Genomic DNA, 70,617 nt, shown 5'->3' with positions numbered 1-70,617 from the left:
TTAGGTTTGCCTCAATTTATGGTTTTCATAAATTTAATGGAAAATAGCTTTTCCTGGACTGCTCAAGTTTCTTTTTGGTAAACAGTATCTTTCAAAAAAAAAAAAAGGAAAAAAAAAAAAAAGGCAAAAAAAAAAAAGCATGAAGGAAAAATTGAGGTGTTTTACATTGCCTCAAATGACCAGCATTGTATTCATAAAATACTGTATATCTTGCAAATCTTTATTTAAACAGAACAGTTGAACTGTTCGTTTTTCAATCTGAAGTAAAATACTTTCAAGACCTTTTAGTTTGCCTGCTCATTTGTCTTGTACATTTCATCTCTGTATTTGACTCAAGTCTAATTCCTTTTTGAGTTTCAATACTTTTGTGAAGATTTTGTGAATATATGAAAAATAAATGTTTAATCTAACTACTGCAGTTTATCACCATTCTTGACACTTACCCTATTTTTCCCTTCACAGTGCTGTGGAAAGAGCAGGGTACTCAAGGCACTTTGTCATGTTTTTGTAGTACCTGTTTGCTTCTCCAGCTGAGTGCTGGGCCCCTCTGCCTGGAATTTGGAAGTTTCTTTGTTCATGTGGCCTTTGCCTGCCTTGTTTCTTCCAGGAGAGCTGAAGAAAAGCTTCAGCCTATGTTCCTGTGAATAACTGGAAGAATATACACATACAAAGACTTCTTAATATATTATTTTTCTCTAATTTTCCTCAGCCCTGTACATGGGAAACTTGTGCTAAGATCCATTTTCTTTGCCTCGGATCTTGGGTTGGGGTATTGTACCAGTTGCAGAGTGGCAGCTGTTTAGAGGACGGTGGTGTGGAAATACCCAAAAGTTACTTTGAGTTACCTGCAGCTAGAAACAGTGTTTCCTGCAGTTCCTGAAGCGTGGTTGGTGTTGCTGAAGTGTGTTCTGAACTATGGTTATTTTTCTTCCTTGCATAACTCAGTAGGGACATGTGCACATACTGCAAGTTCTTGTAGTCCTTCTGCTGGTAGTCTTCAACAAAGCATCTGAAATACAAAAATAAGTATTTCTGTATATTTGTGCTTGATGTTAGATTGATTTGTTAAGTGGTTTTTTACTTAAAGAGCAGCTCAAAGTGGTGTTTATAGTTAAAAGCTGTGCACGCATTTATTTATTAATTGTCAGTCTTTTTACCTTGTAGCAGAAAAGAAGCTGAAATGTAAGTAAATCTTCCTGTTTAGAGATATGATGTGATTCTGTTTGCTGACCTCCATGTTCTGAGCAGCTTCCCCAGAATTTACAGCTCAGGTTTTTTAAGTGTTTTTAATAAACTTGTTTTTCTAGAACTTTAGAAAATAAGTAATAGTGCAATGGCAACTCTTCAATGGTAACTTTTTTCCCAGTGGTAACTTTTTTAATGTACTTTCCCATTTTAGATCTGGAGCCATCATAGGTGCATCCTAAATATAACGTGTGCAACTGATTACAGCATAGTCTCATCTTGAAAATTTGTTGTAAATAAAAGTAGCCAGTTACTTGATGTCTTAATGGAGGTTAAAACTCATGATAAATGTTAAAACTGAATGTGTAATTCCAACTTTATTTACTGAAGAGTAAAAGCTGTAGGAGATGACAAAGTATGTAATTACTCAAGAAGGGAGTATATTTGTCTATAATCAAGCTGTAACAAAAAATTTATATTATTCCAGCTGCTGTCAAAGAGCAAGAAGTAAGTAGTGTTTATTTTGCTGGCTCCTGAAACTTTATTCTTTTGCTTAACAATACAAAGTTATTTTCTAAGAATCAAGTTTACCATGTCTTAAAATATCTAACAGAAGTGTCATGCCTTTGTTGGACACCTTGGCCATGCAGTTCAGTAGGCCCCTCTTTTGGCAGTACCTAGCTTAAAAATTGCCTGTTCCATTTGCTCCTACCAGTAACAGTTCAACCAGTAGTGAACTTGGATATGTATGGAAAAAAAAGGACACTAATTTGCTGTAAATTAACTGGTAAGAGCTGATGGTGTCCCAAAAATCACTTTTGTACACAAGGAAGGGAAGACAAAGAAATCTTGGAGATCCCCCACTTAAAGCCATTTGGAGGAATGCCATCTTTCTGGCTTCAGAGGTGTGAACACTGGCATGCTGCAAGGCTTCTGGTGAGTCAGTTTGCTCAGTTTGTTCCTTCTTGATGGATACTGAATGACCTGAGCTCTCTGTCACAGTATTTTGAAGGTTACACAATATGCAGCAGGTCTAAGTAGCTGCAAAGGTGTTTTTCATCAGTTAGACTGATTCTGATATGGCTTGGTTCTGCTCTGTCCTGCTATGAGTCCTTCAAAAGATGTTGTCTTAATCCTTGATCACCCTTTATATTTTAAAAACTGCCCAATTGGATCTCCTAATCCTTTTTTAACTTCGAGTCCACAGTACAGTGATGCAGAAGAGGATGGAGATTGATAGTGCTTTAAAAATAGTATTTCCTGGTGCTATGGTTGCTTTTAAAAGAAAAATAAAGCCCCACAAATCTCATTAATTGACCAAGCCAAATTAGGAATATGTGCCCCTAGCCCCTTACACATCCATGTTTGAAGCAAATTTCTGTGCAAATTACTTCACAGTCTTGTAGTTGGATGCTACACTGCTGTACTTTTTTTCTTTTTTTTTTTAATCCTGTGTAATGAAATCCTAATTTCCTGTAGTACAAAACACCTGAAGAAGAAATTAACTTGATTGTATGTGAGAGCTGGCTTACAAAGAATGCATTTGTGTGATGGTAGAGGAAGTCTGAGGAACCATGGGTGCAGATTTGGTAAGTGTTTTGCTTGTTTAAAAGAAAAAGAAATGCTCTTGTTCAGGTATATAAAGTTACTTCTGCTTATATAAGAAGCAGTGTTTGACTCTTGGGCTGAAAGATTGTTAAGCAATCAAATGCTTCTGAATAGCCATTAGAGAAAGGAATCTGGGCTCTCAGCTGCTTTTTCCCAGGTCTAAAGTTCATTTACTGTACCAGATCTGGTGACAGTGAAATCTGAAGATAAACCTGGGTCATATTGCTTGTTTATGCTTCCTGACAGTGTAACTCAACACCTGATCTCAAAACAAAACCAAAAACAAATCCACCTTGCTGGTCTGTGTACAACAGATTGTTGCACCAGGAGTATGAAGAAATATTTTTCTTACAACAGTAACATTATGTGGTTTAGGTGAAGTAGGCATTAATGGTTGCTGTTTGAGTTTCCCTCCTTCTGTGCCCTATTTCCAAACAATGCTATTGTTCATTCTTACAATAAGAAGGGGACCTATTAAGGCTGGATTGTTATTTTTTGGTTTGAGGTTTGGGGTTTTTTTTTCCCCTCTTCACTATAGTGGGTCTTGAATCAAACTCATTTGTAGTTGCCTGGTAATCAGTAACTATGAGAAGATCATTCTCACTCAGAAAAATCAATGGCTAACCAAACAGCAGGTGGAAATGTTTCATGTTGTCTTCCTTCAATGCTAGCTTGTTTACTTCTTTGTGTCTAAATTTTAGACAGTGCGAAGGAGGAATTACTTCCAATGTAATCTTTTCTATAAGATTTTTATGCATTTTTAAGCATATCTCACTAAATCTGTGTTTTGATATCAGCTGTTATCCATCAAGATAACGTAATAAAGCAGTCTGCTGAAAACTTCAAGTGTCTCAGATTGGGGTGTGTGCCATCTAGTGAACTGATTTTGTGCAATGTCTGAGGGACATTTTGAACTAGAAAAAGTAGTTTTATAATGAAATTGTATGCAGAAATTAGCACCTTCAGGTAGCAGTAACGTACTGCCTGCACTTAGGTATCCTGAATCCCACAGGATCCTATCCTCTAAGACTATAGCTGAGAAAACTGAATTTTGTTGCCTAAGAAAAATATAAACAGTACTAATAGGGTCAAAAGCCAAAGACTGGTGAGAGTGGTACCTGCTACTAGAAAGCAGAACTGGTGCAGTGTGTTGCCCTGGCACTGCAGCTATGCAGACAGGCAGCCTTTGCCTCCTCCAGCAAATTGGGCCAGGGACCACCATGGCCAGCCCTTCCTGAGCTGGACCTGCTCTCCTACACAGTTTTTTATATAAATACAGTTAATAACTAAGTATTTCTAGATTCTTCAGAACAAGGTCACATGAATGTCTATCAAAACCAGAACAAACTTCTCAGAGAGCATAGGCAAATACAGAAGCTGGGAATCTGGAAGCTGAAGCATTAACATAAAAGGGAAGGAATTCAAGTTTTGCTGCTACAGAGAGTGCTGGTCTGGTAACTTTACCATGCATGGAGTGTCTGATTTTTAAAAAACAAACAAACCGACCCCTAAATCTTCAAATGACATGCTGCACTTTATTTCTGTTGAATAAAGTAGTATTTTAGATTATAGTGATAACTTCAGAGGAGTGGTTTTGTAGTAAAAGCAATAGAAAACACTAATAAGTCATAAAATAATGCTAGTTCTTTAGTTTCTGTATTCTGTACTTTTATGTTTCTAGTTATCAACATTTAGACCTAAAAATCTATCCACAAAAACAAAACAGTAGCTTTGAGGTGTAGTTGCAGTATTTGTACATTTGGGAGAGTCTGAATGTTCTGGTGCTGCTTAGTAAGGGAAAGCTATGATCAACAATTGTGATGAGCTGGTGCAGTGCTCTAAGAACATAAATCTATAAATTAGATATTTACTTTTCTGATGTAATTTTTAGCAAGTTATAAATTTTAATTTCATTTGTATTTTCATCTTTGTTTCAATTTTTAAACACTTTTTCTACCTTTGTGCCTCATCTCTTCATAGCTGTTCTGTATCCTAGCTGACTGCTGTCATCAGTTAAGACCTCATTTTATGAGCTGTATGGATCACTGATAAAGAAAAAGAAGTATCCATTTTTGATACAGTCATGTTAGAATCCAGGTAAGTTTCTCCCCTGCTGAGCAGTCTATCTACAGGGCAAAATTATAACAATACCACTCCAAACCACCATCATGTGGACATGCTAAAGCACTAGGCAAGCCTGAAATCAATCACTTCCCAGCTCAATTCTATTAGTGATGCATTGTAATAGTGGAGATGCAGTCTGAATACAATTTTAATGTTACTGTATCAATACAATTCTTAGATTTTATTGCAAAGGGGAGATAGCTTCGCTGCTGCAAGTTTGAGGTTACTCATTTGCCTTACTCTGAGAATTACCACTAAGAGCCTTGTTCTGTTGAATTTAAGGGGAGTTTTCCTCCTGATTTCAATGAGATCAAATGTATCCTGGGTTTTTATCTATTTTTTTCCCAATCTTTTGATTTTTAAAGCTTTAAATACTATGAAATTTTTCGACAAAAGCAAATGCACATACATCTTTAGAGTGATTAGAATTGATTAGAATTTTATAACTTGTTTAGTTCTAGAGTTTGCTTAGAAGACAACAATTATATGCAGCCGAAGTGTCAGAAACTGTGTCAATCAGCAGAGCAACTGTGCAACAGGTTGTGGCTTCCTGGAGTGGGATGGGTGAAGAGAGAAGGTGGTGCTAGGCACCTTGCTCCAGCTTCTGGTGAGTGAGGAGGGACTTCCAGTATCACAGACCCCTCCAAGGTTGGGGTTCCAGGAATGAGACCATGTTTATATTCAAAAGCTAGATTAACCAGTTGTCCAGTGTTTGACCCACTGAGTTGAGACAGACTCTTTCCTCCCCCCATATTTAATAGCAGCATCATGTTTGGTGGTGCCAGGATGTTTTTTGGTTTAAGTCTTCTGTGCAATACATGACACTATCTTCACACAGCTGCAGCAAAACACTGTGGTTTCAACACAGTAAGAAACTAAACTATTTCCCATCTTTAGTCCCTCTCAGTTTTGGGATAATTATTAAAATGGTTTGTTGGAAAATAGCAGCTACTTCGAGGAAAATGTAGTCCACTTCGCAGCATAGAGGAGAATGGAGGGCTCTGTTCTTGCTCTGTATTGTCTCTTTTAAAATGACCATTACAATTTAAATAAACTAATGTTCTACAAGTCAGCTACTTTTTTAAGCCTAAATACAAAAGGTTAGATTCTCAATTAATATGAATAATTTTTACTCCATTGGCTTTGATATAATCGGGTTGTGTTGATTAAACCAGATGAAGTTTGTCTGCACAGTTTTAAAATTACTTTGTAACAGATTCTATTCTAGAGTTTTATTCCTACTTATGTAAGTGTTTTTCCCTATTAATATACATGGTCCATTTGTTTCTTACTGATTTTTCCAAAGTATTTTTCTTAACTTTCCAATATGACCTCCTGGCTACTAACTCAAAGATATTGGAAGTGCAAATTGAAAACAGTTAGCTGAATAGTTTCATAATTCACTGTGAAAATAAAATGATCTGTTCTTTTCTGTGTTCTTTAAATCAATAATATCTTCCATTTTGTTATAAATGCCACCTGCAGTCTTACAGTATCTTACAGAGAAATGGCTCTCCTTTATTTTCTTCCCTTGCATAACTTACCAATTAATGAAAAGAAAGTGACCCATCAATAAGACCATCATAACAGTTTTCTAGGAAGTCACAGAACAGATCTTATGTCGCTTGACGTTGTTGAGAGTAAATTTCTAGGAGAAAATGTTCCATTTTAATACAGGTCAACTTGAGTACACATTTTAAAAGAAGTGAAAACTGTAGCCTTTAGTGCAGTCCAAGTCACACCCACAAGTACAGGTAAAAGGCTTAAGCAATTAACCAGGCACTGATTTTTCAAGGCAAATATGTGTTCTTGCTCTGGGAAAAGAATTTTGAGCATGAGAAGGAGAGGAAGGGTTTTTCTGTTTTGTTTTTTTTTTTTCTTTTTTTTTTGATCCTTAATCCAAGAAGTCAAACAAAACCTCTGAGCCCAGGCTCTGGAGCTGCAGGCAGTGGGACTTCTTAAGTCCTTCAAAATAATTTCTTATTACATCCTTCCTAAGCATATACTGCCTAGCACTTTGGGATTATTCTATTATTAGTTATCTTTGAACTTGCAAATTTACAGGAAATAGCAAATAATTTACTTAATTGTCTCATTCTCTAAATTGAACAGTGGCCACAGGGAGTCTTGTGTGCATATGCACATTGGCAACTGTTTTATTAAATTCTTGCTAATGTAGTGTTCATAATGACAGATTTCACTTCCAGCTTTCTGAAACAGAATGATGAAACTAGCCAAGAAAAGCAGAAGTTTATGTCATTTTGGTCACTGTTTCTGGATATTTGAGGAACTGAAAAAAGGCAGCATGATAAAGCATGCTTTCCTAAATGTTACCTGCTATGCTATTGTAGGATGTCAAAGGAATATTTATGAGGACTGAATATGTTTAGAAGTTTACCTGCCAATTTTAAAAGTACTGCTTAATATACTTTGCTACTTAAGATTATATTATGTTTAACCCACAAAATAATTATGGAATATTAAATTCCTAAGGAATTTATTATTCCTAAGGATCTAAAAGAACATGTTGAGTTTACAACCACATTTCTGATTTGCTTTTTTCACATATTTATTTGGTCAGGAACCATACTCTGAGTCCTGTCTGACTCATTTATGGGAGCCACTGAAAATCTGAATGTTGAAACATTTTCCAAATAAAATGATTCAGAAGTAACTTGCTGAGACCTAATGCTGTTACCCCCTTTACTCCTGTGAACAGTACAAGCATGTATGTACTGAACACAGATTCAGCACACTAAGAGGAAGATGTAACCCCCCACATGAGAATAATTCTTCATGATTACTGTGTTTTTCTATTTCTGCTTCTTTTAAAAAGTCATCTTTCCCTATTTCATAATGATTCATGGCATTGGGTATGATTGCAATTTACACTGAAGCACACATCTGAATTGTTCAAACCAGATTTCTGTAGTGCTCTAACTCAGTTTGTAAATGACACTGCCAGTAGACTTGGTGTGAACACCCTACCTACAAATAAATTAAATAATGAAATTGCAGTGATTTTTCAAGTTTTTATATTAGATTTTATCAGTTTAAGTGTTGCATTTCATTTTAGCTAAAAATCTGAAATTGTTTATGATAATAGTCTTCCAATCCAGTCTTTGAAAACATTAGGTTTCTCTGTTTAATACTCTGGTTTTATACATATAGTATGTATGTATGATGGTAGAGCTGCTAGACTTTTACCTAAGCAAGAGCTTAAAAATAATAATGATTGTCTATGAAGAACACTTTCACAGAAGCAACTAAAACCTTAGGGATTGCTTAATTCTAATTTGAACAACAGAATTTCAGATGGGCCTTTGATTAAGGGCTACATTTTCACAATATCAAACATTTGCAGTTATCTCATACACATAGGAAATTTATTTTAGATCAGTCTATAGGTGCTAAAAGGTAAATAATGAAATTGACAGGTTAGGTGCTCTTACTTCTTCTCACACAGGACAGACAGAACTTTTCACTTGGTTGGACAAAATGCACAGGGCTCCCAGCAGTAGCAGGTGCTCTCCAGTAAGGGGTGGTAGCATCTGAGTTGTGAGTCATCCCTGACTGTACTTGAGTTGAACAGCACTTGAGAGAAATAGCAACAGAAAAAGAAAAAGGAAGTCTATACATTGCATATACAGCAGCTAATTAACTGGATTTTTTTTTCTTTCACATCCATTTTACTACAAATGTCTTTATTACAAATGTCATTACCAACAGTTTAAGAAAACCTGCACAGTTGTGTACATACAACACTTTGAGTGCTCTGGAACTCCTGCCAGTGAAAAAATGTTACAATGTTGTTCACATTGAATCATGCAGGAATTTTAGATCTTAGCCCAGGATAGCAAGTATTTGTGGGCATACAGAAATGATGTTAAGCAATCCGTGTGCTCTGAATGTCCACAAAATTTTGATGAAGTAGTAAATGGAATCCATCTGTTCTGAAACTACTCCATTTATGATCTCAGCAGAACAATGTATTTTCTACTTCCTGCAGTTTTAATATCTTGTTGTGTAATGCAGTTTTCAGTAAAGGCAGGAATTCTTTTTAACAATTGTTGGACTGGAAGATCTTTTTTTCTCCTCTCCACTAAGAAAAACTCTTAATATCCTATGTACTGCTCTCACCTCAATGCTCCAATAGTTTCCTAGGGCTTTTCAGATACACCATGTCCAAAACAGGAATGGGAAGACCTAGATAAGATTAAGTAACTTGCTCAAGACTGTGAATAAAAAAAAAGTGTGTTAGGGCAGGGTCCAGAGGAGCGTAGTCCAGCTCGCTCACTGTGAGGACACTGCTGTGTGCTGTGCCTCAGGTGCACAACCACTTCAGCTCCAGCTGTACTCCTCATGTGCTTGTCTAAAATTGTTGAAACTGGATTCAAGTTATTTTCAAGATTTCCGGTCCTAACAGCCCAAAAGCATCCTAATGGCTGGGCAGAAAGCACATTTCCTTTTTTCCCAATCCTCACAGAGTTGCTCAGAGGGCTTCATTCTGTTGTGTGTGCACTGGACTGCTGCTCCCTCCAAGAAGGTCAATTCAAGCACTTAACTCTGGCCTACAGAATATAGAAAATAGCAGCTGGCTAGCAGTACACAAATAAAAATTGCTGTATTTAGTTACACGTGTATTGCTGCAGTAACGATATGACTGTGGGTGACTCATGCGTGGTTGTAGCTGTGCACACGCCTGCCTGCCACAGGCTGCGTGCAGCCACCTGTGAATAACATCTCCCCCAGATAAACTTAATCCAAAAATCCACGTAAATCAGCATTTCTCTCTAATCTGTGATTACCTGAAATGATCTTTGGATAGGATTATGCGAGGTAGAGCCAGGTTTGGTTTGAGTTAGTGGCCAGATGTTCAAGGCTTGACGCACAGAGGAATCATTACCAGCCTGGTGAAAATCTCTCACCAAATCAGTGAAGAAGTGGAGGAGCGGGAAACTGATGCAACACAAAGGCCTCAGTGATGTCCTGTGGACAGGTCTCTTGTCTCCAGAGGTGCAACGTGGCTGCCGGGTAGTTGTCTTCCCAAAACACCTGAACAGTGGCTGGACGGATTTTAAACCACTAGTTGTAAACCTCCATTGTTTTAGAGTCCCCAGCCAAGAGTTTGTGTCCGCCCCTCTCCACTGTGGATACCAACAGCTATTTGTTTTTCTGGTGGGAAATGGGTGGCTGGGGTGCACGGATAATGGGTGCCCCCCCCCCCCCCCTAAACTCTCCCAAGCCGTGGGGGACAGGGCTGTTACAGACCCTGCCCGGGGCCCCTCCAGCCTGAGGGGGAGCACAGCCGGGACTCTTCCCCCCTTCAATGCGGGGCTGAGGCGATTCCCGCCCCTCTCCCCCCGGGGCTGCCTGACCAGCGGCGGCCGTTGGGCGCGCGGCGGGGCCCCGCGACCCCCCCAGTGCCCTCTGAGGAGACCCCGGCACCGCCAGGGGGCAGGAGGGGCGCTGCGGGCGCGCGCGTCCCGCCCTCCCCGGGCGGCTGCGGGCCCCGGGGGCACCTCAGGCGGCGGCGGCGGCGGCTGAGGAGGCGGAGCGCCCTGCCACTTACCCCTGCTCCTGTCCCAGCCCTGGCTCGCCGCCCCGCCGCTTTCTGCTCCTCTTCCGCCGGCCGCAGGTGAGAGACCGCGAGGAGAAGAGAGGTGGGCCGGGGGGGTCGCAGTCCCTGTTCACGGAGTGAGGCGGCGAGTGGCCCGCGGGCTCCCGCGGCCCCGCTCCCCGCAGAGCGGGTAATGAGAAGCGTCGAAGGCTCGATAGGTTTCGTGTGAAGCGGTTGCTTTTCTACCCTGTTTTTACACCCCTTGATACACTTGGGAACAGCGGACAAGTTTTTAAGGCCGTGAAGCTTTTTCCAAGTTACTATTGTTTAGAAAAGGCAGATTTGGTAAACTCAGAGGCCTGATAAATTACACCCGTTTCTTCACAGCAGATGAATGGAGAAGTTAATTGCTGGGGTTTGGTCATAGTAATGCGCTCGAGAGCCGAAAGGTTACCCTTTTTGCTTTTTTACTTTTTTAGCACAATAGGGCTTTACATTGCTGAGGGAGATATTTAAAAATCCACAGAAAACCTGAAATGCCTTCAGGAGGTTGGTTTGTGTCTCCTGTACTGCTGAACAGGTAAGTCACTCACTCCTAATATCAGTAGGAAGTGTTAATGGCATTTCTGTAACAAGCAGGTGCTCCATGTTAAGAAAGGGATTAAAACATTTTAATACACATAGCATAATGTTTGATTTTTATTGTTATAATGTTTGTGGAAGGAGATTAAATATTAATCAAGGGAAGATTGTCACCAGCAACCCAGGACCATGCTAATGTCTATTGAATCTGAGACTTTCCCTACAACCAGTAAGGATATGGTCAGTAGAAGTGCTGAAGAATGCTGAAGAGTGGCAAAGAAACTTTGAGAGCAGTTTTAGACACTAAAAATAAATCTGCAGTGTAGTATTTGAATTTGGTTCAGTGTAGAAGTCAAATGTGTTAAATGTGTGTTGTGAGCCTGACCCTCTTGTTTGTGGACCAAAACCATGCTGTGCTAAGTGCTGTGCAAATATATGGTGTGAGAAATTCACACAAATGCATTTGAAAACTGTGCTTTTGATTCTGTGGTTAATAACAGGAAATAGTGTCCTGTGCTGGCCATGGCAATATGAAAATTTCTTCATAGTAGGAAACAGAAAGTAACTGCACTTGCATTAGAGACCTTATTGCTGTATGCTAAGATTCATGATAAAAAAACCCCAACTTCCTTTAAAAGGAACTCTCCTTTAAAAAGTTCATATCTCTGTTTCTTTTTTTTTATTTTACTTTATGTCTAAAAGCACCACCCAAAAAATTCTACAGATAATGTATATTTTGAGGGTAAATAAGAGTAATGTGGTGTTGTCATTTTAAAAAAATACTATTGTTAAGCAAGGAGGATTCCAGGAGGTAAAGATAAAGTTTCTGGGAGGTTTTAATAACAGTGTCTACATCATAAATAAAAAGTGTGACCATGTGGTTGTGTCTGTGTGTTGGGGGATTTTGTTTGTTTGTTTAGGAATCCTTACCTTTCAAATGCTGAAGTTCTGCTCTGAAAGGTTTTAAATTATCCCCTACAGGTGGAAAGTAGATTGCAGGTCTGTGTTAAAGGCCCACGAAACAGTGTGTTCACGGTATGTCTGTGTGTGTAATGAACAGTGTGCTTTTGAGAAAAATCTTTGCAGTGGTTGACATTAAAATCAGTATTAGCCAAAATCACCAACACGTTGACAGTTTCCCCCTACCCAGAAATGTAGAATAGAAAATGAAGAATATGTGGAATACCATCCAGAAAACAGTAAGGCAATATTGATTTCTAATGGCCCTTGTAGCATAGTGTTTGTGGTCTAGGAGCCATTACTAACAGCAATTAGGATCATTGGGAGTTCTTGTAAATCAGCCATTAAACTTCCTTTTTCTTAATGAAGCTAATGTCAACACCATTAAGAGTAAACAAGGAAGATACTTCCTTCCCAAATGCATATGGATATTTATGTTTCATGGTTTGTACTAAGTGATAAAGCAGGTGCTGGTTGAGAGCTAATTAGTTTAGGTGTTAGCTTAGAAACAGATGATTGTTGTCTTCCCTTAACGTGGGTGTTTGTGTAATTACCACTTGCTCTCAGAGTTAAAAAAATATATAATATTCTTTGTGGAATTAAAAAAAAAAATCTCTATTCTTAGATTTATTCTTGGGTTGCATCTTTGACTTGGATTTAACAGTACAGAGTTTGTCAAAATTCCTTGTCCTGATTTTAATTTATTTTGAAGGCTGCAGGACATAAGCTGATTCTTCTCCCAGTTTCATGGTTTGTGTTGAAGCTACATTTTACTGTTTTGGAAAATGATCCAGTCTACCTGCATTTGTTTGAATTAATAAAATCTAATATTCCAACTGCACGAAGCATTGGCTGCGCTATTGTACTGAAAGTGTCACTTGGGACTTCGATAGAGAAATATTTGTTTTTTATAAATCAAGGATTGTTTTATTATCATAAGAAACCAGAATGGAGGTGTGTAAGAGCAGTTACCCAGTGGATTTGGTGGTGTGCACTGGATTACAATTTGTCTGCTTCAGTGCTGCTTTGACTCTCCAAGGTGTGAGGCTCTGTATGCACCAGCACTGTCTGGGATGCTCACTTGTTTCTGCTGGTCTTTTGGTCTGGATTTGATGCTCTGGGTGAGAAACATCTGTGTTTACAAGCAGCTCCAAAGATTAGAGTACTGTCAAGTGGAGATTTACTTAAATCAAAAAGATGAAAACTGGGACCTGACTGAACCAAATTATCATTCTTTTCCTCTAACTAGAGCCCAGTCAGTACTGAGGTTCTTAAATGTCATCTATAAAGAGCCATCTAGGGAGCCAACTGAATCTTTTAAAAAACAAATACTGCATAAACAGGGAGATAATCTATTAATCTAGCATCTGCAAAATTTCAAGATGATTATTTGCTAAATTGAGGGGATATTACTGTGTGAAATAGTTTGTAACCACTGTGCAGTTAGATCATCTTGTATTCAAATAAGGAAGTGCAGCTTCTTCCTTAGATCATTATGATATACATCATGAAGAGTCAGTCTTGTGTTTGCTGGAAAATGCATTTTAGATTTCAGATTCTGAAAACAGTAAAGACATTGATCTGGGATTACCTCACATTCTTGTTTTAAAAAGCACAACATAGTCACCTGGGAAAAAATGCTGTCTTGAAAAATTAAGTGTGTTTTAACACTTTTACCCCATTATAGAAATAATTATCATTATTATCCAGAGATCTGTGAATCACTTGAAATTAACCACTGCTGTTGCTTGTCTTTGCCTCTTATACCATCCTATCTTTCTGAGTTACCTCTGGTGGGATCCAGGCTCTGCCTTATGACACTAAATAGCAAAACAGTCCATATATGCAGGCAGAGGAGCAAGCCATAGGTTTGTTCTTTAATAAGCATAACATACAATGGTGTAAATATGCTGTAGTAATATTTCCTGCACATCATATGTTTCTTCTGAGTGTTATATCTTCAGAATTAGTAAAATGAAGGTGTCAAAGGTGAAATTATTTTGTCTAGGTTATTCAAAGAAAAATAGCAAAATTCAAGTAAAACCTGGGGCTGCTGTTCCTTACATAATTAAAACATTGCTTTACTTCAGTAGTCTGGCATTAAAGTGTGAGTTTGTATCAAAATGTATCCTTCAAACCTAATGTTTTCTGTGGGCTGTTTTATTTATTTTTAATAAAAATCAAACTTTCTCTTTTGTGGGAACCAGGCTGCCAGTTGGATTTTTACAGCACAGGCCCTGAAGTTCAGAGGCTTTGGGGCTATTAGTGCTTTAAAGTCAAAACAAAGTCAAAGCTGGTTCTCATGTGGCACGGGGCTGTACATACTGCTTTTCCTAAGAGCTTTCTTCATAGCTAATGGCCAAAATGTTCCTCTCCTTAACAGCTGTTCTGCAATCCTCATTTCAGCAGTAAAAGTAGCTTCTGGTCTGTAATTAGGGAGCAGGAGCAAATAGAGTGTGTTTAACTTCTGTTTCTGGGCATAAAACTAAGAAATGCATTCTAGTTAAATCTTTGTTATTTCTGTTTTTAACTAGTGGCCTAAGTCAGAGAAAAGTGACAAGTGTCTTTGAATACAGTCAGCTGTTTCTAGTAATTTCTCCCTGCCTCAGTGCTCTGTGTGTCTGTGTTTGCTGTAGTGTAATACATGTTTGCAGGGCCTTCTGATAAAGATACTTGAATGATAATTTTCAGATTCTTTCTCCTGTCCCACATTGTGGTTTGTTTACGAGTGGTGATAGGGCTTTGTACCTTTTTCTGTTCTGTGTGATGCAGAAACAAGTACTGTTTGACATACAAGCCATCAGCTCACAACAAAAGGAATGTGTTAGAATTTCTGAGATGCTCAGCAAGTAAAGTAATAAATTCTTTTTAATAATGCTGCCTTGTAAATGACTGGTTATGAAGTCACAAGCATAGTCATTTAATCAATATAAAAATGTTTTTAAAGGACTTTGATTATATTGTAAGGTCATAAGAGTGCATGTGTTATTTCAAGGAAGAAGACAATATCCTAAGTGTTTTATGGGTAGATAAATGTAGAAGTAATCAACGTGTGGTAGTATAACTTTTAAAATTTGTTAATTTTCACTTCATGAGGTTATGTTAAGACTAATAATAGTGAGTTTTGATGATCTGAATAAAAGTAAGATTTCAGTAAGATGCTTTTAATTTTTAATATAGCCTGGGTTTTTGTCATTATTTACTTAATGTCCAAACTGCAAAATAAAGTCCTCTGCTTTATTCATATAAAAACATAATAGATTCATACCAGGGGTTTCTTTTAAAGAACTAGTTGATGATCAAACCACCTAGCAGTGACTAATTCTTACTCAAAAACTATTTTCTTTCCAAGTAACCAAAATGGTGAGGAATCAAGGATGCCAATAAAATGACAAAGCATGTGGAAGGCCTGGGTAATGAGTGTGCTCAGGAAGGAGCCATCAAAGGTAGATTCAAGCAGACCAAGCTCACTGAGGTCTATTCAAAGTCAGCTGAAATTAAGGGAAATGAGCAATAAAACTCTGATCATTTAAATACCAGGTATTCTTAGCACCTGGCTCGTGTCAACCTGAGTCCATCTGTTACAATATTTCAGGCAGCCCTGCTTGCTGAAACAAGCTCCAACTTAGGCTGTCGGGGAAATAAACAGATTGGGTCAAGTTGAGAGGGGATGTACTTTGTACTAGAGATTTTTCTGTGTGCCTACATCTTTTTCTCTTTTATTGCTACTGAGTGTATGCGAGACTAAATTTAAGTTTCAGTTTCCACATTTGAAAGGAAACTGTGCTGTGGCTATCAAAGCGATCTCACTTCCTCACGCTTTCTGCCTGATATTCTCCTCCTTTGCTGGTAGTTTCAGCTTGCTGCCATGAAAGTGGCTGTCATATCTGTGCCAAGGGAACAAACTTTTAAACTTTTGTGAGATACACTTTTGTTGGAATGAACTAAAATTACACAAGATGTGATAAATGTAATTTCTGCTACCTTCTAATCAGGAGCTGGGCTTTGAAGTGAAAATGCTTTAAAATTTTTGACCCACAGATAAAGCCAGTGAATCAATTCTGATAGTTTAATTGTGCAATGTCCTCCTTATTCTATATGTACTAGAATATGTAGGTTCTGTGCAGCTTATTAGAAGTCATGAGAAAAACAAAGTCAAAGAATGCTTCTGTGGATTTATAACTTCTAAGATACTGGCCTGATTTATTTCAATCTGCCATCTGAAGGGAGGGTAGGTGGTGTGAGGTGTTTCAGTGTTTTCCCTTGTGTTGGGTAAGAGGAACATCTGCAGTTCTGTTCATGGGGGCTTGGGAGGAACAAGCAGGTACATCTTGAAGGCTAAAGCTGTGATCCTGAGGTGTACCCTGTCTCCACACTGGGCAATGAGAGGCACCAAGATGGGGGGAAATGTGCCCACTTGTTTTGGATGTTCAGAGAGCTGTACAGCTGCAGCTCTGATGGAGCCTGGTTGGGCATGTGAAGAGACCAAAAGGTCTCTTCTCCAGGCTGACTCTTTTGAATTTTAACCTCCAATATGTTTAATTCTTCCTCTAAATTGAGATAATCTGAGTCATCTTAGAATCTTGTGAGCTGGTTGAAGTTTGGGTCTTCTGGGCCCAATTTTGTCTTGTTGTGAAGTATCCATATAGTTCACAAATTTAACTTTTTTTTTTTTTTTTTTCCCCAAGAGGATGCAGCTTCTTTTGGGAATGTTTTGGGAACTTCCAGTTCCATTCTGCTCACTAATTACCTAAAAATTACTAACTATGACTGTGTAAAATATATATATATCTTTTTAAGAAATATTCTTACATGACTTTGAATATAAAGGCAGGAATAAATGCAATGAAGGGTGTGATTTTCATGTTGAAGATAAGCTGGCTCCAGAAGCAGCTGTCACTTAAAGTGAGCACTGCTCAGCTCCTGCCCCTGTGTTCTCAGCCCTCCCTGAAGTCAGCACTGGTGCTCATCTGACCTCCTGGTACACTGCTTCATGGAACTAAGTGTACAGAAAGTTACTTTTTAAATAAGCATTTTTTAAGTCTTGTTTTGTGGTTGCTTTGGTTTTTGGTTGTTGTCTTTTTTTGCCTTCTCTGTCAGGAACAGAACAATCAGGCCAGAGGAAGTGGAAAGAACATACTGTTGAACTTCTGTAGAGACAGGGAAGGATGGTTCCCTCCTTGTTAGTGGTTGCAGTGCTGTAAAATTCTGCTCCTAGTTATGCAAGTAGTAATTTAACATTTCTGCAGACATTCTGGAAAAGTGAGCTGCACTGAGTTTTGTTTTGAGGTCTTTCAAACAGAAATGTTAGCCAAGTTGCAGTACTTCTTAAGTGCTTTACCTGTACAGCAGGAAATGAATGTGAAAATATTTCACTGTAGTGCCTTTCAAAAATCACATATCATTTTTTGCAAGTTCCTGAGGAGTATTCTGCTTCAGATTTAGTAGTTTTTACTTTTTTAGCTTTAGTCTGCTAACTGTAGTTAACATTAACAGTTGCAAACCCCCCACTTGCTTTTTCCTCAGGATGCTGCACTTTTAAAATAAAGCAGAAGATGCATTTGCGGTACTATAGTGACAGTTGTGTTAGCATATATTGTGGTACAGTTAAAAAACTGCTGTGTTTATTGCATACAGCAAAATTTTACAAAAGTCACAGCTGTTGGAAGCCTTTCAAAGCTAGAAGCTGTTCTGAGAAAGTGAAAATTTAACTCGATACTGGTGTAAACACCATGTTTAGCTTTCAAATAAGTAAGAAAACCAGTTCAATTAATGAAAACAGTACAGTGCAGTTCTTACAGTGCCACAGTGGGCAAAATTCTATGCAGGCAGGTTTGTTTTTTTTCCCTGGTGAGTTGAGTGTTGATTACTTGCATGTTCTGAGCTCACTTGCAGAGTTGTTGAACATGATTTAGTGATGTGGGTTTGTCCATTTGAAGAGAACTGCATGTGGGTGTTAAGTTCTTCTGGTCAGGTGTAGGCCAATAAATGAACAATGCTGCTAGATAAAAGAGATTAAATTGCATTTAGTGAATAATATGTTGAAAGGAAAAAAAGAGCAAAGTTTGTTTTTGCAAGATTCTGGGCAGATTTAGGCAAGAATGAAGAGCTGTTCTTATGTTGGCTGTGTGTTCCATAATTGTTTATCAAGCGTGTCTACACAAGAAATTTGGACGTAGTTGTAGCTAAACTGGTTCACTAGAGTAGTGTTAAACACTTGTTTTACATGTTGAATTAGCTTTTGTCCTACGTTTATGCAAGCTATTGTATTTAGAAATGCATTCTGCTCTACTTATTTTAAACTGCATTGAAATATGGATCCAGTGATTGTTTGGCTTTTTTTGGAATTGTCTCTGCTGCCAACACAAATATGTGTATATAAAGATATACATATACATGTATGTGTATAAATAAAGAACAGTAAATAAAGTGTCATTCTGGAGGCTACAGAATCTACAAGGTACTGTATTTGTTTCTTTTTGTCTTTCTAGGTGGCCTCTCATCACTTTCTGTATGTTGGTATCCCAGACATGATTCTTTGGGCTTGTGCATTTACAATGGATAACCATTGTTTCAAGAGGCACTCAGCAAAAAAAAAACCCAACCCAAAACAACAAAACTCTTTACTTGCTGTTAAATCTCAGTGTTGGCTGTAGAAAGTGTGGGAAAGTTGGGAATTAGAAATCTGGGAATCAGTTAATTTATTTTCTCATTTAAGCCAAGGCAAAGAGCCAGGCAGCACTTCTCTAGTGAAGTGCATTCAGCATGGCTTTCAGTATGCTTAATAATGCAGTGTTTAGTTGGATTCATTGGAAAGAGTGTGAGATGTTGCAGTTCCTACATGCTATAAAAACATGGTCACTAGAATTAGAGGGCCTTTAAAGAGGAGAAAAACGTTGGGGAGGAGGAAGAATTTAACTGTAGCACTGCCTTCACAGAACTGTAGGTTACAGGCAGAAGAAACTTAATTATATTTTACAATAATGCTATAGTAGACCTGGAAAAAACTTATGTCTTTTGGGAGCCAAGTGTGTTTTAAAACAACTTCTGCATGCAGCTACCTAACATGCTGGAGATCAGATTGTCCGGAAATATTTTTTAGTTGCTGTGGCCTGAACCCTTCTCTGAGAGCAGTGGCCTAGCAGATGGCAGGGGAATCAGGCAGACTCTGAGTGGGAAACAACTCCATCTTTCTTTTCAGTGTCATGGTTGAATTTTATTAAGTTCTCTTCTTGTATGCTAGTTAATGGTGAAATCACAGTGATTCACACCTTCTCTACAAGGCATCAGTTAGCTGTACTTTTGTCCACCCCATAAGTGAGTGCTTTAAACACCTTGGGGTTTTGGGTGCTGCCTCTCTGGGCTTGTTTACTGAGCCTGGACCTTGGCAACAGCTGCCCTGTACCTTAAAATCATTGCTGACTCTGTATCTGAAGTAAACCTCTCTGTTGTTTCATCTGTTAGAAACAATTCTTGGAGGCATGAGGTAGCTGACTGTCATCAAAACATAGAGCTAGTTGTGGGGGGCATTTTAAAAGCAGTTTTCCAGGTGATGCTGGAGATGGTTGGTCAGTGCAAACTAAACTGCACTCCATGCTGTTCCCTGAATCTCCCTTCTCTGGAGTTTTCTTTGGGGTTTGGTTAATGCTCTGAAGGGTTCCCATGTTCAGCTATCTGTACTTGATACCCACAGTGCAGGCTTTTCTTTGCTCCATGAGAGGGATCCAAGCAGACTTTGATTCTCTTGCTATTCTTGCTGTTCCTCTGCTGCTGTGTGACCCCCTGGTCAGTCATAAACCCTTGGGTGGTCTGTTGCATGGTTACCACACATTTCAGACCTGAAAAACTGGTTTTTACAGGCACCAACCACCTGTTCTGCTAGGGAAGGGCCCAGGTAATTCTGGATTATCTTTGATGATGGATAGTTCAGCAGTGGAGGCTGTGTCACTCCTCCTTCTATACAGTGCCATAGAACCAGCTCTTCCTTACTGGAGAAAAAAAAAAAAAAAGAAAAAAAAGAAAAAAAGAAGAAAAAAAAATTATGTTTAGTACCATCCAGCTCAACTTCAGGACATGTATATAGGTTCCAGTGATAGTCAGAAGGAATTTGTGACTACAGAGCAGAGCTCTGTAAGGTGACACATTGTTTCCTCACCCCTTCTGGAAGTGTGTGCAGTCAGCTGCATCTGTATCTTCTGTTCTGAAAACATAAAAAACTTAATGCTTTTTAATCTGTGTGTGCAACCTGCTACTGACAGTGCACAATTACTTTCCTGGTGGGATGCTTTTTCTTTTACACTTCTGATTTTTTTGCAACATCACTTGAACTGTTAGCACTTTGCCCTGCTCTGTCTCCTCACATTCCTTTTTTTAATGACAGGCTAAAGCTGATAGTTTGTGTGAAAGGCAGCATTTCCTATGCTTCTCACTGGAAATACTCAAGCAGTTGTGTCTTTTTGTAAAAGCAGCATGAAGCAGCTATAAAGTTTTAAAACCTAAGTTTTGGCTGCTTGCTTGTATTTAATTTCAACTTGTTTTCTCGTGGGTTTTTTTGGTGCTTATATATGCTTGGATGCATATTTCACAAAAAGGTTGTGATGAAGTTGTTGGTATAGTCCAACTTACATGAGCCAGAATGCATCTGTCACTAAACAGGACCTGCATAAAATAATTTTAAGGATTTGATTAGGATTTTCCAACAGAAATACATAGCAGACATTTTTACATCTTGTCCTTTCCCGTCTTGATTTCTGCCTTGTTGTAGTGTCTGTGTGCCTGGACTTAACATAGTGATAAAGTAGTAAAAGTCTAGGTGTAAACCAGTGTTTTATGATTTAAATAAATGTTACAGCATATTTATGTCTGTGTGCAATATCTAGAGTAGCTTAAAAATGTAGATATGCCTGTTTCCTGTCTAGTTTAGGTCACTGAAAGACTGCATATGGCTTATGTTTTTCCCTACCCTGAAATATTTGGCTGTTAGCTTCTGGATTAAGTGGGCTGAGTCAGTGATTGATGTGAAAAAAGGATTTGCAGTACAGTGTGTTACCTCGTACCGGTGGTTTCTGCTTCATGTGTCGAATTTTTGCTCTTGAGATACTTTCTTTTTTAAGTACCATGATATTTCATAGTGAAAGTTTGTGAAAGTCACTTTATTGACTTAAATCAAACAGAATTGTCTCAGGGAAGTGTTAATGCAAGAGTGGTTTTTTGATTTGTAAATCTTTGGGGAGTGTTACTTCAAAAACACACTACATACATGTAAATGTTTGGCTTTTTATCTTGAAACTCCTTCAATTAATCCTTCCCCCCTTTTCTGCACTTCTGTATACAGATACTTTTGGAGTACATCTTGCCATGTAACAGCTGTAGGCTGGAAGTAAAGAGCTGGTTGTGGTTTTTGGGTTGGGTTTTTTCTTTCCCTCACATGAAATTACTGGGTTTTTAAGCAGCAGACTTGAAGTGTGATTTAAAGGTGGAAGCATAAAGCTGGCAGTCAAAAGCTGTGAACAGTGTTCACAGGGTGATTCCAAGAGTCAGACTCTTTCTGCAAAATGTTAATAGCAACAAGAGTACATAAGGTTTTATTTACTCATCTTGGGGGACCCCAGAAAAAAAGTAGAAGGAGTTCTGTACAGTAACAGTAATTTGGCTGCTGGGAGTTGCCCAAGTACTGGCAGTCTGTTCTTGCTCTTACTGAAAAAAATGAAGTAGCAGTTCTCTTTTTTTGTTTTTTTTGTTTTTTTTTAATAAGTGTTAGTTGGCATGGATTGTGCTCAGCAGCCTGTTGTGAAAGTCATCACTTCTAATAGCACAGTGCCCCAGGGACTGTTGCAGGGCATTGACTGGCTCAGTACTGACTCAGAAACTAAATTGTTGACACTGCTCATCTAGAAAAATGATGCAATTATGATTCTCCTCCCTCATCTGGGAAAGTATCTTGGATCTCCTCATTCACAGCTCCAGTGTTTTCAGAGGTGGGATGAGGCAGTCTGACTGGGGTGAGTCTTCCCTCCTTGCCTATATTTATCGGTCTCTGTTCTTTAAATTCTTGAATGTTTTCCAGAGTCTATGGACTGGCTACCACTGAACCGTTAATGGCTTTTGTTAGGTAAAAGATTGAGAATTGCTCTGGTTTACTAAACAACACTCTGGTTGTTTAGTAAAGGCATTGAGAGGTCTGTTTCCCCCCCAGAGCTTCATTTCTGTTGCTGACCATTGCCCAGCATCTCTCCAGACAGTCCCTTGTCTCCAGGGACATGTGGGAGCACAGCTCTTCCCTGTGATGGCTGCGGCAGCATTTTCAGATTTTCAGCTCCTTCCTGCCCTTGTCTCCTTCTGCCCCTGCTTTGCAGCCAGCCACTCTCACTTGTGCCAGCTGTGCTGACCACAATCACTGTCCCTGTCAGCCTCTTAAGCAAGAAGAAGCAAAAACTAAGAGACAAAAAATGGTTATTTTTGAGCTGATCTGACTGTGTGGGCATAAAAACAGCGACATATACGTAACAGAGAAATGGTGTGGTGTGGTGACAAGATAGGAACGAGCGGTGGGGAGGGAGAGAGGAAGAGGAGGAGAAAGTTGTTGAACAAATTGTTGGAGAAGCCCCTGTTGCAAAGCCGTAGACAAGGCACATGGATTTAGTTGTGTAAAATGAGCAACAAAAGCTTCTTCTCTATATCTCTGTTCGTGAAACTAATTTAAACTCTGTTTTGGGAGGGGATAGTGGTGATTTATGCATAAACATGCACTTGGTGTAATAGGTACTCATCTTTGAATGCATCCATGGCAGTGATACCTCTGGCTTCATGCACAGACCCTCCCCCATTACATTAGGGTTTGTTTGACTGGGCAGTGAGTGGTACTTTAGAAATAAGGAAGTGATGGTAATGAATCATATGTTAAAAGTAGTGGTTGTGTTCCATATGAAAGGAATGAAAGAAACTTTGCTATTTCATCCACTGTTCTGTAACCAAACTCCCTTCTCTATCCAGATTTACAGCACTGATTTACTGTGTTTGTTTTGCAGCCAGCATGTCTGTCAGTGGGAGCTGAAGGTCTTGTGTTCTGCTATCCTTAGCATCAGGCGTTTTCATTTAATTATATGCTTATTTTATTAATAAATAATATTACATGATAATTTCATTATTATAAAATAATAATTTATTATTATTATCATTATATGTGGTATTTAAAGCCCAGCATTGTCCTTTCTGCCACAGCTGAACAGATGTTGTCCTTCAGGGATTATATCTGTTTCTGAAAGTATGAGACTGAAGTCCAACAAAAGATTTAAGTGCCAAAGAAGTTGTTTACTGTAATGCGTTGTTGCAGTCCAAAATGATTTCTGTCTAATAAGCTACGTTTTTATAAGCTTTATATTCCTAAAATGTCTTGTGAGTATTCATTTATTTTTTTGGCACCTTTTGTGGGTGAATGATGGTCTTAGTTCCTTTAGAACTAATTCCTTAGTTTCTGGTCACTTCCTTTGGGAGAGAAAAAGGGGTATCACACACTTGGAGCCAGCCAGCAGGAAATCTGTGGGAGAGCAAAATCTTAGAAAAGGGTTTTGCATTCTTTCTTTTCACCACAGTGTTCATCCTCATAGAGGAGTAAGGGCTTTGGAAGGTTTTGAGAATTTGTGTGTGCACAGGATAGGAAGATAGGATTGATTACAGGTGAGAAAAAATAGTTTATTATGCTTTAAAAATTAGTTTATTATGCTTTAAGCAGAGGGATGTGGTTGTTGAAACCACATTCTTGGGCTTGGAACAACATTAGGATTTAAGGTCTGCTCTTAAGCTGTGCTGAACAAATTCAGTTGAAGTTAAAAGTGATCAGAATTTTGAAAAGTGAGGAAATATTCATAGCACTAATTAACTGAGTGATTTGCACTTCCCTGGCACTCCCTGATCTACCAGATAAGATTTGGCCAGTGAGCTATGGAGCCTGGATTCTCTTCCCAGATCTGCTCCTGAGATGCTTCATAGCACAGGTTTTGGTTGAACTCATTCCCTGTGTGTGACTATGTTTCTATAATCTTTTTGCATCACAAATTACCTTTCAGGAAACTACCAGCAGATCAGATCTTACCACGGTGGCTTAAGTCTGGTACTGTTTTGAATTTTGCTGACTTATAGGGTTCATAAAAACTTTATTATTATAAAACTTTATTTCTTCTTCCAACTTTAAACTCCGGGATTTTATGGAATTCAGTTGTATAGTTAATTACATTGCCATTACAAAGGATATTGCTTTCTCTTGGTTTTGGATGGTTACCTCCTAGATTGTAATTTTTATGTTTGTCACTTTTTGAATTGCATGTCATTTTATCTACTTAGAGGTGAATATTTGAAGTCCAGTGTTGCATTAGTGTGCAACATTTTCTGTCTCATTTGGTTGATCCTTTAGGTTTTCAGCTGTGCAGTTCAGCTTTTCTTTCAGTCTAGCTTTGGTGCATATCCCAGTCAGTACCAAGCATGTCAAGGTAGATGTGTAAACAGGGCAATAGTTTGAATGTGCTTGGAGAAAAAGAGCTTCAGTCCACACTGCATTTTGGCAAACAACTTCCAGTGAAGCTGGAGAGCTGCAGCTGCAAGGGCAGAAACCACCAGTTATTTAAATCAGCCCTGTAGTAATGATGACTCTGTTGTTGCATTTGCTTATTAAAAAAATAATGCAACTTTAGATATATGAACTTCTGTATCCTAAATTCTTAACTCAGTTCTTGGATTGTGAAGTAAAAACCCTAATACTGATACTTAAGACCATTCCAGCAATGCTACATGACCTTTACACCTGCCACAGAAAGAAAGATTGTACCAGAAACTCTTGGGGACCTTCTCAGCAATACTTCTAAGGTTGGCTCTGCATGTGTGTGTTCTTACTTCAAATTTCCACCATTCAGGCAGTGGTTCCTGCATTAATTAAATATTACTCCCAAGAGACCAGAAATCAGTCTTTGTCTAGAAATCCAGTTTTCTAGGTGTATCCACAGGTGAATTGCATTTTGTGTGAGTTTGTGAGACAGTGGTAGCCAAGTTCAAATGCAGTAAGAGGTAAAATGAAGAACGGAACTGAGCAGTTCCAAGAGTTGTAACATGTACAGTCAGCATGCCCCTTCATGTTGTAGTTTAGGAATTTTTAAATCCCTTTTATGGGAGAAATGGATTTTTTTTTCCTTCTCCTTAGCATTCATATTGTTTCTACATTAAACTTCCTTGGACATTTCTGAATAAGGTAAACTTTGAGCCAGGCATCAGTTCAATTTATATTCCTTTGTATTGGGGCAATATAGAAGTAATTTTTAGAAGATCTGTAAATGTTAACTAGGCAGGAGGATATTAGTATTTATAATGTCTTTAGTTTGATTTATAAATAATTGTTTATTAAAAAAATATAATATGAAACATATTTTAAACATTTCTGAAAAATATTAGTTCTTCAATATGGACTGCATGTCACTGAGAGGAAAATAACTTTAAGCAGTATTATAAAATGCTGTCTGAAGGATCTACCTGTAAAGATGTATTGGAAGTGCTGCATGGCATTTTAATAATCCAAATTACATTTTGTTTTAAATTTCTTTTTTCGGTTAAAATTATTGTAATGAAATGTATTATTTGTAGATTTGATATATAATACTTCCAAACCCATACTGGGTTATGTACACATATGCCATTATATTTTGCCCAAAAGGATTTCAAATGAACATATTTCACTTCAGAATTATTAATGAAGTTGTTAAAAAATGATCCAAGAGCATGCCTGTAAATTTTTCAGTTCTCACTGTAAAGATGATTAATTTGAACTGAATTAAAATATTCCTACAGTTGTGACTATTTAGGATGAGCATTTGATTTGGGGCTCCAGCAGTAGTGGTGTTGCTGGTACTCCTACTTAGCAGTGTGAACTATTGAGACTCATGGCAACTTTGTACTTTTTTGGTTAATAAGTAAACTTAAGTAGATAACCAGAAGCCCTTGGTGCACTCCAGTGCTTCACTATGGAGGTTTGTGGAGATGTCTAACAAAAAAGCCTAACAAAACTTTTTTTGTTAATTTCTGTATGATTTCTGTAACCACAGTGAAATCTGGACTCCCACAGTTTCTTTTGCTGGTGAAGGGTCAGTGAACATCTGTCTTGAATAAAAAGACTCAAACGATTTTGCTAGTTGTTGTTAATAAGTGCTTGAATTGTCAAAGTATGATAAATCTGGAATTTCATAGAAGAAAGATAACACATCCTTGTGGATGGGATTCCATTGTGGAGTTTCTGTAATGTGAGATTTGTTGTTACTTGAAGCTCATGAAGTATTACTAAAGTTAACTAAGAACTGCTGTCCTGTCCTTTTCTTCTTTGTGCTCTGATACTCCAACTTAAAGCAAAGGAAAAATCATGAAAATAGTAACAGAGGTGTTACTAAGGAGCAAAAGGAAGAGGTTTTTTTATACTGTAGGTTTTTTTCATATTTTAACAATTTTAGCTTGATAAAACTTAGATACCTTTTTTAATGAATTATAAACCAGCTCTGTGGTGCAGCTGCAGCATTGATCCACCAGCTCAGTGTTAGGCAAATAACAATCTGGTAGTGTAAAAGCAACTGCTGTTAGAGCAGCAAGGTGCAGTGCTCATAATGTAACTAGTTAAATGTTCTTCAGACAAAATGAGAATAGCCTGCAAGCTGTTGCTAGGGAAATAGGTGCCTGTGGTTAGTGTTAAATGCAGAGAGGTTTGTCTGTCTTGCAGATCAAAATATGGTTCAAAGTACTTAATCTGGGTATCACTTTCCTTCCGGAAACTTGCTGCTTATCAGCAGACTGTCTCTGCCTCTGAGGAGTTTCAATTACAAACCCAGAGAGAATCTTTTTTTGTTTTTTCTGCACACACCCCTGCCCCCCCTCCCTTTACATCTGGATGTAAAGCATTTCTGTCACTGGTTTTCTTTGTTTATAATGTCTGTGCATGATAGGAAGTATACAATCCTCAGGATTTAATCCTGACAACATTTCTAGGGGTGCAGCAGCTTGGTTTTTCTGCAGCTAAAGTGAATCTTACATATAACTGTTTATCATTTTTTTCTTCCTTGAACTAGGAGGGGAAGAAAAAAAAAATTCTTAGAGTGATCCCTGGAGTAAAGATTTCCTATCTTGTTGCAGGTTATTGTGTGTGATACATCAAAAGATTTTTGTGACAAGGATCATACCTGAGTGGGCTGCACTCTGTTCTGTTGCAGGAATTTCAAAATGATTGAACAAATCATAGTGGAGTGAAGAAATATGACTTTTGCCATTGAATCCTGCAGCCTGTGATGGTAAGCAAATCCAAATATGTTTTTTATCAGTAGTCTCAATAAGATTTAGGACCATAAAACCCCAGTTATCTGTTCTACACAGCACACCACTACAATCTGGGCAAAAAGTTTTTTCTCAATGGCTGTGTACAGCCCTAGGGACTGCTTAGATACTCATCAGCCATAACCTTTACTAGAGCAGTGGCTGCATTCTTTGCTCTGAGCTTTTCATACCTGTATAGCTCTTCAGAAAAGTGATGTTTGCCATATCCTAAAGTTCTGCTGTGACTACTATATTATTTCAATGTTTTGGTATTAACTAGCTCTGTTTTAATACTTGCTATCTAGACTAAGTATAAGCAAATCCAAAGGATGCAGCTGCTCAAGAAGAACTTAATGTATAAGTGTCTGCTTTATTTTGGCTGTTTCGCAGGTGAGATGCCCACGTTCCCACATGGTACAGGTTTCCAGTAGCCAGCTGGATCTGGGAACAGTAGGGCTGGCTGTAAAGCAAAGCTTTGAAACTGGTAAGATGGAAGATAAGATGAAACAAAACTAGTGACAGTGATTATGTCTGTGTTCAGACATTCCAGTATCTTAGTAGACAATCAGAATTTACTATAGAAAAAAAAATCCCATGAGGAGTGTTGGTTTTCTGCAGAACACTCTTGCTACTTCTGCACAGCTGAGCTCTTTCTGTGAGTCCAGGAGTTTACTCAGGCACTCATGAATGCTTGGCTTCTGGTCATTGGATCAGTGGAAAATAGGTATAGAACTCCTAAAATTATAGAAGTGGGACTGAAACTACAAGATTGCAGAGGTTTGCATCCCACTGTTGTTGTTTTACCTCAGAATGAGTCTGCAATTGACTTTCCTAAACCAAATGTTACATTTAAAAAGAATATTTTTAAAAGAATGTGCATGTTTGACTGCTGTTGTGTCTTGAGGTATGATTTGACTGTAGAAACATCACTTCTAATGGAAGCATAGATTTGTCTCCTTGGTGATGGTTTTAATACTTAACCTCCAAGGGAGGGAACTTCCTTATTGCAAGTGTTAGTTTTAGGTTTTTTGGCTGTGAAGTGCGGATGTGGTGGTGTAATAAATGTTGGGTAGCTGACATATGAAGAAGTTTGGGGAACATTAAAATTCCTCTGTAATAAATAGTATGTAGAAATAAGATTTTAAAAACATGTACTTGATAGGACTTTTGAAGTACTAGCCTTTAAGTAAAGGGGGAAACTGGATTTCATCTGTCCCCTTCCCCCTTGTTTTATAGAGTAGTGTGAAGTCTGCTTTCTTAAAGGGCATGTTATACCTTAATAAAAATATTTGTACTGTAATATCACCCTGTGGTACACTGCTCGAGGTCCTCATGCACAATTGTGTTCTTTCCATTGTCCATCCCTTGGCCTGAGGATTATTTCCACAGCGAGATTGTTATGGGTCTGATTGCTTTGAGACAGTTCTGATCTGAGGAATGATACAGATGATGCTGTTGAGTAAGCATAAATTCAGATAGAAACAACCATTTTGGCCTTTGGCAGCAGACAAATTATTTTATTTCTATATTATGCATTACTCTTGCATTTTGATTATAAAGTTTGGCAAAATCACTTGGAAAAAATCCTGATTCTGTAATAGAACTCTGTACTGATAACAATACAGTAGGAATATTGTGCTGATTTATGCTGTGAGGTATCTTAAAGGTTCATCACCTGCTATGCAGTGACACATCTTCAGTGTACATGTCAGCATTAGTTCACCTAAAAAATTACAGACTGGGAGAAGAAAAAGTGGAAGAAATCAAGGTTGTTTTTTAATTTCAATGCATTTGTTAAATTTCAACTGCACTTACGTGTTTCTACTGAACCTAAATAATAGGGGATTTCTTTTCTTGCTCAGGACAGGCTTTATCTTCTTCCCTCCCATAGCATGGCCCTTGTCCCTTGCCATATTATGATTGCACCTGTTCTGTGTAAATACACTATTTACCCTAGAGGTGGGAAAGATGCATTTCTGTGTTGAACTGTAACACTCCCCCTAAATAACTAAGTGAGACAAGGAAAAAATAAGAGTAAAGTGTGCTGCCCATTACACTTCTGTTCATAGTGGTTTTGTTTGACTTCTTCTTTTTCTTTTTTTAACATCTGTTGGTGTATCTGGCCATAGTGAGAAAGGTTATGTCTGGCTCTGTCACATCAGCAGTCTATGCTTCTTGATTGCTTTAGTGAGACAGAAAAATTGAGGCATATTTAAAACAGTGCTATACAAATAGGAGCCATTTTATCCCAGATGTAATTAAGTAATTATACTGAGCTTAGGAAGTTTGTCAGCCTGAGAACTTTTGTTTAGCATATACTTATAATTCTGTGTCCTAAATGATAATGTCTGAACAAAAAACTTGACAGTTTAAACATATCTTTCTTGCAATTATTTTTTAATTTGTTGCTAGTTTCAGTATAGGCTGAGTATTATCTAGTATAATATATATATTTCCTTAAAAAAAAAAAAATTAAAAAAATTGAAAGTACCAGGGGTATTCTAGTAGAAATTATTGAGGCTTACATACACACTCCTTTCTTATTCCTGCCTTAGTTTAAAACTCTATTTTGCCCCATACAGTTCAAGTTAAATCTTGTGTGTGTTAGAGTATTTTTTTCCTGCAGTTTATACGGTTTAATATTGTGGGTTTTATTTGTAGAAATAACTGCACAAGCATTCTTCTTTTGAAATATTTAAGCTGAAATTACAAAATGAAAAGTAATCCTGACTTCTGAGGCTCCTGTGTTCAAATGCATCAATTTTAAATAGGTCATTGTAAACATGGTGTAGGTGGAATGCTGACTTTTGTAGTGGTAAGTTCAATTTTCAACCACATAAAACCATAAAATCTATCTGTAAGATGTGACAGTCTGGGAATCATGGAATAATCACACACCTTGGACTCTGAAAAATGCAAAGCAGAGGTGAATTCCTTTCTGGTGTGGTGTGTCTTTTTACAACCTGAAATTTGCTGCTTACGAAAACCAGTATTATAACAGGACTTTTTCCACTGCCAAGCCATACTCAGCAGTTAATTTTAAGTCTTAATAGATGTGTTGGTTGAACCATCACATGTTTGCACAATGAGCTACTTCAGAACAGTAGAAATCCTCTCATGTAATTCAATTGCACCAAGCTAATTAAATGGATTCTTCTTTATTTTTTACTAACTTAGCTTGTGAGCTAGTCTTAAATTACAAATCTTTAGTTTCCTGAGCCATCGTCAGTCACTATGTCTCTGATCCTACCTGAATCAGTAGAATAGAGCTTTATTTTTATGATTAAGGTCTTTCTTCAAAGCACATCTTGTAATAATAGTGATATTTTAAAAAAAGCAACCAGTGCCCCCACTCTAGAAGTCAGTATCTTGATGTTCTTGTTCTTAGGCAGTGGGTCCATGAGAAGTGGTGACTCAGTTTAACAACCCACTCTTGCCCTTTTTTTACTACTTTTGGTTTGCTTTTCCTTTCCAAACACTGGGTCAGCTCCAGAGCTCATCTGTACCTCTGCTAGCTGTCAGACTCACCCACGTTCACAGAGAAGTCACCTGCTAAAAATAGCTTCCTGTTGTTGTTGTACCTGGTGAACAGGCTCTGAGGAGAGCCTGGTGGGTGCAGGTTCTCAGGCAGGCAGGTGGCACAGGACAGGGTTCCAGGTAGGTGGATCCATCTTCCCTTGGGAGCCAACTGTTGGGCTCAGGCGTTTGTGAAAACACAGCCTCTGTTACTTCACATCGTCTGTTTCTACTAGTCACTGAAAAACTCTTTTCAAGTTATACAACTTGTTAGCCCTGTTTTAAAGGTTATTGTGAAACAAATGGCATGAGAAGAAGCAATCTACTCAAATAAGAATGTGAATTTTAAAAGTTCAGTTTCAACACTTTCTTTGCTGTGGCTCAGTGTTCAAGGGTCACAGCCAAGGTGATGTAGGGTTGTATTTATCCTCATTGTTCTGACACATGGGGAGATTTCTTCTGCCTTCTGATTGTTTTCCAGAAGATGAGGGTGTTTTGGGTTATTATATTGTCTTTTTTTTTTTTTTTTTTTTTTTTTAATGTAAATACAATTTTGAGTGATGTGTTGAAGTGGCTGTGGTCCTTTTTGTAAGAATAGAAAGTAAACCTAAATAAAATTTTTCTTTATTGTAGAAGGAGCTCTTCAGAAATTAAATGTAATGAAGGAAGTTGAAATCCCACCTATAAACCTTCAAAGTGTAAAAAACGTTTTATTTTTATAAAGAAACTTACCTACACAAGTAATATTTAATATTATTGCTAGCAGTAAGGCATTTGAAATGCATTTGTTTTCCATTTTATGTTTTTGGATGAGTAGAAACAGATAAGGTGACAAGAGGCTAGTATTTGAATGCATATTCTGAAAGGAAGATGGGTTGTCTTTTAACATGAGTGGTATTTCCTGTGGTGACTGCTATGAAGTACATTTGGGTGGCTAACATTAATTTCCTGAATTAGTTATGGAGTCCACTAGACTGGAGATTATTTTTGCCTGAGATTCAAAGTTCATCTACTAATCTCCTTCAATTATTCTACTGTATGTTTATAGATTCCTGATTCACTTTTAATATCTGCTAATGGGTAATTATGGTCAGCAGTCATTCTCGTCATGGAAATTGCTAAAGTAATTTCAGAAACAATATTGTCATTTGTGTGAAACAAAAGGTGGAATGGAAATCAAAACTATACCCTCTGCTTTTGTGCAGCAGTTACTGAGAGGAATAAGGCAGTGTATATAATAGCATCACTTGATTATTGCTTTGAGGGTTTGTTTTAGTATTTCATGGTGAGACTGCTTTTTAGGAAAGAGACAGGTTAAGATGACCAAGACCTGAGCCTGTGGCAAGTGAACAGCTAAGTGAAAAAATAGTTTTAAAATAGTCCAGGAGGTTACAGTAGATGGGTTTGTGAATACATGAGTAGTTTTGAAACAGAGAACAGCAGAACCACAGCATACTCAGACCCCATTTAGAAAGCATTAACTTGATGGGTAGCTGTTGAGAATTCCTCTAAGAGAGGATGTGATCGCTGCCCATCTGTGCCTTCTGGTGCATCAGTGAGAGAAGGGTGCAGGTGTAGCAGATTCACTGCAACCCAACCCATCACCTGCAAACTGTTCATGCTCTGCCAATAGAGAAAAAAAAGGAGGACTGTCCCAAGAACTTTTTTGTTATCAGTCTGATTTTTGTATCAAGTATCACAACCCTTTCAGTTGTGACACTTTGCAGGGGGAAGAATGTTTGTGCCACAGTCCAAGAGAGTAATGACTGTGCTGAGGGGCTTTCTGCTCTGCTCTAGATGCCTTCAGTGTCCTCCCTTTTCTCCCATCTGCCTTCACATTGCTCCCTGCAGCCAATTACTGGTAAGGAAGATGTTGAAGTTACTCCAGGGATCAACACCCTTGATCTGATGTGTGTAAAAAAAGAAAAAATAGAATATAAAAGGACCCTGTCCAATGTGTCTGAAATAAACACAGATGTTGTGAGGAGAAAATTGATAAGCTCCTGCTCTGCTTACTTGAGCTCTTGACTGAAAGGGTGACCAAGAGATAACTGGGGTAGTTGTGGAGAGAAAAGCTGCCAAGCAGACAGTGAGGACTTTCTGGAGGTGGGGCACTTGTCCAGACAGCAGGGAAGTAAATGAAATAAAGAGCTGCTGAATAGTGATCACTAACTACTGCTGGCTGAAATTGCTGAGGCCCAGGGGCAGAACCTTTAGTTTTTACCAGGATAAAGACTTAGGCCAAATTTTTAATCTCAATATATTTTGACTTGTTAGTGTAGCCCATGCTATTGTGTTTCACTTAGGGTTTTTTTTAAAGCACTTTGTCTGTATAGGCTCTGTAGTACACTCATGTCTATTCTGCAGCTGTTGAGTCCAGTCCAGTTCCTAAGAGAAAGTTGTGTATTGGCACAAAGCACTGTGAAGAGTTTTTATCTAGCCGAGGAGAACAAAGGAGCTTCTGTACAAACCAGGTAGCTTAATTAAGTGTTTGCTTTCATATTTTTGGTAACAAAATCCTATGGCTTTGTCAGTAGGACCATGGTGCACAGTGCTCATGTGATCCATAAATACATCTAAATAGAAGTGTGTTAAATTTATGGGTGATGCCATCCACAATGTAGAATATTTTTCTGTCTCTCAAGTCTGCCTTCTATATTTTCAGAAGGTTGCTGGAAAAAACTCAGAGAAAGGGGGAAGTGCACAAAAATTGCACTTTCAGCTAACTGTATCAAAGTTCTTTAAAGGAAGATTCTCTTGTATGCAAATGGAAAGAGGTAATGCCAGTAATGGTGTGAAAAAAAGTTGCAATACAGTTTCTGTGCTAATATAAAATGTGTGGTTTTGTTTCTTATCATAAGAGGATGAATGGCATGTCAGTACTCTTATCCCATGTAAAAATGTATTTACTCAAGTAATGCACAACTGCATGTTTCTCAGAAAGCTAATTTTGCATGTTGCAAGTAATTTGTAATTTATAAAATCTTTAACTTGTACTGAAGGAGCATAAGTTGCTCTGTGGTACCTTTTAAAAAAAGGTGTGGTAATTACAGTGGGATATGGGGTACAAACTGCAAACTGAAATTGATTCAGAGTTGAATTATGCATCTCAAAGGTGCATTTATGCTGTGAAGATCAGCAGAGGAAGAATCAAATCAATAAGGTAGCAATCCTTTTTTTTTTAAATTAAATGGATTCACCATTGGAGAGACTTCTCTCTTCAATTTGGTATCCTGTAAAACTCTTAAGTAATTTTCAGAAATAGTTCCAAGCTGACATATTTTTCATCTTTTGTCCATTAGATAACTGAAACACAGCCACACAGTATACTTCTGTGGAATAGAGATTGTGCTGGTGTTGGTTTTTCATTGACATAGTCTGAAGAATAAATTACAGAAAGCAAAACATGAAGTAATTTTTCATGGATTTCAATATTAAGAAGCCCGAGACAGGATTCCTTGTCTCTCATAATTGTGAATGTATTTTTATTACTGCTTAGCAATCAATAGGTTTTTTTAGAAAACAGATTTGGTTCTGCTAACTGGAAAAATAAGGCCGTCTCTCAAAATAATTATTATCATAAAAATTATCCTCAAAATAACATTTCTGCAAGTATAAGAATTTCTTCATTATTTTTATTCTGCAAATGCACTTCTAGAGGGAACTGGACAGCAAACCTGTATATATGCTCTTATGTATAGCTGATCACATCAGGAAGAGTGTTTCTGGACCCCCCATCCTCATGGCAAAGGAATTATTCAGACTGTTTAGTGAATTGTCTTCCCCTCTGGAGCATCACAGTTGTAACCTTCCCACTGTCTATAGCAATCTGTCTTTACCCTCTGCACACCTTCTCCTCTTCAGAGAAAAATTGGCTTACACTCAGTGAAGTAATTCTGCAGTCACCTGAATGACTTGTAAAATGCATTAGGGCATCATTTAAATGTTTCAGTTTCTTCTTGGCATCTCCTTTACTTTAAGCGTGTGTGATTTTTAAGATGTATTCATGCACCTTGGCACAAGAATTATTATGCAGATGAGTGTACTCTGCTATGAGGACCAGAAGAATTGTTTTCAGGTAGAAAGTGGAGGCCTATTATTATGAAGAAAAGTTTGGTAATAATCAGTACAGATGCGATATTAAGCGTATCATTAATTGTACAAAGGAAAGATGTATTGAAAGATATCTTAAATTTTATTTCAGTTTTTAATGTGTATATAAGTTTATAATGGGTGTTACTGAATAAAAGTGATGCAGTATGGTCTTTTCTCCTTTTTGTGATTAAACACAGGTTTTTTGTGATTAATCCAAACTTCTGGTATACTCTGGACAAGAAGCTGTAGTTAGTTATTTTGGGCAAAAGACGACTTTTTTTTTTGCCCAGTCTCAGTATTGATATATATGGTTTTGCCTGCTTAGTCGTTACCAGCTGGGTAGTACGCTAGTGCTTGGCTCTATTTACAGAGGCAAAATCACTCAGTGTGGTTTCTGAAACTTTTCCCTCAGCACCACTTCTGGTTGTAGTGTGAATGCCATCTAAACACGTGTGGTTGAACATTTTGCCATTTGAGAGTAACTGGCTGGGATTTGGCTTTTCTACAGGTCTTTTAGCAAGTTATTTCTCCCCAGAGCAATGGCCTTGGGCACCATGGTGACGGCAGTCGGATGGCAAAGAAGCTGTTGTCCTGTTATCAAGTTTTAATAAGACTTCTTCTGAAATCCTGTTTTTCATGCTTCCCTCTGTGCCATCCCCCTGCTTTTTTGTTTTAAATCTCTTGGCATTGAGTGAGCTATATTCATTAATCTATTTGAAAAACGTTGGTCATTAGTAATCAACAATACAATTCATTTCTTTATGTTCATTGTTAACAGAATAAAACCTATTGCCTTGGAAACACTATTAATAATAGTTGAAAGAAATATATACAACCAGATGTTAAGTACCTTTTTATTAAAAAAAAAGTTCAAGGGATTTTGTCTTGGACAGATACATTATTTTCTCATTTTCTACGCCTGTTAATTGATATGTGAAAGGAATAAAAAAAAGGATTACTTAAAAATTAAAGTGCATGTTTTAAAAAAAGAATACAAACAATATGCATTATAATTAAACATTTTATATATAGATACACACATTGGCATGCACACCACTTCCTAACAGGTTTTAGTGTTCGGTTTCACAACATGTTCATGGAAATGATGTCATTTACTCAAAAAGAAACAAAATAAATTGTGCCTTTTCCATATGAAACTGTTCCAGTTGCTAGAGAAAGGAGCAGTGGTGTGTGAAGAGCAGCCATTGGCAAGTGCTGCCCCAGCCCTGCCCCTGCTTTGCAAGGCTGAGGGGCTCTCACCCTAGCAGCAAGGAGGAAGCTTTTGCTCACTGGACAGAGCATGCAGATAGAAAGTTTAAGGAATTTCTTTTTTCCCTGTGGGGAATGCTGTGTAACCTTAACAGAATACACGAAATGAATAATACTTTCTCTCTGCAGAGTAGTTCATCCCAGGAAGTGAGCATCAAACTTATGAAAAGGAGTTCCAGACTTGCAAGATAATAATTAAAGCAAGCAAACAAACAAAAAACAAACAAACAAAAAAACAACCCACACCAAAAAATCCTCTCTGCACAACATAAATTGATCTAGAGATTCACGAATAGAGCTGATGATGAACTGCTCCTGATTTTGGGGAAGCTAACTCTGCTTTTGGTTGCATTGGAAATCTGAAGTTAATGCTGATGAGAAGTAAAATCAGAGAACGTGGATTACTTGGTGTGCCAAAAGATCACAGAGGCAGCAGTGAAAAGACAAAACTTTGCTTTGAAGCAGTACCTTCAGCTGTGTCTCACTGTGTGCACTGGGAACTGAGAGAAATAGCAGGCAGCTAAGGAGAAAATGCCAGCTAAAGGTAAATACTTCTTCAACGAAAATGAGGACTGCAGGATATCAGACCCACTCTATGAGAAGTATCACTATACAAGCCAGCAGCATCCACTGCTACTACTACTCCTCTTCATTGCAATCATCTTCTGGACTACTCTAATTATAATCTATTTTGTCACTGCTGTGAGTATACCTTTTTCTTTGTGTTCAATGTTTTCAAAGATCATGAGGAATCACCTTGACAGCAGATGAAAGGTGTATGACTAAAGAACTGTTTGAGCTACATAGTATCAAAGTTGCAATGTTGAAAGAATCAAGTAATTGTGTGTAAAGCTGTGTATGGTTTTAAAAGCCACAGGAAAGAGAGGGAACAGAGTTTTCAGGTGCATGCACAGTTCCTGTAAGGATTTGGTCTCTCCATCCTATATGTTATGAACAAATCATATGCTAAATAGTAGCCACAATAGTAACTAAGTACGAAAGCAGCCAACGAAAGAGCAAGAAGAGAAGTTAAAATGTCTGGCATTTTCTTTATAGAGTCATCTAGGAAATGCAAAATAATAGTGATTAATTGGTTATGAATTCCTGAGATATTTTTAAGCTGTTTTACATATTCACTCCTATATATAGATGTATTTATTTTGGTGTGTGTACTAAAAATACAATAGCAATCTCCTAGTTCAATGGGTGATCTGTTGAACCAATATTTAGCAAACAGCAGGATCCTATAGACACAGGAAAGATGCAGCTTAAAGAATTTTTTGTTATGTAGCATAATATGAATTTCTATAAATAAAGTAGGTGTTCTTCAAGCCAGTTGGCATCTGGTAAAAGGGCAGTTGATTTACAGATAAAGTTGTAGAAGGTAATAAGGAAGCTGTTATAATCCCTTATTGCCTTCTAACTGTTTTTCAACTATAATATAGTTAGCTTAAAAGACAAAGCCAGAAACACTATTTGGATAATAATAATAATGGTGGAACTGAGGCAGACTGGGTATCTCTAACAGTATTTATTATCTCTATATGTGTGAATATCACAAAGTGTTAATGATGCCACAGCTAGACTACATAGGAAGGCAGATTAGCATATTTTAAAGCTGTCTAAGCTATTTCCAGGGCAGTATATATGCATTTTTCATTTTTTCTAAACAGGACATTTAAGCCAATGATAACACCTGGTTTTGCTTTTGCAGGATGCACCTTATCATCTTGCCTTCATTACTGCAGTATGTGCTGCTCTTGTCATATCTGCAGTCATGTACTTACTTTTATGTATTGAATCCCTGTTTCGGAGATGGCTGACATTATTTGGAGTTATGATTTGGATTTGCTTCCTAATTGTGGGATATGTATCTCTTTTTGGAAAAGAAAATGATTACCAACTGTGGGAACAAGTATGTATATCTTGTTTATTCAGGTACTTACACAGAACTGGTAGTTGGTATTTATGAATGTGTTTGTGGGCTTTATTTATTTCTAAATTAAATAGCTACATAATATTTTTTTCTTGAGATTTAAGTTCACTTTCCTAAATTGGTTTTATTGCTTAATTTTAGTCAGTTTTAGTTTGTATTCTTTATTATAGTGAAAATACAGTTCAACTGGGAAAACTGGATGAGTGCATAAATCTATGTGGGAGTTGCATCTTTAAATTGTAATTTAATTGTATTTTGGTTTAAGATTTTTTCTAAATCTTAATTACTATGAATTCATCTTGAAAAATTTTCATTAGTAGCACTGGATTTGTTAATTTATATGGGTCAGAGTGGTGTTCAAGAAACACATAAGGGACTCTAGAGCTGGGTGTGCCCTAGGGAGCATGTTTTCAAATCAGTGGGAGAGGTGAAGTGAACAATAAGAATTAATGACACATCCTGGCATAGCTGGGTGGGGCTAAAGTTCATTGCTCAGTATCTCTGATGAGAAGACGGGCGATTTCATTATGCCAAAAATATCATAATCTGTAGGAAACTCCTCCTAAGCTCTCATAATGTAAGCAGAAGAGTTTTTAATGAAATAAAAATGACTTTTTATCTTGTTTTACTGACTCTTCCCCTTCCCCTCTTTATTTCAAATAAAGAAAGATATAAATTATCAGTTAACCCAAATCTGATTTGTATTATGGCTGGGATCCAGCAGTGTGTATTTACAGTTGCTATTCAGTATTCTTTATTCAAGGAAGCAGCTAATACCTTAGGAAAAAAAACAAAATTTACTATTCTTAACTAGAAGTACAAACATGTAACAAAGCAAGATTTTGTTTTGCCACTTTCAGTGCTGCAAGCCAATGCCTCATGGTGTTGTCATAATAGTAATTCATTAATGTTGATTTAAAGCCTAAAATACAAGTAGACTCTAGAATAAAAAGTAGAAGTAAATTGATTCATTTCAGACTTCTCTCTCGAATTTCTTTATCATTAATTGAAGCTACTGTTTAAATGCAGGTATTAACTTCACTTTCCCATGCTTATAAAATTTGTACACAGCATTTGGAACATTATGTGAAAGGGGTTTTACATATGGCAGAAAAATATTTTTAGCCCAGCTAAAATGGTAAAGATGAATATGAAAAAAAATTTTTTTTTAAAGAAAACTTTCACATCTCTGTATGTTTGTTTATTGTTTTCCCAACCAACCTATCTATTCTGGCAACACATTTAAGTGCAGCCTGGGCACTGAGGCTTCTTTGAAGGAAGTTCATGTCTAGAATGGCACAAGTTGAGTTGCAGTGATTAGATAGACTTCAGCCAGGAAAACTGCAGTAGTTTGCTCTGATCAGGGTTGTTAGTTTCCATGTAGCTAAACACTATAGCAAATATATGAATATTAATATAAGTTTTGTAGTCCTTGTATTCCCTGGCAGTTGGGTGGACCATTGCATATTTTGTAAAATCTGTGCAGCTAAACATGTAGGTAGTAGCAAAAATCATTATTCTCTTGTGCCAGTACCAGGAAATATTGGTTGGATTTCTGTTGTTTATCAAATATGGAGTAAACTTAGACATATGATCAGGTGATATTAAAATTAGAATAATAACTTGGAGAAGGTGAGAAATGGGATTTTGTTCAATACTGCTACCCTTGCTACATGCTGTTCCTGGTACATGATGTGCAAAGTGCATCTTCAGCTGTAAGAGATAAATTAAGGATGAAGGTTAAGGATAACTGAAAAATTAAGTCATATATTAAACTGTCATCTATGAACCTAAAGCTGCTAACTCCCTCAAAGCTCTTAGGAGTACTACTTTCCTTATATTTTAAATTGTGCTTTTGAAATATCCATATTTAATTTTGCAGCTTGAAAATGAGTAAAAAATCTGTTACTTTCCTCATTGTCCCATAGTGGGTTTTGGCAGGCACATCTAACTGTGATTCTTTTTTTTCTTTTCTTTCCAAAGGTGCCATTCTTTCTATTCATAATCTTCACAGTTTATACCATGCTACCCTTTGGGATGAAAGGTGCTGTCATAATTAGTATTCTTTCAGCTCTCTCTCATATTATTATTCTAAGTGTCATGGTAAGCATGACTTCTCGGAAAAATAAGGAATCCATTCTTTTTGAGGTAAGGAAAGACCAGTTGGTTAAATAATTAACTTCCCTAGTCATACTTCCATTTAATATGTGCATAACAATCCTGTTTTAGATAAGTTCAAAACTTTCATATGGGTGTTCCAAATTAATGGATTTAGTATTTGAGCCAAATATGTTGTGCATGCGTTGTATAAAATCACAGCTTTTTTAGTCTATAATACCTTTTGGTTTTCTGACCTAAGGGGAAGAAGCAGAATTATTATTTTAGTTGTTTTAAGCTAAGTCAAAATCTAACAAGCTTTGTCACAATTGTTCTTCACAATCTTGGGTGTTTCAGATAGGTCCTGTTTAACTTCATCTACGGTGCCCACAGGGTGGATCAAAAGGACTGTTGCTGCCCTGGGGAGTCAGCAGGGCCTGGGAGTGCTACTGGGTGCTTTCAGGGCTCCCAACACTTATTAATAGGGTGTGTTCAAATAGCACCCCAGCTCTTTTGATGAGATGTGTGTCAGACTTCACACAGCGTGCTGATACATGACTTTGTAGAATGGGCTCTTCCTAAATCAAACACTGGAACCTGCAAATAAATGTAAAACAATATAGCAGGATTTTCTGTTTCATTATACTCCTGTATGTTTGGGCAGGAATGACTGACTGAAAGTTAGCTTGTAGTTCCCAGGTACATCCTGGTGATGTAGTGTGTGGTGACCCTGTCACACACTGACTTAGAGTGTGATAGGGTAAGATAAAAACTGAACATGTCCTTGGATTGATTGTTTTTAAGGAGTAGTACATTTTATAGTGAAGCATCAATGACTGTTCTGCAGTAGATAAATGTTTTTCTTCTTGTGCAGCTGCTGGCCAATGGTGTGGTTTTTCTTTGTGGTAACTTGATGGGTGCATTTCACAAACGCCAAATGCAGGTGGCTTCCTGGGATTTGTATAGATACACATTAAAGTGCATTCAGGTCCGAATGAAATTGAAGATTGAGAAGAGGCAACAAGTGAGTAAACTAATTCATGTTATGAATTGCTTGTTTTAATTTCTAAAGTCTGTAGTATTTTATAAGGTTAGTGACTAATGCATGCTGAAAAGCTTGATCCAATCTTTGTTATGCCCACCTAGTGTCAAATATAAGAATTGTGCCAATTGTAACAAAAGAAGGAAGTTAAAGGGAGGAAGCTGTTCTCTTATGCCTTTTCCACATGAAAATCACAGTATTCATAACAAAAATTTAATTGCCATTTATTTACTTACTTTTTTCCTGGTATAAAATGTTATTTGCCTATGGTAGCTTAAAAGAACATACCCTTAGTGCCCTGAACATTCTTGTAAGGTAGTTTCAGCAGTTAGTTTCATGCTTCCCTTGGTCACCTGTTTGTCCTTTTTTTTTTTTTTTAAATTCTAAAGTTTTATTTGTTCTTGTATTTTCTTTTCTCACAAACAGCCTTTCTTTTGCTAGGAGGAGAAAACTGGAGACTAATGGAGAAAAAAAAATTGAGTATGACATTGTTTATTTCCATAAGCTCCAGTGGTATTTAAAGAATAACCAAGGAATGTGAATTTCTTACTGAGGAAGAATTGAAAAGAATTATCAAAGCTGAAATTTTCCTCTTTCATCCTGGGATAAGTAGGGTTAAGAACAACAGTTTGAGGAGGCTGATCTGTACTGAGCTCTCTGCCCACCAGTTATTAGATAAGAGGAAGGGGCTGAGAAGTGACTGACTTGGTGGAACTGAAAAGAAGAAAATGCCACACTGCTAGTGCAATCTGTCCTCTGATGCTTATCTTTTGAAATGAGATGACAGATCTGTTTGAAAGTCCTGGCAGAATTTTCCTATTTCCTCACACAATAGCCAGGAAAGTATCCAATCAGCACAGTCAGTGTGCTCTCATTCTTTGGGTGATGAAGTAACTTGCATGTTTGGGGCTTTTGTGTGGTATTTTTTCTTGTTGTTGTTTTGGTTTTTGTTTTTTTTTTATTTGATGCTTGCTTGTTTGAAGTCTAGATATGTTTAAGTCTGAACAGGTCTCTGTTGCAATCTGTCACACAATTTTGAGACTCCTTTTTTCCACCCACTTTTTCTCTCTGAAGATGATGTGAGAAATGCAGTTCAAGGGTTCATCACTTCCTGGAAAACCGTGCCATGTGTCAGCCTCCATGCACTGCTGTCTATACCTAGTGTAGTCCAGTACTTGATGCTCAAGCACTCCCTCTTCCCACTCTAATGCCAAGGCATTTCTTTTTGGTGGCAGGCACTGTCAAAGTAACTCAGCAGCTTACTGCCATCTATATACTGCTGGATGGGATATTCAGGATAAAAGATTTCAGGGCCAAAGATTTGCTCCAAAGGGGCAGCATTTTACTCAGTTACACAATGTGTTGACCCTGCTGGCAATGTCATCTGAGAAAGTTCTTGCTTGTAGCTGCTCTGTGCAACATTTCCCCTTCTGTGGTGACCCTGTCTCAGGGATGGTAGAGCCCTTCCTGGGTTTAAGGGCTCTCTTTTTGTCTTCCTCTTTTGCCTAGCAGTTTAGCAGGGTCTGCTTTAAAGTATGGGCTTTTGAATCAAATGCACTGAATAATCAAAAAATGTAACTGTTTTTTCATGAGTTTGTATTCTCATTCAATTCAAAATACTTGATTTTAGTGGCATCAGTTCCTGGTTCATTTAAGCTATGGCAGCATCTTGTCTACAGTTTTATATCTATTGATGCTTTTGCAGCATTTGAAAATTTGTAAGAGCTTTTACTATGACAGAGATTCTTCCTTGTAGAATATTGGCTTTTACCCCAGTCTTTGTAAGATGATGCTAACATAAGACAGAGATGGGTAGAAAAAAATGGTTTTGTTCATCCAGAAGTTGTAGTACTGAATTCTGAATTTTTGTATGTTTCATGTTTACAGAGAGATGTGACATCCAGGTCACAAGAAACAAAAGCAAAATTATGCAACACCCTTACCTAGCTGTAAAAACTGTGATTTTGAGAACAAAATCGTACAAGATTTTTCTGGAAAACCTGACATGCATTACTCAAAAGCTGTTTGAATTTGCATTTTACTTTTTTAATTCCTTCTTGCAGCCACTAAAATGCTGACTTCAAATTTACTGTGTTAAGACTTCTAAGTATTAATTTTTTTGCATCTCTTTTTAGGAAAATTTGCTTTTATCCATACTGCCAGCTCATATCTCTATGGAGATGAAGCTGGCAATCATAGAGCGACTAAAGGAGACTAATGATAATAGGCAAATGCATGACAACAACTTCCACAGTCTGTATGTAAAAAGACACCAAAATGTTAGGTAAGTGGAAACTCTAGATGTAATTACATTAATCTGTTGGTTCTTATCAGTGTGTACAGTCTAGTGAAGCTACAATCTGGAGGCAGACTTTCAGGCTGAACTGAGCTTCTTTCCTGTTGTGGGAAGATAATGCATCCTGAACTGATGTGCTGTCTTCTAAATCAGTTGAGATACATAAAGCCTTTTTTCTGGAGTTGTTTTACAAAAAAGAGTGATGCTTTCTATTATGCATTTCAATAGTTAAGCTGACTGTGGATGAGACATATTTTCATGTTTCAATTAAGCTGTTTTTTTCCTTTTGTTCTTGTCTAGCATTCTTTATGCAGACATTGTAGGATTTACTCGCCTTGCCAGTGACTGCTCTCCTAAGGAACTTGTGGTGATGCTGAATGAACTTTTTGGAAAGTTTGATCAGATTGCAAAGGTAGGTGTTGCAGTTGTTGTGCAGTGGCTATCAAGGCCACCACTGGAAAAACAAGAAGTCTTTTCCTCAAGACAGAAGGCAGGTGGTGTTAGTGCTCCTGAAGTCAGTAAAGGAAGACTGCTTTGGCCTTAAAGCTAACTAGCAAAACCACATGAAAACAAAATTTAAAACAAAAATAGAAAATATAGAAAGTTGTTACTATAATTCCAGTTCTTCAATCTGGAGGCTTATCTGTATTGTTCAGGGAATTGTCTGATGGCAACAAATGATTGCAACAGAGCTGTAAGAGGCATTGTATACAAACTATTGAGGAGCTTCTCTGTGTTCATTTAGGATTGTTTGTTGGACAAGTCCCAGGCTCACAGTGAAATTCATGAATTCAGTTACATTGCATCAGATGAAGGAGCTCTCTTAGCTCAGGAGTAATAACTAGTAATGGATCCTTACAGAAAGGTCTAAAAATGTGTAGCAGATTTAATGGTCCCTATTAAGATATACCCTCACTACAGACCCTTCATGCTGGCAATAGTTCCTAAAACTAGCAAGTGCTTCTTGAGGTTAATTTCTTTGCAGCTGTAATCACAAACTGACTATTTGAGTTTTCAGATTGTATCATACACGTTTACTCTCTGAGATGATTTCTTGGATATGTATTCTTGGTTATATTAATATCAATTGATTTATCTCTTAGTATTATAAGGTAAATACAGCTTTAGGAAAACACTGCCTTTCATATGTGAAAGAAAAAAAAATACCAACCAAAGTTCTGGTTCTTGAAATTTAGAACTGGTAAAGTGTAAGTCAAGACCAGTAACTACCTATCAAAACTTTCCATGATTTAAAGATGTTGATTTGATTTTATAATTCAGTATGTTTGGATATATTGAATGCAAATGAGAAAATTCATGGACCTGGTTTGTGAAATTTTAAAAATTCTTCAGAAAAACTGGGAAATACTCTATTAATATAGAAAAGGAGTGAAATTACTTTTAATTAAATCTTAGTGGATGTCATTGAATAAATTCTTAAATGTATCCCTGATTAAACCCAACTAAATCCTACTTAACCTTTTTGACTAAATGACATTGCTAATCTTTGAATTGATATGAATTTCAAACCACAAGTACTGGAAAATAAGAGAGTCATACTGAATGTATTGTAATTGTAATTGTGTTGTTGCAAAGCAGCCATTAAGAACACATAGTTTAAGTAATGTCATCTTAGTTGCCACAAACTTTTTATGCCATGGTAGAAGCTGAGGTTAAAGACCTTTGTGGTTTTTTGAAACTGTTTCTCAGTTCAAAAAAATAGCAAAAAATCCAGATTTTGAGTGATATGTTTTAGTTTCTAACTCTTGTTTGCAAACTGCATGGTTTGAAGTGTCCTGATTTAGTGATTCAAGGTCTTTCACAACTCTGTGGTTGAGGCCATAAGAGGAGTTCTTGCTTTTTGTGTTAATTTTTTTCTGCTGGGGAGTATTCTCAGTCAGCTTTTCCATGATGCAAAAATGTTTTAAGCTCCAATTTACCTAATAAAAATCAGTGACTAACCTGACCACTGAGCTGGATACTGAAGTCTAGGAGCTCTTGCCTGGGGACATATTCCTCTGTTGATCTCTGAAATGGAAGCACAGGGCTGCCTATGGTCTCTTTTGCTGCAATGGTCAGAAATAATAGGATGGCTTGAGATGATGGAGAATGGTGGATGTTCTCTTAGAGCTTTGATAGATGAGGGAGAACAGCTTACTTTGGTAAATTGTCACTGATCTGGGCTGGTTGTAAACTGTGGTATTTTGGAGCTGGGCTGTTCCCACAGCAAGGAGGGTTGGGCAGCTGAAGGTTTTAGCTGGGCCAAATGGAGCCATCTCTACTCATCAGTCAAACACTATACAGCCTCACAGAATTAGCCCTGTCTTGCTTAAAATTCCTCAGTAATGTTTTAAAAAAATACACTATAAGGAGCAATATGCTCTGCCCATTTCATTTCTATAGCCAGTAATGGACATCGGTTGCAGACTTAAAGTTTTCTCCTGCCATTGTAGTATTGCAGGGTTTTTTTTTGGTAATAGTAGTAGTGTGAGTGAGTAGTAGTAATAGTAGTAGTGTGAGTAGTTTGCTGTAGTGTGAGATGGCTTCTGTCATATTTGAAACACAATAAACCACAGCATCTGAATTCCTAACTTAATTCCTAACTTCTCCTAAATTCTCTATAGGTTTATGACACTGCACAATGTTACTTGTGAGGGTGCTATTCAAAAATTGAACAAGCTGCCTATAATTCAAGTGTTAATAAAAATTAAGATGAAAAGATAAATCAAGTGAGGACCATCCAGGCATTTGGATGTGGGGAAGGAAAAGTAAGCTTTGCTTCAAAAAGGATTGAATGAAGCCTGACTTTCTCATGATGCTATAGACAAGCCCTGGTTTTGGTGCCATCAGTTGCATTACTTTACTTGCAGCTCACTTTTTCCTGTTTGCCATAATTTCACAGGAGAATGAATGCATGAGAATAAAAATCCTGGGAGACTGTTACTACTGTGTCTCGGGCCTACCTGTATCCTTACCAGTTCATGCCAGGAACTGTGTTAAGATGGGACTTGATATGTGTGAAGCAATAAAGTAAGTATAGCACAGAACACTTTTTAATGAATCAGGGCTTTGAAGGTATTGAATAAAGTCATTCTTAGTCTTCTTGTCAACACTGAAAGGGTGTTTATTATCTGTAGCTAATCTGTAGCTGGGTAGCTATGCATTAGGTCATAAGTTTGGCTCTTTGCACTAATTGTATAATGAGACTAAACCTTAATGGATCTTTAGGAGGAGGACAGAAAATCAGAAGGGTAATTTATGCTCTAATAACCTCCTATCTCCACAGGCAGGTGAGAGAAGCCACAGGAGTGGATATCAACATGAGGGTTGGCATTCATTCTGGGAACGTGCTGTGCGGTGTGATCGGCCTCCGGAAGTGGCAGTATGACGTCTGGTCCCATGACGTGTCCCTGGCCAACCGGATGGAGTCTGCGGGAGTACCTGGGTGAGGGGCTTCCCTGGCACTGCTGAGTCACTCTGTCCTCGTGCTTTTCTTAGTCCTGATTTATGAGCCTGGAATCTGTAACTGTGCCATGACACACAACTTTATTGTGGGATGGTGAAAATAGGACAACTGTGTACCTACCAGAGCTATGAAATGTTTATTTTCTGTTTTCCATGAATTATAAAATTCTTTTCTTAGGCAAGTGACTGCTGCTTGACCTTCCCTTCATTAGAGAAGCTTGTGCATCTTCAGCAGTGCATCATGTGCATCAGTTTAGTTAAAGAACAGATGTGCTCCTGATGTTGACAAGGCAAAGCTGCATATTTACCTTCTCATTTTGTTACATATTGATCAGTCCCATTTGATTTATTTATTTATATTTATATTATCTCTATATTCACCAGCTCCCAAGACAACACAGCTCAGAATTTAAGATGCAGTCTGATGAGGAGGATCTAAGTGCAGAGAGTTTAGAACTGTTGGTTGTGACATATTCTCTCTGCATAGCGTTTGTCATGGGCAGAATGGGGAGGGAAGTGAATAATCTTGAGTGGAAGAGCTGAGGCAAAGCAATAATATAAGCTGCCATGTGCTACTCAGCTGTGCAGAGGGCTGGGTCTGAGGTTGGTATTCATGCTGTCTTTTTAAAGTTACTTATTAAAAAGGACAAATGTTTTTTAAAACACTAGAATTTTGTATTTTCCTCATTTAGCAGGAAAGGATGCTTTTTTCTCTTCTAGGTTGAACTTGGAGATTAGAATTCAGTTAAGACCATATTAAGAGTAAACTTTTTTTTCCCATTTCCAAGGGAAAATGATTATTTAGGTCCTTGGTGGTCTATGGAAAGTAGTATTTACTAATTAAATGGAATTTATGTGAGTTTTCAATGTTTAAACATTGAAGTATTGGTGTCTCTTGGAAAGTTATTCTAATCAGTGACTTTGAGGTTTCTTTTTATTTCAGTGTCTCAGACAGCTTTTAGGTATATGTTTATAACTTTCAAATTAGTTTCTGCAAATAGATATAGGGATATGAATATCAAACTATTTTCTTGCACTGGTGACTGAAACAGAAAGAAAATTAATTGGAGCTTGGTTAACAGTTACAGTACCATCCAGGTTGAGTGTTTAATGTGTGCTGACTCATCATAATTAAACAAGAATACAGAGTAGTATAGTTTCATTTGTTGGTAAAGCAAACAGCATGACTCAGAATATGGCACAAAACCATACTTTTCATGTTCATATTTCATTGCCAAATTTTAAAAAAATTACTTATTCTGTTATGTTCTTTGTGATTAGGTTTGTTAATTTCTGAAAGAATAAAGCTGTTTTAGGTTGGCTTGCTGATTCCGAAGCATTACACTTAATACCTCCTGTATCTAAACATGCCTGAACATATATCTAACTTGTTCGTTCTGCATTTCAAAACTAGGCAGTGGAAAACTTCCATTTGTGGAAGTCTGAGCCTTCCAGGGAGGATGGATTTCTATTTGTTCTGCAGATGTTACACTGTATTTGTGTCCTGCTCTGTGGAAATTAATGTGTCTGGAATTTCCAATTCCAGTGCTAAATAGCCCTGCTCCTTTGGAAGCAGAAGTTTAGTCACTGGGATTATTTTGAGTTTATTTAAAATACGGAGTTTTATGCAAAATGGGAAGTATGTAAGCTTTGGGTTTCTGTAAATGAAGGAATTCTAAAGACCTAAAGGGTGCAGGAAAGCTTCTGGCTTTATAAATACTTTGAGTGACCCTGTCCATGCCGGGGGTTGGAACCAGATGATCTTTAAAGTCCCTTCCAAACGAAACCAGTCTGTGAATCTCTGACTGAATATCCTTGTTTTATCAAATTTTTAAAATTACTTGCACTCGTAACAATTGACAGCACTAGTAAAGCAGAGAGGACTAGCATAAAATAAAAATTTAAAATGTGTACATGACCAGCTCTCTCTAACATACATGTGCCTGAAAGATCAGAATATGTTTTTCTCAGGCCTGTTGGCACTGGAAATAGAGTGCAGTGTGTGAGGTATTCTGCACTAGCATGCTAGGTGTAATAATGCATGTTACAGCTTGCCTTGGAGAGGCAGCTTTTGCTATAGCAGGTTTTGGTTATGTGCTGATCCTGAAATCCAGTAAGCATTAGCAACTGCTGAGAAATCATTGGCATAATAATTCAAAAGGAAAGAAATTTGCACTAAGATTTGACTTATACTGACAGCAGTGTGTGATTTGTAGGAAAGGGGAGAGAAGAAGCTTGGTAAAATGGAAAATGGTGGATAGCAAACAAATATACTGTCATTTGAGATAAGTGGGAAACCACAGAAAACTAGCTGCAGTACATGACTCTGTTTTTAAGTCTCAGTGCATGCAGACATCACCCAGTATGCCTCAGTCCCTATGGGAGAAAATGATGCTTTGGAGCAAGCTTTAGCATTTCAGATTTGAGTTTGCCTGAATTACAAAACTGCACAGTCAAGGTAACAATTAAAAAAAAACAAAAATTTTTTTGGAGACATTTACCAGTAAACAGATAAAAACATGCATCCTCTATATTCAGAAACTCTTACCTTTTAGTTCCAAAAGGACTGAAGAATTCTAGTTTCCCATAAGGAAGAACAAACAGCCAGTGGTCTCCAGGTCTTGGATAAATTATCTTGAAGCAAACCTACATAAGCATAAGGAAGCAGAGGTGGGTGGGACAATGATTCCCCCCTTGCTCTCTGTAGTTAGGCAGAAGTGTAGCACACTGTAAGCCTCCATTCTGGAAATGTTCTATTCCCAGCTCAGTGCTGAGGGATTGTAGGATTGACTTGCACAGTGTTTAACCCTTCCATGCCAAAGAAAAGTAAGTAAAGCTGTGGGGAAATAAACAATGAGATAATAGACTGTAAGAAATGAAATGCTATTTTATGAACACACACAAGTCTCTTGTTGAGAAATTCTATGGAAAGATATTATTAATAATTTATATGTCAATATGTCATTTGAGATACTGAACTAAATATTGTTTAAGGGCAAGTGTGAATGGCTACAGGAAAATACTAGCATGTTTCCTTAAAAGTTTGTTGCTGCTGTTACCTTATCTGTTATGCTCTTCCCTGATTGTTTCAGGCACAAAAGACAGGCTTTCAGATTTATCCTCCTAGTTCACAAAAAACCCTTTCCAGTTTTTTTTCCCAGACTTAGTAACCATCTCCTTCCGTTCTCATGCATTTCTGGCATGAGATAGTCCTCACTTGTCTTTTGTTTTTGAGGTTTCCTTGCAGCTCTTGCCACCTGAAACAGTCTGCCTGTAAGTCTATCCCTCTTGTCAGATCTCCTTTGATTACATTTCCTCCTGTTTCTTGCGTGTCTCTGCTTATTTCAATTAAATTTTATCCTGATACTCTCATTCTTGGAACTGCTTTATAGCATACTTGCTATGGAAGATGCGTGATGAGGAACTGTTTAAGTACTGGCAGGATTTTGCAGTTGGCTGCCAAAGCACAAATGTCAGCAGTAGGCATTGAAATGTAAATGAAATGCTTAATGTGACCTTTCTGTAAGTGTTTGGGTCTCTTGTTCTTTCTGCCCTTCTCAGCCGTGTACACATCACTGAAGCAACACTGAATCACCTAGGCAAAGCTTATGAAGTAGAAGAAGGGAATGGACACCTGAGGGATCCTTACCTTGAATCTATGAATATCAAAACCTACTTAGTGGTTGACCCAAGGGTATGTGTATTCTTTAAACATGTATATTTATTCAAATATATGCATGTATTTGAGGTACATAGGTGTCTGTGGTGCATACACCTTTTAAATTCAGGAACAGAATTAAAGCATGGTATGAGTCATCTGAGTAGCTTGATTTTGGGACTTCAGATCTGAAAGCACATCCTGCTGTTTTATGACATGACTTATAGCTTGAAGATTAATGAGTGATGTGCTGAAACCTCTTATATGGTTCACATAGGCTAAAAATACTTATTTCACTATGTATTTCTATGAAGTGTCTCTCAAAAATCCAGGTCAAAAGGTGGGATACAGTAGTGAAAGAATATCTATACTGAGTGGCCACTTGAAAAGAAAATATTCCTTGTATAACAGACTTCTTCAGCCTCACTATCTTAGATGTGAGATGCACCTTTTCAGGGTGAAAAGCTAGCAACTGTTGGTTGCCCCTGAGAGCCTGGTAACTGCAAACACCTGGAGTATTGCTATTTTGAATCAGCTTGTGGTTGATGAGTAAAATATTTCAAAAGAAAAAGAAATTACAAATTTCATTCCTTCAAGATCTTTACAGGAAAAGAACTTCTTTTAGCTAGCAAGAAATTCAATCTTGTCATTGCATGTTTTAGGTACTCAGCACTGTAACCCCCTTAGATGGACACAGCACATATTATCAGAATGAGGATCTATGTCTATTAAAAGTTTTCCTGCTTCTGTGAAGATGCCTGTGAAATATTAGAAAATCACTGATCCTTGATTTTCTTGGTTTATTCTGTAGTTTTAGTTTCCTTTTAGACCCCCAAAGGTATTGCTGTATATCCTGTACATACCACCTGACTTTCCACCTGTAATCTGATGTCAAGCCTGTAACTTGTGGGATCTTGTCCCAGCTACTGTTTTGATACACCCTAGCTCAGGAAGAGGAAATCTTTTTTCTGTGCTGTTGTGCTGACTGCAAAGAAGTTGTATCAATTAATAAGATCCTGCAATCTCTTGTTATCATTGTAAATCAACCAGGAAGTTTGAATGTTGCAGTGTTACAAATGAAAGTTTGCAGAGGCAGCTGGAGTAAATTCATTAGGTCATGGTTTGCTTCAGCTCACATTAATTACCTGAGATAAAGGAAGCAAGGTTGGCTGACACACTGCTGATATGTGTTTAGAGTTCTTCTAGATAGCTTCATTTTATAGTTCCAAACTACTTATGTAGGCAGAGCTCAATTTCTTTATAATTTGAGTAATTTTTTGTTGTCTAAGTGTGTGTGTTTTTTCTGTTAGTCCAAACAAGGTATGTCCAATAATCATCTCCCTAAAACAAGAGTTAATGATGGGCTGAAGATGCGAGCATCTGTTCGGATGACGCGTTATTTAGAGTCCTGGGGAGCTGCCAGGCCCTTTGCTCACCTGAACCACAGAGAAAGTGTGAGCAGTGACTCTTCAAGTTCACAAGGAAAGCAAAGAAAGGTGAGGCTGAAGTAATGATTGTCATCCTACAATTTCTGGTTTTTGTGTCTATGGTGTGAAACTTGAAGTCTGACAGGTTTTGTGGCTGAATTCCTGCTGCAGTTCTTGGTGGTAAATTTCTGTGCTGAACTAAGAAGGCATCTGTGCAACAACTATTTCTGTCTAAATTTAGCAGCATTCAAACTCTCCCTATCTCTAGCATGCTATACTCATAGTAAACCTTTGAAACTATCTTTTCTTTTCTTCCTGATATTTTTCCATCTTGATGTCCTGCTTGCTACTTAAGGTGTTGGAAAAAAGACAATTTATTCCAACCTCCAGATGCACTCCATCTGTACTTAAAATGTAAGAAAATAAACATTCCCTCCTCATTCTCCAGCTGCAACAGGATTTTATCAGTCAAGGCTTTTAAGATTAAGAATTCTTAAGATTTTAAATTTCAGAAAACTGATTTTTCCTTCCATCTGCCATTCCCAAAAACTGAAAGAAGATATTTACACTCTTAGATGTACTCCTGGAGGTGCAGCAAGGCTGTACTACATCTGTGGATGGATGGCTGTAGTTAGCTTTAAATTAAGTATCTGTCCATTCAGTGGATTCAGCCTCTGCTGATGTTAGTTATTTCAGTGCATGATGAAAAAATAAGAGATCTGTTCAATTATTTCCTAAGAACCTTCTTGGTCAGAAAATTCTCACTTGTTAAAGCAGAAAACATTGCTAGAAAGTGTTGGTTTTGATACATCAAGAACCAGCTTTTCTTTGTAAATAAAAATATTTGACAACTTTCTGGAGTTTATTTTCAGTAACTGTTTGTCATTTTCTAAGTCTGTATCTTATTCTTAATTCTGTATTTCACTTAGGATATACCTTTGTGTTCCACGGGGCGCCAGAGAACTTCTGATAGGTTTGTCAAGTACTTTCTTTTTGGTTGTGTTTTTTTTTGTTTTTTGTTTTTTGTTTGGTTTTTTTTAATATGTGATCCTGTGCTCCTAAAAAGTGTGTGTATGGTGTTCCTACATCAGAAAGGTTCAGCTAAGTCTTTGGCCTTTGAAAGGCTTTTAATTTAATGTTTGTTATTATTATTAGCAGACCCTAAAAGGAACTTCCCCCACCCTGGCTTCAGCTGACTGGCCCCTCAGTCATTCAGGCTGCGTTTTGTTTTACAGGCTGTAGGTGGATAGAGGGAGGGTAGGGGAGTAAGAGACCAAAAGTGCAGTGGAAGACCAAACACATGGATTGTGTACACACTGGTATTGTAACTGCTCTTGATACCTCAGCTTTTAGTTTTCATATGCAGAGACAGGAGATTTTTTGGTAAATATTATAATACAAATTAAATAAAGCTTAATATAATAAGTAACTATATATTATATTTTACAAGATATGTACTTGGTTAGTAGTATTCATGTATGCCATTGAAGTGTAGGAAAACATTGGCGCTACATGTAGAAATGATTACAGTGGTACCTAGCCTGCTGAGGTAACTAGGTAGATGGTTTTGATTGGTGAAACTGTCTTAGTTTATCAAAAATATTGTATTGAAAAATGCATCATTTGAGTAACTACAGAAAGGCTTAGTAATGTGCCTATGATGTAGGTGCTTATCAGTTTGAAACATTCTTAATTTTTCCTTAGTAGCTTACACTACTTATGTACTGAGAAAGTATGGTCCTTTGTAGCTACTAACAGTTTCTGAATAGCATTTGTGACATGGACTTCATTTTGTTCCCAGAAATTCATCTCAGAAGGGAAGGATAGAGGAAGATATTTATGATGAAATGATGTCAACCATAGAGGGCCTCAGTTCAACTAAGTATGCAGTATTTTATTTTTTCATCTTTTCTTTGAGAATAATTTGCATTCTCAGTTTGAAGCCTAGATATCATCTTAGTTCTCAAAAATGAAAAGTTACCAAAAATTTTATCTGCATTATTGTAGAGAAGCCAATGATTATTCCAGCTGTTCAATGTGGTGTAGCACCATGAAAGATAATTGCATTATTTCTTCTGACTGTTCACATTAATGAGCCAAACAGCAGTGCAGGATGGGATAGCAAGTTAATGTTTATGTTGTTTATTAAAATCAGGAGTATCAGAAAATGAGGTTCAGTCTTGAACAAAACCTATGTACAAAGTCAAAACACAGGCTAGGGGTAATAGTAAAATTGCTTTAGTGTCTGGTTCATTAAAGGTAAATGGTCTGTCAGCAGCAGGCAGTGCAACTGCCACTATGTTTGCATAGAAAAGCAGACAAAGAATTGTGTTTTTTTTTTGTTTTGGTGTGGGGTTTTTTGTTGGGTTTTTTTGTTTTTTTTGGGTTTTTTTGTTGGTTGGTTTTTTTGTTTTTGTTTTTTTTTTTTAGTTTAAATTTCCTATCAAATGTAAATTTTTTTTTTCTCAAATTGTTAATTATAGCAAGACTGTTTTCACTGTACCTCAGCTTTTTGTAATAGAGAACTGATGTTTATTATTACGGGCAAGTTTTTGGAGGCTGTGAGCCATCTCTAACATCTGCTATTATCCTTTCCTGTTTGTAAACTTTACAGAAGGTCTGGGGTTACATAGTGCATGTAACTGTCATACACTGCTGTCTGAGATTGTTTGTTTGAATTTGTCATTCTGCAACATAAAAACAACCACTTGTGAGTTAGGCTATGAAACATAAAGACCTTGCAGAGTTGTTAAACGTGTGTAAAGGAGTGGCACTGTCACCCTGCATACTGTGGCATCTCAATGACAACAGTGTTTTTGCATACCCTCCTTGTCCTGTTGCTTACGTTTGTATTGTCTCTCTTTGAATTCAGTCCATGGTGTGGCAAATCAGATGACTTCTATGGATTTTTTTCCCTGATTTTTGCTGAACCTGGTCTTGAAAAAGAGGTAGGTAAGAGCAAAATAATCTTTTTTTTTGTTCTTCAATTTGCACTTGAGAGCAGCATAATAATATATCTGAAACTGTTTTCATCCTGAAACTACATTCTGGAGATCACTGCACATCCAAGAGGGTTTTGGTAACTAATAGAAAGCAGATCTTATGATGATCCATTTGAGTTGTCAGTCTTCCTTGATAATGGTAATTCTGTGGATTAAAGGAGACTGTGTCTAATCTGTGGTTAAATTATTGCCATAAGAGAGTAGTTTGGCAACTTTACTATCTGAAGAGCCTCTCAAAAATAATGAGGTTTATAATAATAATGAGGTTTATAATAATGAGTCTCATTATTTTTAGAATAAAAAAGAAATACTTTTAAATATTTTTAAGGTATTTCTGCATTCATAATGAAAATTATTTGTTCTCTGTGGTTGTAGCATTACAAGTATTATACAGTTACTGTTAAGGTATGGTTTACTTTTTCTGTTTGAATAACTGTTCTTTAATTTACTGTGCTGTGGTGTACTGTATGTACTTACTGGGCTGTGTGTATACACACACACACACACACACACTCTCTTTAGGTTTACATCTGTGTAAATCCTTGTTTTATAAGGATTTTGGCTACCTGCATCCATGAAGTTTTTATGTACATAACTTGTGGATTTCCTTCTAGGTGGGAAATTATCCTTTGGACTGGGCTGTTTTTCTTGACAGATGTTCAAGTGCATTTTATTTTGTGTGGTTTTTTGGTTTTGTTTTTTCTGTATGTGTATATTTTTAAAAGTACAATAGAATGCATATATATGTCATCACAAAAATGCCATAAAACCTAAAAAATCCCTGGAATTATCCCTGAGAACTAATATCTCTTTTTCAGTATCGCACCATTCCTATTCTGAAACTGAAGAGTTACTTCGTGTGTGCCAGTTTTGTCTTCCTCTGTATTTTTCTTATACAGATGTTTATAATGCCAAAGTAAGTGTCAGTATTTTTATAATGTATAATTCAAATGAACCAACCACACGTGCATGAGACTTCTGGCATTGCTGAGGATTTACATTTAAGAAACATACAGCCTTTAGGACAACTCTGCCCCTTAATAAAGGAGCACATTCATGTTATTGGCTTAAGAGTCTAGGTATCGGTGTGAAAATAAAATACAAGTATTTCCTTAATATTGTGTTTTAAATGATCCTCTCCCTATGTGTTCTAAGCAGAGAGAAATACTATTTAATAAGAACAGTTTGCTGTAAGCACCGGTAGAAAATCAGGATTAGCTGGTTAAAATGCGCTGTGATCCTTTGGTCTGTAGAGACACAAGGAGGGAACTCTGAACTTCTCATTCCTTCAAGAAGATACTTGATAATTCTGTAGTTTATGCCATATTTGTTTTTCGTGGCATAGTGTTTCAGGATGTCAGTGAGGCATAGAATATCTTAAAGTACTGCTTGTGCAACAGAGCAACAGTAACCTTTGCAATGTTATGGTCATCCAGTGCTATTAGAAAAGAAAAATCTATTGAAATGTAGAGAAACAGTGTTAGCAAACACGGCTGAATTGCAGCAGTTTCCAACTTTTTTCATTTAACACTGCTTTGTTTAATGCTTTCTTTTCTGTTTAGAACTGCAAAACTAGGAATTTCCTTTGGCATTGTTGCCATCATCATTCTACTTATCTTGTTTGTGTGCTTTGCTGAGAAATGTGTGGTAAGTTTACTTAAAGAAAAATAAAGAAAAAGTTTCTTGTTTTCAAAAGTGCATAGATGTGATTTGACAACTTGGGGAAAAAAATTAAATTGCACTCTGTACCTGTACATGGGATCATTTTTAATGATTAATTTAAAAGTACAATTGCATAGCATGTATGAACCTTATACATATATATGAGTGGGTGGGGTTTTGTGTATATGTGTATATATATATATATATGTCTAGTTAGAGAGAGAGAGGAGTCTGTGTATATGTAAAAACACATGGAGAAAAGAAAATTCCTGCATTGCAGTTGCATCAGATTTGAGTTTTATACTGGGAGTGTTTTGGTATAGCATCCTTTAACAGTGCTTGTAATCACTAACAGCATGCACTTTACTAGGTATTTTTCTCTAGAGGCAATAAAAAGAGGATATGAGGATGGCAAGAAAGGGGACTGTCTATGATTGGTTTTGATTTAGTCATCTGAAAATATAATTTGAAATGCAACATTGCTCCATAACTAAAAAATAAAGTGTAGGTTGTCGCTCTCTTCTTAGTAATATAACTCTATAACTCTCAATCAGATTATATGTTTTTAAAGCAGACATTCAGAAAATTCTAGCACCCAGCCTCTTTGAAATAAAGGAAGCATTACCTCAATTTTCAGTTGTGAAGAGATATCACATATTTAATCTGAATGAAGATTCAGACCTCCGAATTGAAATTCCAGTGAAGACTCTCCTGCAGAGAAAAATTAATTTAGAAATATTTCTTTCCATGTATCAAACAGAAATGCTGCTCAGAAAAGTGGCCTTTCCTGCGCCATCTTTGTGCTATCTCTGAAAAAGTGGAAACAATGCCTTTACTCAGGCTTCCTTTGGCAGTCATCACTATAGGTGCCTTGCTGATTATAGCCATTTTTAATTTGGTAAGTAATCACATTATCCTTTTTTTCCCTGTAAACTTATTGTAACATCCACAGTTCAAGTAAATTCCTGTATTCTTTTCATCAAGTACCTTGGGTTTTGCAGTTTTTCCTGATGTCTGACTCACAACGTGAGTGTTTTACACCAGGATAATGCATGATGCCATGTAAAAGAATTAAAGTAATAATTCTGAGTTTGTAGAAATAAGTTGATGTGATAGACCTGAATTCTACTTTACATCACTTTTTCTTGCTTTCAAGATAGCATTTATAATTACTACTGATTCAAACCATCATCACTGAGATTGTAATCTATTTTTTAATAATGTGGGTTTAAACGTTTGGCTACAGTGGGAAGAAGTTTTAATCAGTTTATTGTGCATTTGCACTAGCTATGAATCATGCATATGGGGAGGGAAGAATATTGCTTGACTCTCTTTAAAAACCAAAGATATTACAGGTAGTTGCTGATAGACTTAAAATACAAGTGGTCTCAGTCTTTTAGCTTGAGTTTGAGTGTTGTACAGCGTCTGGGGTAAATACATGTGAAAACTGAGTCCTGTGGAGCAATGTTATGCTCAAGACCAATCTATTGTGTTGTTTAGGGTTGGATTTTTTTTTGTTTGTTTGGTTTGGTTGTTTTTTAAACAATCTTTATGTGATACATTAACAGTTAAACCCCTCTAATAGCCAGCTACTAAAACCAAGGATCCCATATGCTCAGTCTGCCATTCTTATGATTACATGGATTATTTATACTGAAAGCTATAATGCAGAAAATGCTTAGTATATTTTTATAGGGCTTCTTTACTGCTGACTTAGGTCCTCAAATTGGCTCACACTGTTGTCATGTGAAGACTGCCAGGGGCAGCCTAAAAGAGAACTGGGACAGACAGCAGTTGTGAAATGGGGTGGAGGGTGGAGAGTCAGAACCAGCCTGTTAGACTAGCATAACTATAATGTGAAACTTTATCCTGAATTAAAAATAAGTAAGCAAATACTTGGCAATTTTAACCTTCTTGCACCTTGTGTATGCATGTATGTTTAATAAAACTATGTAGTATATCATTGTATTTCAGCATTTATATTGCAATAGCACTGAAAGGGCAACTAGTTGAGGATTCAAGGTATAATGTGTGATGAAAATAACCAAACTTGGTGACTACTTCTTGTCAAGTTTCTATGGTGGTTTTGTTGTGGGTTTATTTTATTTTCAGACTACTGAAAAGAATAAACCTGCAAACTTTACTGGATCAAATGACCTGTGTTCTACCACCTATGTGAGTAGACTACTGTCTTCATTTCCAAGATTAACATGAAATGACTCTTGGATGGTGTGTATAATACAGATGGATGGCAGCATTTTGATATCCTTTTGTAAAGATAGAATGTTAATGTAATTGAATCTAGATTTATTTCTGCCACAAGGCAGCTTCAGGGGTATTTTCTCTCAGTAGCTATGGCTTTACCATGCATCTTCTAGGGGTTTTCAGAAGCCTTAAGTACTTAGAGATAAAGCTGAAGCATTAGTTTCTTTTTCTTACTTGGTAGCTTTGAAAAGTGTTCTCTAGCAATTCCATAAGGATAGATCTAGCACGCACTAATGACACAGAAGATTTTGCTTTTTCTCTGTAATTACAAAATAGCACTGTGTTTTGAGATCATCCAAATATTTGGGATGCTCCTTTGTAACCTGTCTGCTCCTTTAGATTATGAATGTATTTTTGAACACTGCTGCAGGTTGTGTGTGGGCCCTTCCATTCAAGTCCTTATTAAAAATGAAGTTACAGCTATGTTAAAATGCATGCTATGTTGTTACAGATATGAAAATGTACATTTTATTCATCTGGTAATTTTCTGTTCTTTCATGTCTGAAAATCAGTCTTTTGGAAACACAACTCATTCCTGCATAGAAGAAACAGTAAGTAGTGAACATGTTACTTTAAAAACCAGATCTTTGAATCCTGTATATATTACTGACAACTGGCAGGTCCTGGTGCTGTGTAAAACAGAGCTTTGATTAGGTATCTGACAGCACAAAAGTTCTGCTTGAAATAATTTTAGATGCTCTTGCTGTGCTGAATAAAGAGTGGCTTTACAAGTTTTTGAAAGTTCAGGCTTAGATCTAAAACTTTGAGGAAAAAGAAGGAGAACAGGATGAGGAGTATGTTCAAGTCTGAGATGAGAACTGTATTTGCAAGTATCTTGATAGAGTGAAAAGGCTTAAATGGCCAACAGACCTCTATGTAGTGGTTTCTTTTTTAGAAGTTTGGCTTCAGAGTTGTAACTGTTAGTGTTGATCACCTTTTGGTAGGTAATGTCTTAGAATCAATGCCTTAGGAGGTTGTTATAATTGCCTTAGAGTTGGTATACTACATTACTGTGCCATCTCTGATCCTGATTTGCCCTATAAATTTTTCAATTCTCATTCACTTCAGCAGTAACATCAATTGTTTAGCTAAAAGTCTCCCAGATCTGTGGTAAGTCTGTGCTATTAAGGAAGAAAAGCTGCTAAGTACAAAAAGAGAAATAAATCCTTGAGGAGCGGAAGCTGAGGTATTTTTGGAATTGTTTGCAGACTGAAGTATGTGAGCTCAGCATCTTAAACCAGGGCCTGTGGCTGCAAGGAGCATTTGTGTCTGTGCAGCATTCTTTGTACCACCTGGCTGGCAGTTGTCATGCTCCCAGCTTCATGCTGACCTTGGACACCACACCTGAACTGTGATTCCTCTGGGAGTCTTTTCAGTAATTCCATCAGATAATAGTCCCAGCTTGATAATGCTTTTTAGCATCAAAGGTCTTAGGAAGGGGTTCTGTCTAAGGTTGGAGAACAGGTCATGGTCTTCACATGTCATAGGTGGGGGAGATGGGAATGTGGTTTCTACTGAAGGTTACAAAGGGGGAGCACTGTCAAAACCAGCACCAGAATGCTGGAGTTTCTGGTTCAGACCCTGCTTACTGGACTATAAGCCTACTTTTTAATAATTGCTTAAATTATTAGACTTCAGAAGACAAATTCTCCACACTCTTCAGTTTTTGTTTAGCACTGCTTACACTGGTCTGCTACTTTTTGTTTACCTCTTACTGTTTCTCTTTAATAAAGTTGTTAACTAAAGAAAGTATTGAGTCTTTTAGTGCAATCAACAGTAAAGCTTTAAGTGTCTTTAGCAAGTGATTGTAATTTCTTCTATTTAAATTGCAATGGTCATGGTAAGAGTATTTGCTATGGTTTGAAAGTCTCCTGTGTATAAAGCCTGAATGACACAACTTCTCTTTAAATTGTTCTTTTACAGTATTATACTTACTGCTGCATATTGGGGTTCATTGCTTGCTCAGTATTTCTTCAGATGAGCTTTGAACTCAAAGTTCTCCTCCTGTCCATTGCTGTAACAGTTTACCTCATCATTTTTAATACTCTTCAGCCTAGAAACTTGAGCTTCTACGACAACAGTACCAGGTACACTGAGTGAAAAGTTTCTTACAGTTGAATAATTGTTCTCTAAGGGAGCTGTTAGATTTTTGTATACTTCCTGGAATACTGAAATACCAAAAACATGTAAATTAGACATAACAAAACTTTCCCTAAAGTTAATTACTACTTTTTTTTATTAGAAAATGTGTGTTTTCTGAAAAATTCTGTAATATGGCTTCTGAGACCTCTGGAATTTTAGCTTACAGTATAAACTAGGGGCTAGAATCTTAATCACAAACTAAGGTTGATCTTTAGAGATCAACTTCAGAGAAATAAGATGTGGAAGTGTTTCTCAGATTCTCAGTATGGACTCATACTGGAAGATGAGGGTAAATTTATTTTGCAGAGGCTGTGAGCTGTCAGCACAGCTTAAAAAAATCCTTAATGAGTTCTCTGTTTAGCATCTTAATCCAAAGATGTTCATATAATGAGAATTCAGTTTGATGCATTTGTGAAAATTAAAAGATGTAAGACAGACTGATCTTGCTATGCTGTATGAATGGCATCTCAGATTTGTATGGAGCTGTATAACAGTGTGATTCAGTGGCTGTCTTTGTTTTAGCAGTTCAGGTTTCTATTTGCTATCATTTTCCTTCCACAAAAAAGAAGGTTTCTTTCCCTATTTCAAGACTCAGTTGGCTGTGTTTTTGTGGAACAGTGTTGGGAGGAAAGCTGCAACTCACTGCAATGGAAATTCAGATGGCACCATTAAGATAAAGCCATATTCACTTGAACATCTTACTATAAACAACCATTTAACAAGATTTCAGCACCCATTTTGTTATTATGCTGAAGGCAGTTCATGCACTGAACAGGATGATAATCCCTTCTCATTATTAGGATAGCTCCTATAACCAGACAGCCACTGGCACAAATGGATATTGGCATTGGTGCTGTATGTCTGAATAAAGACACTCCCTTCTGTTCTGCTCATCTTCTACCTCTGCCAACCCTTAAATGTGGATTTTCTGAAAGGATATAGTTGACTTTGTCTTGCTTTCTGTTTTTTTCAGACTTTTCATCAAAAAGCCAAGGATAATGACTAACTTATATCTGGCTCTGTTTTATATAACTCTAATTTTACTTGCAAAACAGGTATGTATTAAAAAAGCAATAGGTTTTCTTTTACTTGAAACAAGTTGATTTAAATGAAATGCAAAAGTATTGTTCACTGAAATTTTGTACTATATTAGTATATATTTTAACTTCTTCATGTTCTTGTACTTAGCTGTACATCAGTAAATAGTTATACTTAGTTATAGATAATGCAAAGCATTTTACTGTGACAGGGTGGAAACTTTTTAATATTTTTCAGTACTCTTCTGTACATTGCAGAATTCAGAATTTTCAGATTCTTCCAGTTTTGATTAATCTGTATTTATGTGCCAATATTCATCCCAAATCAAGGCAGCAATTCAAGATAAATAATCCTCATATTATTAAAATCTTAGTTTAGGAAATGCACCTGATGGTACCCAAATGGCATTCATTCATACTGACTGCTTCATATTGTTCTGACCTTCTTTCTCAAAGCACATTTTTTATTCAAAGCATATTATCTACATTAGCTCAAAAGGTCTTGAAGAAACTTTATTGCTACTGCACTTCTAGATTAAATTGACCAACATTTTTCCATGTGATATTATATAGATTTATCAGATTTGGTCCCTTTGCAGATTGACTATTACTGTCGGCTGGATTGTCTGTGGAAGAATAAGTTTAAAAAAGAACATGAGCAGTTTGAAACAATGGAGAATGTTAACAGGCTTTTGCTGGAAAATGTTCTTCCAGCACATGTAGCTGCCTATTTCATTGGTGAAAAACGAAACGAGGTATGTTCAGTCTCTGCTATGTGAGGGGCAGTAAATAGGACTTCTGTGAGATTCAGAATGTCATGCTAACAAATACACAGAAGACTGTATAATTCTGCCTTTTTAATTTTTTTTTTCTTCCAAGACCTTTGTAAATGCAAGAATCCGCTACCCAGATGGCTTCAAAAAAGTGTGAACTCTTAGGGTCAGTCTCTGAAATCTGTTTTCAGAATTGGTAGTTTGGCTTCAGGACACAGTCTGAGTTTGGCAAATATTTTAAAAAGGTTTTATGGCTTTTCAAAGATCTTATTTTTACCAGAGAAGATAGATCTTCTTTTTAAAAGAAGCTGAGAAACAGACAGTATCAGCTTGGTAACAAACCCCAGTGAGAAGTTCTCTTATTCTGCCATCATCTATCTCATCAGTAAATATTACTCATTTCACAGCTGTGGCAAGTGGCACAAGACTGGCACTGTCCAGCATGGATGAGAATCTTTAAGATACATAGATACCTCAGCATTTCCTTAGGCAAATCAACTTCATTAATGTTTCTGGTAAAATAAGAGATGCCCACTATAAAGTACTGTGGTTGACTTCATAAGAAAAATGTAATTTGATTACTGCTTACAAACAATAATCGTAGTAGTGGAAGGTGAATGCTGATGTCTGAATATATTGTTTTCCTGTAGGACTGGTACCATCAATCATATGACTGTGTCTGTGTCATGTTTGCATCAGTACCAGATTTCAAGGTGTTTTATACTGAATGTGATGTCAATAAAGAGGGCCTGGAATGCTTGAGGCTGTTAAATGAAATCATTGCTGATTTTGATGAGGTAATTAAGATTCTGGCAAAAAGTTGGACTGGGTTACATATTTACTGCAAAATAAAATGCTTCACTAGATGTGTAATCATTGTGGGAGGGGAACTGTTATGCTGAATGAATATTCTGATTGCAGCATTCTAAGTTAAATTCCTGTCTCATGGAGTTTTTCAGTTGCATCATCTAATGCATTACTAGTATGGTTTGAAAGTCCTGAATTTCAGTACTTTATTTCAGTACTACAGCACTTCATTTCTCCTATGAGCAGGTAGAGCAAAACTGTGAAACTAATTCTCAGAATTTTCTTATCTAACCCTCATGTAATTGATAGTACTCCTGGAGATGTTTACTTATTGTAGATGCTCAAATATGGTAATAAAGTCACAATTTTCTATTTTCCTTCCCTCTGTACAGCTTTTGTTAAAACCTAAATTTAGTGGTGTTGAAAAAATAAAGACCATTGGAAGCACTTACATGGCAGCAGCTGGTCTCAGTGTTACCCCAGGCCAAGAGAACAACCAGGTACATGACTGTCTCTGCAGTCTGCCTTCAATTTTCTATATGGCTCTTGGGTGAGTTTCAAAGTGACAGAATGTAGTGTGTTAGGAAAAGTGACTTTTAGGAAAGTCACATCAGGAGTGACTTTCTGAAATGTGGAAAAAAGATGACAGAAATTAATTTTCTCCTGTTGAATTCACTATTTATCTTCTAGTTCCATTTTTTTCTGAAGCAGGTATAAAGTGTGTAGCTCCAGCAGACTTTTGAATCTTTGATTCCAGTAGCTTAACTTTATAGAAGTATAACAGAATAGCTCTAATAACAGTGAAGTCAAAGAAGGGCTGGTAAAGAAAAGGCCATCTCAGAACTGGACAATAAGCTTTTTGTGATACCTGAGAACTGTCACAAAACGAGAATCCTCAAGTGCCAGATTAGATGTTAAAACAGATTTGTGCACTGTGGCTTACTTTCATCACAGCAGGTTTGCCTATGACATCAGGATGCATGAATGTAACACATACAAAACATGTAAAATTAAATCTGGAGTCCTAAAGGACAGACATAAATTTATTAAAAAATCCAGTCACATCATTCTTGTTCCTCCTAGCCATTCCAATTGAATTTACTGTGTTTTTCTACATCTGTTTAGAATGTTTGCTTTGAACTCTGGGATTCTGCACAGCTGCAAGGATGAGTGGGTTTATCCATATAAAGATATGCTTTGTTCACTAATAGTAGTGCTCTGGAATAGCAGCTTGACACAGCCTTCTCTGTTGTAATTGGTGATTAATATGGTCTGAATTGCATAGGATAAGGAAAGACAGCATGCACACATTGGGATCATGGTGGAATATGGCATTGCCTTGATGAGTAAACTGGATGGCATCAACCGACATTCCTTCAACAACTTCCGCCTGCGGATTGGTAAGTTCTTCACATTGTGAACAGTGTGAACTCCACAGATCCATAAAAGTTGAAAATGAGGGAAGATGACCTAGGTAAATGGCTGAGGGCTGTGGAGCCCTTCTTAATGCTGCAGATGGTGTTTGGATTATTATAAAATACTGAGTAGCTAAAGGTAGTGTTGCCTAGGCTACCTTTTTAGGTATGCCAAGTTCCTTTGTGGTAGGGCTTTTCTAATCACTGGAGGGAGCAACATGAATACTGCAGCTGAATGAGTTAGGAGAAAATTATAGGAGCAGATTAAAGGGAGGAACCCTGCAATTAACTGTTGACCAAAAGCAGTATTGTCATTATACAGGTATTTACTTCTATATAGTGAAGGAAGAAAAGGAAAACTCTTTCTTAGACATTAACATTCCCCTGGCTCTTTCTCACACTTCCCATTTTACGGGTGACTCAGTTTACATCTCCTGAGCCTCAGTACTAATATTTATAGATCAGTGCTAATACTGATTGCCAGAGATGTTTTGCAGGGTTAAGTTTTTTTTTGTTTTTTCTTCTTTTTCACCGAAGCTCTCATGACTTATGGCTAATAATGAACACAGATATCAAGTAACTTTCTATGCCAGTAATGACATGTGCTTTTGTTTATACTAAGGAATAAATCATGGCCCTGTGATTGCTGGTGTGATCGGTGCCCGGAAACCTCAGTATGATATCTGGGGCAACACTGTTAACGTTGCCAGTCGCATGGAGAGCACAGGGGAACTTGGGAAAATCCAGGTAAACATAGCAGCCTAAGAGATAATTTCTAATTGGTTATGAAGTTTTTTAAGCTGTCAATAATCAGAATAATTTTATAGGCATTTCTTTCTGATTCTTTTCACATAAAGGTCACAGAAGAAACAAGTAAAATACTACAGGAGTTGGGATATTCATGTGAATGTAGGGGACTCATTAATGTCAAAGGCAAGGGAGAGCTGAGGACTTACTTCGTTTGTACAGAGACTGCCAAATTCCAAGGTATGGGACTGAACTGAAATGATGATGAAGTCAAATCCAAAACCAGACATAGAACTGCCTTCCTTCTGTGAAGACTCAGAATTTCCCTCCATATGTGAAGGATTTTTATTTAAAAAACATATATGAACTACTCTGTTTCTTCTACATCTCAAGATAAAAACTTTTTTTTTTTTCTTCTTTGAAAGAAGTTCTGAAAAGCTCTCAGGAGACATGCAATGACTGTGTTTTCCTGAAAAAAAGTTGAGGATTTAGCTGGAATTGCCATGAAGCATTTTCAGTTAGCTCCTTTCCTTACCTGCACTGTGGGAGTCTTATCAGCTCCAGTAACAACGTATGTGGATGCACTGTAGAACTCATTACTGTGATAAAATGTTCCACAGCTTCGTTCTTTGACACCTGCTTACAGTATTGAGCTTGTCACAGACCTGAGCTGGTACTGCATATCCTGCTTTTACTGCTGGACAGACTGCTGCAGAAGACAGCTGAATAATGCAAGGACGAACACAAGTACACTCAAATATATCATATGATAATTGTGCTGAGCTCCTTTGATAACAGTATGAAATAATTTCTATGGTATCTTGGCCTCCTCCTCCATAGTACCTTGTATTATGCAAATGTTTTAATGACCAACAGCTGTACAGAAGTAACTTCCATCTAGTTCAGGGTGTTTACATTGTATTACACGTTCTCCTTTGTATTTCTGTGTATTTAGAAACTGCATGCATATTTTATACAGTCACATAAGAGAATGTCTTTAAATGTCTTAAAAATTCTGGCTTTAAATCTCAAAACCCGTATTAGATTGTGAGGAACACTGCACACCTCCAGTTTGTCCTGTGTGCTTGGTTAGACAGGCTCTGATAACAGCTTGTCTGCTGGCACCCAGCAGGAATTCTGCTGACTGCATTCTTGAGGGCACTTATGAAGAGAAAAATCATCAGCTCTGAATTGTTTGGGAACTGAAGAACAGAAGTAGTAAGATAGTAATAGAGTAATAGATGTTGCATAAATTGAACTGCATCTGAGGTAGGTTTGAGTTTGTTTTTTGGTTTTTTTTTTCTGGTTTCTGCAGTGTGACTGGTCACTGGCTGGTCTGTACACCTTTTAAAGGCAATGAAGTTTACAAAACAATTTTTTTGAAGGTTACAAAAGGATGTCTGGAAAAACCTTCAGAATGGAAATGTTTCAGTAGAGCCTCAACACTGAAAGTATGCATAGAGCATTAGTAAAACTGTGGAAATTGACTTGCTGTAAGTTAGTTCAGTTTGTAAAGCTTTTAAGATGTTAGTGGTTTTTGCTGATTTCTAAATTAGCATTTTCTAGTTATTGCAATCACTTAATATTTTCTGTTAGTGAAAATGATAGTATTTTGTAAGGCTACCATCTTGTGCCCAATTATGTGTATTAACTAAGGATTAATTCCTCCCTCCCCTTGATGTACAGCAAGTAGTATGACTAACAGCAGAGTGATAGAATTCAACATCTCTCTTGTTAAGCCTTGCTCTTCTACAAACAAAGCAACATTTAGTAATATTTCTGGGTTTAGTACTAACCCATACTGGAAAAGTGTTTAACAAGCAGTCCTATGCATCACTGCCACTTTCTAATTACTGTGTAATTTCTTTACAAGATGAAGTGACTATGTTTCAAGACAGGAACAAATCTAAATATTGTCCAGCTGTGGATTAAATATTGTGCTTATAGTCTTTGTTGATTTGGTAGGTCAAACCTGTGTTTGTAGTAAGTCTCCAACAGAGAAGATCATGTTATAAAACCTTTGTTTGAGGTTGTCTGCTTCACATATGGACTCTGCTAAAGATTGAAGTTTAATACTTGGTGTCTTGTCAGTATGAGGTCAGTGTTGTAGTTGGATAAACTTCCGAACAGCTTTTGCTACTTTTGTATGTTGTGTATTGGTAGTAACAGATGCTCAGCAAGCATTTGTTTTGAGATATTTATTTGTTGTTCTAAAAGGACCATGCATGTGTCAAAGCCTCCTTTCAGCAGTCTTGGGAGTTACATGCAGAGTAAAGAAACTATTTGAATATATTTTGAAAGGTGCATTATGCACACAGATAGAGCTGGCTCTGAAGTGTTTCCTGTTCACAGAACTGGTAGCATGTAGTTTTAAGTTATCTAAGAAAGAAAATTTGCTGTCTGTAAAGGCATTTTGAAATGCTTTTGTTTACATTATATTGCCTGTCAGGCTAGTAACTTGCTTGGGCATCACTTCAACTTGATCTCATTTACAGAAGTGTAAAGAGCTATAGCTTTCTAACTGGAAGAAATAAGTTTTCATTGCAGTTTTAAAAGGACATTATGCACTTGAAGTACACTAAGTGTGAGCAGTGTGCAAGGCATACCTAGGGAAGTTAGAAAAGGTGTGTAATGAGAAAGTTCGTATCTGTGGATGGCTTTCTAATTTCTCATCAGTACTGGAGTTATATGACAGCTATATTTGACCATGGGAAAAGTTGAATTTAAGAAGAAGCTGTATTTAAATAATTATTTTCATCAGTCCTTTTGAGAACGAACTGTGAAATTCTAGACTGCAGAAATAACCTTGTTAGAGAAATCTTCCTGACAGCACTGTTGTTTTCTTAAACTGAAAAAAAGGCACTGTATCTCATTTGAAGAGCTAGTAAAGTCTTGAATTAGCAATCTATTTTAAAGAACAAACTTTTGTTTTTACCATTAAATAAAAACCTTCCTGGAATTTGGTTTTGCAATTATTTTGATGAAGATTCCCATGAAAAGGAGGTGTATTTCTTATATCTGTGTAGAGTTAATGAGATTCGTTTTACTCAGTAGGAACTCAGTAATTGTAAAATCTTTGTGTAAGTGGAAAAATACATAGATCAACAGCTTAAGAGTAATTTCAGTTCTTGGTCTTCTTTATCTGTGGTCTTCTACTGCACTGTATGAAAGGTGATGGGAAATGAGGTGCTATACAGTGAGCCAATAATGGTTGGGCTAGCACAGTTGTTACACATCTTGTCTTCTCTTGTAGCACGAAAAAGACTTAAATATTAGTGGAAAAAATAATTCCCTGGAGTAGTATTTCAGCTGCATTTACTGAGAACTGTGAAAAAATTCCAGGAGTAACTAAGAACTATTCTGGGACAACTGAAACTAATGGAGAAAAAATCCAGGTTGGTAGTTCAACCTTTTTGAAATTAAGTTTAAGCTTGTGAAAGTTTGAGAACAATTAAGTGAACACTTCTGCAGCATTTTTTAGAGAGGATGAATGACAGGACTGTAAGGATGATGTTGGTCATAAGACTGGGAGTGGAATTTGGGATTCATGATTATGCTTTCCCTTTAAGCTACCTCTTGGTTCAATTCCCTGTTGCTGTGCATGTAAGTGATTACCCCTCAGATGGAGCTGGGACACCCCATGTTATTCCTGCTCAAGTCCAAGGTTACACTGGAACCATGGGGTAAAACAGAGCAACATTTAAAAATCTGCACTGTCAGTCTGCTTTGTCTCCATCTTTGAATAGGGAATTGCCTTCTGATGCTAAGAGTTTTCTAAATAAACAAGCTTAAGATCATGATCCAAAAAAGTGTTTAGTAGAATGTCCAAGAATTGGCTACATGAGTCTCAAGAGTTGACTGTACTAGGTTAGTGTGGTATTTTTACTTACTGGCAGCAAATGGCTTTGTTAGTCTCACTTTATTGTCCTAATGTTTCTAAGTTTGCCCTCAAGTATTCTAAAGAATACCATGAGTACCTGGCCTTAATTCTCTAAGTAAGATTAATCCACCTTCAAAGTCTCACAAAACTCATCTTTTGTTAATTCATCAGGCTACATCAGGTTTTTTTTTTAAAAAAGTTTATTTCTCTTCCTCATGATCATAAGAGTTGCACAGTAGTTTTAAAAAGGGAAACTTGCATGTTTAGATACTCATGATTCTTGCCCCAATGAGGTTCAGATACAGAGTCTATACATTGTTTTTAGAAACTTTTGGTTGAATCCCTGCACCACATATAGGCACATTTTCACTTATGCTTTGACTTTTCCAGACACTTAACAATCTAGGAAAAATTAAATGCTGCAAGGGGTTCTTTAAAATAATAAGGAATGAAAAAAGAAAAATTTACTTGATTTATGTAGTAGAAGTAACTCTAATACAAACCATTCAATTTCAAATGTCATCAGTTCCAAAATTTAATAAACAAAAGTTTGAAAAAATACATGTTCAGCAATGCACCTGAAGAAGTTTATCTGGTTCTTAAACAGAATCAAACAAACAGCTGTAAACGTAACTGAAGCTTCAGACTGTAACTGGACCACAGTTGTTTTCAGGGACGGTGACAGTCTTTTTGGGTTCCTGAAAGTCTGAAAGTTTACAACAGATACCAGGTTA

General features: G+C 37.1%; 2 protein-coding genes across 3 annotated transcripts in view; one reads left to right on the top strand and one right to left on the bottom strand.

Annotated features, from left to right (window-relative positions):
* The first annotated feature begins 10,494 nt into the window (after nt 1-10,494).
* Nucleotides 10,495-66,392, top strand: ADCY7 (adenylate cyclase 7). The gene is made up of 28 exons (XM_030457687.1): nt 10,495-10,580; nt 27,253-27,330; nt 36,362-36,934; nt 37,947-38,147; nt 40,152-40,316; nt 41,140-41,289; nt 43,443-43,591; nt 43,904-44,015; nt 46,506-46,633; nt 46,890-47,048; nt 50,630-50,762; nt 52,037-52,222; nt 53,083-53,126; nt 53,955-54,035; nt 55,026-55,101; nt 55,974-56,071; nt 56,718-56,802; nt 57,578-57,715; nt 58,930-58,992; nt 59,595-59,633; nt 61,006-61,169; nt 62,198-62,279; nt 62,861-63,016; nt 63,685-63,831; nt 64,234-64,341; nt 65,127-65,241; nt 65,879-66,003; nt 66,114-66,392. The coding sequence occupies exons 3-28, from the start codon at nt 36,764-36,766 to the stop codon at nt 66,258-66,260; spliced, it is 3,222 nt and encodes a 1,073-aa protein (XP_030313547.1). The 5' UTR covers nt 10,495-10,580; nt 27,253-27,330; nt 36,362-36,763; the 3' UTR covers nt 66,261-66,392.
* A 4,012-nt stretch (nt 66,393-70,404) lies between these two features.
* Nucleotides 70,405-70,617, bottom strand: part of BRD7 (bromodomain containing 7) — a 12,552-nt gene continuing 12,339 nt past the window's right edge. For both annotated transcript variants that reach the window (XM_030457865.1, XM_030457866.1), the window contains exon 17: nt 70,405-70,589. In XM_030457865.1, coding sequence (XP_030313725.1) covers nt 70,525-70,589 — 65 coding nt within the window. In that variant the 3' untranslated portion in view covers nt 70,405-70,524. The remainder of the gene's footprint in view (nt 70,590-70,617) is intronic.

Source organism: Calypte anna, chromosome 11 (genome assembly GCF_003957555.1).
Source record: "Calypte anna isolate BGI_N300 chromosome 11, bCalAnn1_v1.p, whole genome shotgun sequence".
NCBI classification, from domain to species: domain Eukaryota; kingdom Metazoa; phylum Chordata; class Aves; order Apodiformes; family Trochilidae; genus Calypte; species Calypte anna.
Note: the sequence above shows the minus strand (reverse complement) of the source record. Positions and strands in the feature narration are given on the sequence as shown.

Excerpts from the sequence above, each read along its gene's own strand:
- ADCY7 (XM_030457687.1), top strand. The coding sequence starts at position 36,764 with ATGCCAGCTAAAGGTAAATACTTCTTCAACGAAAATGAGGACTGCAGG. Across the intron at positions 56,072-56,717 it reads CAGATGTTTATAATGCCAAA|AACTGCAAAACTAGGAATTT; the intron begins GTAAGTGTCAGT and ends TTTTCTGTTTAG. Across the intron at positions 58,993-59,594 it reads ACCTGTGTTCTACCACCTAT|TCTTTTGGAAACACAACTCA; the intron begins GTGAGTAGACTA and ends TCTGAAAATCAG.